The sequence below is a fragment of the Pithys albifrons genome, chromosome 8 (assembly GCF_047495875.1).
Source record: "Pithys albifrons albifrons isolate INPA30051 chromosome 8, PitAlb_v1, whole genome shotgun sequence".
Taxonomy (NCBI): domain Eukaryota; kingdom Metazoa; phylum Chordata; class Aves; order Passeriformes; family Thamnophilidae; genus Pithys; species Pithys albifrons.
In genome coordinates, this window is record NC_092465.1 from 6,733,503 (window position 1) to 6,784,255 (window position 50,753).

At 41.9% G+C, this 50,753-nt stretch overlaps 2 protein-coding genes across 2 annotated transcripts in view; both read left to right on the plus strand.

The window, feature by feature from the left end:
- The first annotated feature begins 284 nt into the window (after positions 1 to 284).
- DARS1 (aspartyl-tRNA synthetase 1) lies at positions 285 to 39,277 on the plus strand. Its single transcript, XM_071561868.1, has 16 exons — positions 285 to 434; positions 1,421 to 1,478; positions 7,105 to 7,197; positions 11,898 to 12,000; positions 20,375 to 20,477; positions 21,729 to 21,809; positions 22,389 to 22,448; positions 29,550 to 29,661; positions 31,853 to 31,987; positions 33,077 to 33,224; positions 34,162 to 34,308; positions 35,233 to 35,275; positions 35,958 to 36,038; positions 36,723 to 36,834; positions 37,254 to 37,325; positions 38,887 to 39,277. Exons 1-16 carry the CDS (start codon positions 363 to 365, stop codon positions 38,976 to 38,978), a joined length of 1,512 nt encoding a protein of 503 aa, XP_071417969.1. The 5' UTR covers positions 285 to 362; the 3' UTR covers positions 38,979 to 39,277.
- A 4,306-nt stretch (positions 39,278 to 43,583) lies between these two features.
- The window catches only part of MCM6 (minichromosome maintenance complex component 6), a 12,696-nt gene continuing 5,526 nt past the window's right edge, over positions 43,584 to 50,753 (plus strand). Inside the window, exons 1-10 of the mRNA XM_071562595.1 lie at positions 43,584 to 43,744; positions 44,767 to 44,913; positions 45,406 to 45,516; positions 45,974 to 46,223; positions 46,853 to 47,018; positions 47,100 to 47,245; positions 48,501 to 48,651; positions 49,349 to 49,490; positions 49,827 to 49,968; positions 50,094 to 50,201. Coding sequence (XP_071418696.1) covers positions 43,629 to 43,744; positions 44,767 to 44,913; positions 45,406 to 45,516; positions 45,974 to 46,223; positions 46,853 to 47,018; positions 47,100 to 47,245; positions 48,501 to 48,651; positions 49,349 to 49,490; positions 49,827 to 49,968; positions 50,094 to 50,201 — 1,479 coding nt within the window. The 5' untranslated portion in view covers positions 43,584 to 43,628. The remainder of the gene's footprint in view (positions 43,745 to 44,766; positions 44,914 to 45,405; positions 45,517 to 45,973; positions 46,224 to 46,852; positions 47,019 to 47,099; positions 47,246 to 48,500; positions 48,652 to 49,348; positions 49,491 to 49,826; positions 49,969 to 50,093; positions 50,202 to 50,753) is intronic.

The following is a 50,753-nucleotide window of genomic DNA, read 5'->3' on the forward strand; positions in this document are numbered from 1 at the left end:
GAAAGAAAAGGGGAACGGGGATGGGACACGGAAGCGGAGCTGGTACCCGGCCCTCAGGCGAGCCCTGAAGGCAGCGCCGGGAGCCCGCGCGGGGCTGGAGGCGCTGAGCCCCACCAGGAGGGCGGTGGCTGCGTGGGAATGAGGCCCCTTTGGAAGGAAAAGAGGAGCGGGGAAGGAAAAGGGGCCCCGACCCCTCACCGAGCCCTGAGGGTAGCGCCGGGTGCCCGCGCGGGGCTCCGGGGGCGGCGCGCGCCGCTCTCGCGATACCGCGGGCGGGGCACGCGCGGCGCTCTCGCGATAGCGGCGCTTGGAGGCGGAGGCGGCGTGTCGTGAGGGGCCGTGAGGGGCGTGAGGGCTGCGGGATGCCGAGCGCCAACAGCCGCGGGCAGGGCCGCGACCGCCGCACCGACACCGAGGACTCGGCGGCGGCTGATGTGGGTGCCCGCAGGGAGCGGGGCGGGCGCGGCGTGGAGACTCCCCCGGGGTGGGGAGGCCCGGCAAGGCCCAGGCGGGGTTGGGCCGGGCCGCGGGGCACAGCTGCCTTTGGCGTTAGTTTGCGTGGCCACCCCCCTTCGCCGGGCCCGGTCTGTGGTTCCTGAAGAGCTCAGCCCCTCCAGAAACACCTGGGCTGCCTCTCCATAGCACGGGCTCCTGCTGGCCCGGCAGGTGCTTCTGTCTCGGACATGGAGGCCACACAGCACTAATGAAAGGTTGTAGGCCAGTGTTTCTCAAGGAAAAGTAAAAACAGAAATAACGATCGTTATTTGTAATGAAATCAGTTTTGCTTGTTGTTGAAAGGGCAAAAATGCATCAGCGATAAGGAATTCTGAATATGGGCGGCTTCCATAAGGTTGTAAGTGTGCCACGATTCATCTAATGCAGAGGAGCAAACTCCTCTTTTCCAAATGAAGCACTTGGAATGACGTACTTAGAATAAAAAGAATACAATAAATAAATCAAGGGGTTTTATCTGTAGTGAGTGGGCTTCGTTGTGAAACCAGAACTGTGCTTTTTTGGAAAAAAGGCAAAGTTCCCCTGTGTCTTACCTGGCAGGGTTTGTTAGCAGAGAGGCTTCACTGGCTGTGACATTTGCATGCAATCTCCTGGATTTCTGTGTGTGCCTGAAGATGGGAAGGAAATAATGTATCTACTTCCCTAGGACTCAAATTATTTTCAGGAATAGGCACTTTGTAGATAATCACACAAACGTCTGTGTAACAGGTAATGATCCTCATGCATGTTTGCAGTTGTGGGAATTACTTTTTCTTTCATGGCACATCTTCTTTCCCTTGTGTATGAGTCTAAAACACAGTTTCTTTAATATTACAACTGAATATTTTGTATTGCCTCAGTTCACTCTGTAGTTTTGCTCATCATTTGTGTATGTTTCTTTGATGTGTGTTTCTCACCTCCATTTTAGGATTATGCTAAAGAAAGATATGGAGTGTCATCAATGATACAATCCCAAGAGAAACCAGGTCAGTCAAAAAAACAAAACAAATTTTTGCAGGAGAGAGGGGATGGAGAAAGAAGGAAAAAAGAAGTTATATATATACTTGATGCTTTCAGTACTTGTTTGACAAATGTTTTATCAAACTTTTTCATTCAAATCCCACTGGCATTCTTTCCCTTTGTTTGAATACATTTGACACTTGTGAGACACTGGAGTTTGGATGCTGTGCCCAGTTCTGGGCTCTCCAGTGCAAGGAAAACATTAACATTTTGGAGCCAGTCCAGTGGAGAGCCACCACATTGCTCAGGGGACTGGAGCACAGGATCTGAGAGGAGAGGCTGAGGGAGCTGGGCTTGTTCAGCCTGGAGAAGAGGAAGCTGTGACTTTATTACAGTTTAGATCTGCTTCATGGGAGGGTGTAGGAAAGATAAAGCCTGGCTTTGAAAGTGTGTGGTAATTGGGCAGGGGGTCATGGACACAAGTCAGAACACAGGAAATTGAAATGAGAGGGAAGAAGAAAATGCCAGGAGTGTGGTTGGGTATTAGAACTGGGTTATGGAGTCTGAATATTTGTCTTTGCCTGGACTACACCTTGCACAGCTTGTCAGTTTTGTCTCTGTCCAGCATTGCAGGGTTGACTTCCTTTGTTATTATTAAATTACTATAATCATAATGTACTGAGTCCTGAGATGTCAGGTTTGTTCTGTGTTTGCAGTGAGTTCTGCTGTGGCTTGTTCCAGCAGCACTCTGAGCAGGATATCTGTCTGCTTGTGCAGCCTTCTTTGCTCCTGCATGGAACACCAAATCCATAAATATTGTATTTTAATATTTATGGGTTTTATCATTACACACACCACCCTGCATTCAGGTAATCCTCATTTTTTACTGGTGGGTAATTGAAATTCTGAAAAACTTGTCAGCTGCAGAACAATCTCCTGGGCCAGCATCCCAGGAAATACAAATCTTGGTGTTATTCAGTGCGTGAAGCAGGAACCAGGGAAGGAATAGACTGACTTTTGTAAGTTCTTCTTAGGGAAATGTGGAAAAGCGACATTATCTGTGATCAGGTGATTTTTTTTCTCTGAATGGTTGTTTTGGTTGACCCCCTTAGGAAAGGAAATGTAGAATGTGAGGGAAGAGGAGGAGTCACAAGAGCATATAATCATAGAATGGATTGGGTTGGAAAAGACCTCTGAGACCATCAAGTCCAACCCTTGGTCCAACTCCAGTCCCTTTACCAGATCATGGCACTCAGTGCCACGGCCAAGCTCAGTTTAAAAACCTCCAGGGATGGGGAATCCACCCCCGCTCTGGGCAGCCCATTCCAATACCTGAGCACTCTCTCTGCAAAGAATTTTTTTCTGATCTCCAACTTCAATTTCCCCTGGCAGAGCTTGAGCCCATCGTGCCCCCTTGTCCTATTGCTGAGTGCCTGGGAGAAGAGACCAACCCCTACCTGGCTGGAACTTCCCTTCAGGTCGTTCTAGACAGTGCTGAGGTCACCTCTGAGCCTCCTCTTCTCCAGGCTAAACACCCCCAGCTCCCTCAGCCTCTCCCCACAGCACTTGTGCTCCAGTCCCTTCTCCAGCCTCGTTGCTCTTCTCTGGCCCCGCTCCAGCCCCTCAATCTCTTTGCTGAACTGAGGAGCCATCACAGGTTGAAACCAACTGAAGGGGAGCATTATGTCAGTATATAACAGGACAAGAGAGTGTATTAACAGTCAGTGTTGAATAAAATACCTCCTGCCTACCAAAGAAAGGGCACTGGAGTTGAGATCACACTAAGCCAGCCCAGCTGCTGTGGTTCCTCTCCCCAAAGCAAAGTGGTGGTCCCAAGCTGGCAGACTGAGATGGTGGATCAAATCCTGCTCCTGGAGAAAGTCTGCCTTGCCAACTGTCTCATATGGAAAAGAAACACTCAAAAGTACTGTAAGGAACAGATATTTTGAGAAAGAAAACATGGAAAGCTACAGTAAATTATATGGGAAAGGCTGAGTGCTGTGTTTAGTTATGTTGTCCTTTTGAATTTTGATCCTCTTTTAAAAAAAGTGTCACTGTACAGACAACATTTAGTGGGTTTTCCACTGGGCTTAAAATACAACCTGCAACACTCCTGGTGTTCTGTTATTTAGAAGATGGTTATCCAGAACACCAAAATTAGGTAACAATAAAGAACAAAATGCCTGTAATGAAAAAGTTGAAGGTCATCCTCGTCCCTTCCTTGAGACTAGTGCACTCTTATTTACAAATCCAGTAGTTGTGTTCTCTGTTCCTGTCATGGCAGGTCTTTAAGTCCTTCCTACCTTCCTGAGGCCATGATTTCTAGTAAAACCATACTTGCCTTTCCTTTTTCCTCCCTTCAGCTTTATTATCTCATGTCCCTTCACTGGAAGCTTCTTTCATCTTGCACTGCTTTTGACTTCCACGGTGTTTTTATCAAACTTACCTTCTCTTTTCCAGTATTGCAAAGATGCTGGCACTTCACAGGGACAGCAGAAATACTGATCAATCTGGTCAAAATTCCATGATGCAAGATAAACTGACTTACTAATCAGGCTGTGACAGGCAGGAAATGGGGTCTGGAGGTGGAAAAACGATTTTGTCTTGGATATCCCACACAGCTTTTTGGGCTCTTATCTTCTCCTTGCATGTTTAGAAGGGGTTGGAGTTCTGAGAGAAAGATAAGGATATTTTTATGTTGAAAAGCAGAGATTATGCTGTAAGTTAAGGAAACAAAAAAATACAGCTTCCCCACAAAAATGAGTCAAAATGGCAATGAAGGTGAGATAATCTGAATACTGAACTGGGACTGGAAGTGTAATTTCAGACTTATTTGTGTTGGAATTTTGTTTAAAATCTTTGTTGCCTTGTCTTCATGTAACTGTAGCACTGTTTAAAACACCTTTTATTTTTGCATTTAATTGTTCAGAAGTGTTTATGTGGCAGGAAGACAGAAAATACAAGCATAGCTTATATGTGTGAAAGAACAAGTAGGTGATAGTCTGAAGAATAAGGTGGGGAGGAGCTTACAAGAAGCTGCATTTTTATCTTGGAAGAGGTGAAAATGAAGTAGAAGGAATTTGAGGTCAGTGATAGGTGAGAGTACAGAGGGAAGGTACAGTATGTGGGCTGGACAAGAGAAAATGAGTGACAAGGACAAATGATTGCTTAACACATATGGGCATCATCATGGGCTAGTGGTGTTCTAGAAAAGAGAGGAAAACACAAAGTTTGGGAAGTGTCAGAGGAGGGAAGCAAAGCGGCGTAACTGCTACATGTGGCTCTTTTCAGGGACCACATCAGCAGGAATAGAGGCACAAACAGGAGCACAGGAGGCTCCCTCTGAACAGCAGGAAACAGTTTGTGTGCTGTGAGGGAGACCAAGGATTGGCACAAATTGCCCTGGAAGAGGCTCCCCCCTTGGAAATTCCCATCAGAACATGCAAACCCATCAGAAGTGATCTTGGGCAGCTGGCTCTGTGTCACCCTGCTGGTGCCTGGGATGGGGTGGGGTGACCTGCAGGAGTCCCTTCCCTCAGCCACGCTGATTCTGTCATCCACTGGTGGAGAAAGTGGCTTCATGATGTCTTTTTGAATATTGTTATAGTACTCCTCTTGTGAAAGGTGAAATAGTTTTAAATAATTCACACCATGTAACAGTTTCTGTCTTAACTGTGTCTTGTTTACTCTTGGTGAAACATAGAATCATAGAATGGATTGGGTTGGAAAAGACCTCCAAGATCATCGAGTCCCACCCTTGGTCCAACTCCAGTCCCTTTACCAGATCATGGCACTCAGTGCCACGTCCAATCTGCTTTTAAAAATCTCTAGGGATGGTGAATCCACCCCCTCTCTGAGCAGCCCATTCCAATGCCTGAGCACTCTCTCTGCAAAGAATTTTTTTCTGTTATCCAACTTAAATTTCCCCTGGCAGAGCTTGAGCCCGTGCCCCCTTGTCCTATTGCTGAGTGCCTGGGAGAAGAGACCAGCCCCCACCTGGCTATAACTTCCCTTCAGGGAGTTCTAGACAGTGCTGAGGTCACCTCTGAGCCTCCTCTTCTCCAGGCTAAACACCCCAGCTCCCTCAGCCTCTCCCCATAGGGCTTGTGCTCCAGTCCCTTCACCAGCCTTGTTGCTCTTCTCTGGACTCGCTCCAGCACCTCAATATCCTTTTTGAACTGAGGGTCCCAGAACTGAACACAACACTCAAGGTGTGGCCTCACCAACCCAGAGTACAGGGGAAGGATCACTGCCCTGGGCCTGCTGGCCACGCTATTTTTGATACAGGAACCATTATGTATCCAAATGACTTTTAAATATATTTATCTAATGCAGGTGGTTCTTGAAACACTGAGGATCCATAAAAGTGTCTTTATGCTTATGCCTGGAAAATACTTTAAGTTTGTAACAATACAGTTTTAAGTTGGCTCAGGTAGTTTTAACTGTCTGAATATCAAACTCTTGGGAGTATTAAAGGTTGTGCTGGTTGCATGTTTCCTATGGCACTACACTGTTAAAGTTTGAACATCAGAAGTTGCTGGCAAGTGATAACACCTGTATTTCCCTTTCTCCCTTCCCCAGTGCACACAGACACACACACACACACACACACACACACACACACACACACACACACTCACTCACATACACTTTATTCGTATATTTGAGTCGATTTTCCATTACATTTCTCTGCACTTCTGTTCTGTCCTGGTTTTAATGTGTATCTGTGAAGAAAGAACTGCATTGCCCTGAGCATAAGCTACTCAGCATTTTCAACCCCTAAAATCCCTACAACAATAGGCTTGCAGCACAGGCTGTGAGTGGCATTCAGAAACAGAAGGAAGGAGTCCAGAACACCAGGTGGTGACCTGGGATGGGCAAACTTTGGAAAAGTTCTGGTGGGAAAAATCTACAGTGGAAGTGTCTCAGTGAATTTAATGTTATTTTGGAACTAGGAGAAGTCTGTGAGGAAAGGCATGTCATGGAATCAGGGAATACCTCAAGTTGGAGGAGACCTGTAAGGATCAATATCTCATATTCATATGTAATGTATGTTCAATATTGAAGAATTTTTTTGCCTAATAAGCAGTGTTTTTAATTGCATACAAACTGTAAATGGGCAAGTGTAGCTGTTACAACTGCTGAGGTTGTATGCAATGCTATCTATATCCTCTATTTTTAGATGTAAAAAGTGGTTTGAGACCATGCAAAAATGCATTTCGCCAGAAAAATACAATTAGACAAGTACCTTTCAAGGAATGGTGTCATGCACCCTTCAAATTGGCAGTTCATAATGGTTGTATACAATTTTTAAACTCCTGATTTATTTAAAAGTATTTTCCTTGATAATTTTTATTTTTTCCTTTGCTATCCAAAACCTGACCTTTCCAAACTGTGCATTCCTATTATTTTGCTTTCACATGTACATTGAATTTGGAGGGTTGTTTCTGATCAGCCCTGACTCTGACAGTGGCAGTGATAGCAGTGCTTGATGAGCTTCTCAAACAGGTTCTCTCTTAAAATAAATTTTAGCTATTTTACACAGTAAAATGCAAATTTGGCAATGACAGTGTATTTGAAGTTTAAGGTGAAAAATGATTTTCTTGAAAAACCCAAAAACTTTTAATCTCCCTGTTTTTTATTGTGATTCAGATAGAGTTTTGGTTCGCATAAAAGACCTGACAGAGGAGAAGGCTGACCAAGAGGTTTGGGTTCGTGGCAGGATTCACACAAGCAGAGCTAAAGGTGAGATGCCTCCAGGATTTTAGTTTTATTTCCTCATGTTGTTAGTGTAACCTGAATGTCTGTTTTGGTTTCATGGCCCATTCCTTAAGTCATGCATACAAGAAAATTTGCCACCTGGTTGCTCAGTGTTCCCTCAGTGTTCACATTGACTGGGTATTTTCTCCTTTTCCGCTTCTCTTTTCCCAAGAGGTAAAAGGAAATTTTGTTTCCAGCAGTGTGGAAATCAGAGATTGCTATTACACTGTAGTAAATGTGAATTTTGGGTTTGTCATATTGCTAAATAATATGTGGACAATTGTAAATAATAGGAGTTCAAAGATATTATAGTCATAATTTGGATGTTAACAGTTGTGAGGTAAAAGACTTCTAAGCTTCTGCAGTAAAATGTACTTTTATTATAAGTGTATCAGTTATCAGACAGGTCATATTTATTCTGCTGCGTGTGAATATTTCCACCATACCTTTTCTTTGAAACAAAAATCCGTGTTAAAATTTCAGTTTTACTTTCGATTACCAGTATCTGATTATATCATCTGGAGCTTCAGATAAGAAGCATCATCTTTCTTTAACAAGATAAAGTGAAAATCCTTTCCTAGGCTCTCAGCAGTGTGGGCTGCCATACTTGGCTGTCTCACAGCCAAATTTCTTCCCTGGAATCAGAACTTCCCTCTGGAGACCAGGTTGCCACAAGCAAACTTTAACAGGCTTTGGCCTTGCAGTTGACATCAGATGCTGACTGACAACTGTTGACTGTTTTCAGTTGTGTTTGGCAGCTCTGTAGTGAGATATAAATACCTTGTCTTTCCAAGAATTGAAAGAAAAGAGTATGAAGAAATCAACTTCCTGAGCGAAACTTAACAGTAGTGTTAAATTTGGGAATGATGCAAATTAGGAGCAGGAATCCAGTACACAATATTGCCACAGATTCATTTCTCTTTTTCAGTCATTTTCTTAAAAAATGTCCCTATTAATGAGTGTCTGATCTGCAGTCAGTTAAAATAAGGAACTGCATGTAAATATATACATATGATGCATGTTTTAAATTGTATTAGAATCTTTAAATCTAGGGAGTCCCCTGCAATTTTCCCATTGTGGTTTTATGTAGAAGTCTTTCTTTATTATTTAAAGAATTGTCAGCCCCGAAAGCTGTGAAACCCTTGGACATTGCAATGCCAAGTTGTCCAGACAGAAGACACTCCATCTGATTTAAATGCTACTGTCAGTACACAAATAAGAGCATCCTTATGGATTTCTTTTGCAATTACAGGAAGAGTTCAGACCATTAACCCCACGTGGGATATTCAGGGCAGGTGTCTCTGCAGACCTTGAAGGCAATGTGAGGTTCAGTGGCTGTGGTTGCTGCCTCTGAGTTACACTGATCTGTGGCATCTTGTGTGACAGATGCATTAGGCAGTCACAGGAACATCTATAAACTCACTGCAGCTGGTTGTCATCCTCCACCTTTGGCCCAAGGAAAGGCTACTGGGTTTGAAGAAATAACTCAGCTTTTTTTCAACACACTTCAACACAACCTGAAGAATGAAAGCAAAAGTTGCTGGTCATGGCCATGAATGTTCTGAATTTATTGGTTGTGCTTCTTGTCCCTCTCTGTCTGACAGCACAGAACAATCCTGACATTCAGGGACTGCTGCTTGGGAATGCCATATACTTGTTTACTTAAGCTTTGGGGGAAAGAATCTTACAAGAAAAGCAAATGTTTAAGAGTACAAAGTAATATTAGCCTTTCCCACACACATCATGGCACTATTCCTACCGTTATGGAAAGGAAAGCCTTGCAGGAAACAGGAAAATGTTACACAAAAATAGCTTTAGTTTTTCTCAGAAACTTGAATTTGACTCCTAAACAACCAACATACCCTTTATTTAACCCTGTGTAATTCTGACCAATAAACCAAAAAAATGAATGGGAACAACTGCAGATTCCAGCTGGCTCATACAGCAAGTCACTCATGAAGTCTCACGGAATTAACTGAAGGATGTGTAAAGAATGGGGTGTTGGGAATTTCTGTGGGTTGTACTGAAATTAAAATGCTTGGGGGCCTGTGGTTTTTATTATAGATTAAATAAATATTATTTCTGGCCTTCTTTTAAAGCCAGCCTAAGCTACTGATCACGTTTATCATGGAAAAGCCTTTGGGAAACGGGTCTGGGCTTGGCCAGGCAGCTGAAACTTGAGCAGTGTGTTAGACCTGAACTTGGTTTTGTTTTATGCATGCAAAGGTTTATTAAACATCTGAAAATAAGAATCACACCAAGAGAAATTTAAATACTGGACCAAATTTTATCATAAACTATATAAAGTTTTCTCTTTGCTGGCAAATGTGTGAAACCCACAATACATTAATTTATGTGACCACCAAACATTTTTTACTTTTCGTACACATTCCTTTCTTACATCCTTTTCTTCCATAAGATCTTGTGATTTATCCAAGAAAGACACTGGATTTCTGGTTGGTTTTATGTGCTTACTTTTGATGGAATTCTCCTGTAGTGTCTTCTCTTATTTGTTCAGTGACTAAACATTCCTTGCATTATACTGTGTCAGACCTTTTTGACCAAACTTCTTCTGAAACTTTTCATCTTTTTAGGGATTCTTGTGGGACATGGTATTGCTTTGGTTTATAGAAACTTAAAGTAGTTTACTCTTGAATGTGACTAATGTTGGTCTTAGCTTTTCACTTAAATACTGTGTATTTTGAAACATACGGGGTACATCCCATAATCCCAGTTTTTTCTCACCCGGATGCCTCCTTTTTCCCCATCTTGTGATCTGGAAAGGCATCTAAGCATGAGCTAGATTTGATATTGGCTTGGGTTTTTATACTTTATTTTGAACGCCTTCAGCTCTCCTGGGAAAAGTTCTGTTTCCTCCTACAGTCTTTGTAACTGGGGTATTTTAACTGGTCCTGTCAGTGAGGTCTGTTTGATCACTTATCTGCTGTGTGATATGAAATGGTTGTGTCCTGCACAACATCCTCTTTCTTCATGGAAACAGCTACTGTTTCTCATGACAAACAGATTTGAGTCCTTTTATGATGCAGATACTGATCAGACTTGCAGGGCTCAGGATTAAGTGCAACCCCACGGCTTTTGGATGAGGCTCTGAAGAAACTGGTCTCACTGAAGATGTCCCTGCTCATTGCAGGGGGTTGGACTGGATGGCCTTTAAAGGCCTCTTCCACCCCAAACTATTCCATGATCCTGCGATAGCAGGTCCCTCCATTTATTTCACGGTCTTATCCTTAAATATTTGCCACTTGATTGACATGTAGGTGTCTTGATCTGTGCATTTTGGTTTGAACACCTCTGGAGTACAGAAATAGTTTTGCTCTGCTTTCTGAAAATATGTAATTAATTTAGCTGCATTTTGTTTGTCATAGGACAAGGTTAATTACTTCCAATAATTATAATGTTAATATTTAATAATGTTTCGTACAAGTCTCGTATGTTTGCTTTTCTTTCCGTGAGATTGTGTGTCGAGTGTTCTGCCTTTATCTTCTGATACTGTTTAAATTCTCTGTAGCTGTGTCAGGAATGGTAATTGCATAATTACAAGTGAAAACTACAACTGGCTTTTTAGTGTCAGTTTTCAAGTTATGTGTATGTGGATTTATTGTTTTATAGTCTAAGTGAACAATCAGTGGGAAGTGACTGTCTAACAAAGCTTTTGGTTTCTTCCTATTCTCACCATCTCAGTAGAAATGTTACAGTGTTTGAGTCAACTTGGAGTTAAAGTGCTATTGATGCACTTATCAGCTACTGGTGCAACAATGAAATGTTTGTTGATAATGTCTCTTTCTAGGAAGAAGCATTTAAAATCACCATATTTCCTTAAATCTAAGTTAAGGAGTAAATGGTTATTAGAGATGTGAGAAGAAACATGAAATGATTGTAACTGCCAGCTAAACAGATTAGAAAGACCTTATTGACTTGGAAATACCCATTTTAAAAGTCAACAAAATGTTTTATGTTCTTTGTAAATTATTGTTAATTCCTAGTAACTTCTTTTTCCTTAAGCTGTTAATTATTAAATTGCTCTTACAGGAATTTTTAATTGGACCTTTTAGGTTCTTGTCATTCTCTTGAATCAATACTCCTTTTGTACCCCTTCATTCTCAAATGTGTGATGTATTAGAGAACATTGTTGGTTTAGTCCCTGCAGTGCAAAATCAAGCCTGTTTCACTCAGAGCAGCTTTGTAAAGTGAACTCTACAGCTTTGGTTTGAGAAAATGAGGAAAAACTTCTTTGATTATAATTTAGACTTGGAGTAGTTGTGAGCAAAGAAACAAGGGAAAGTTTGATTTCTTTCTTGCAGCTGAAGAAAAAGTTACTTTAAAAGTTATGATTGTTTTTATTTTGTCTACATATTATTATGTCCTGTTATTTTTAGCAAATGTGCATTCCCATGTTTGTGGATGTAATGCAGAATTGTTTATCTTGGTGTTTGGGGTGTGCTCTTGCAGAGCTGCCGGTTTGATGCAGGTTTGTGGAGGAGCAACACACACACACACACACACACACACACACACACACACACACACACACACACACACACACACACACACACAGTGAAAGCTCAGCTGTGTGTTCTCATAGTAAAGCATTTTTTCTCATTCATTCACAAAGACCTCGAGTAACTTGTCCCCAATACACCTGTGTTGTTTCTCTTTGTATTCAGGGAAGCAGTGCTTCCTAGTCCTGCGTCAGCAGCAGTTCAACATCCAGGCGCTGGTGGCTGTGGGACAGCATGCGAGCAAGCAGATGGTAAAGTTCGCTGCCAAGTAAGTAAGCAATTATATCCTGTTGTCAGAGTAAACAATGGTGGGAACCAGGACTCCCAGGGGTTGGGACCATTTTCACACATTAACATCAATGCTTCGTTTGTTTTAAGATGTAGTTATTTAAATTGTCAGCTCTCTATTGCCTTGAATACATTACACTGACAAAAGGTAAAATAGAGAACAGGCTTGAAATTCATTCTGAACTGCTGAAGCAGCATTCTCTCGCCATGGACAACCTACATTTGCTTCCAAGCTGGCTAACAAAAAGTCTGGCAAGCTGAGCTTAGTGGGACACTTCATTCTGTGTGTGGTGTTGGTGTGTCTGCACATGGTCAGGGGTTTTATTCTGCAAGACATGCAGTGTATTGTCCAGTGTAGTAATAATCTTACAGTTAAAACTGATGTGAGAAAGTCCCATGTTCCAAGTAGCTTACTGAGTTGAAGAAATTCAGAGTAGCTTCTGTGCACTGGATTATTCTTACCAACACCTTCTTTTTGGCACTAGAATGTTTAATGAGGCTTTGAAGTTAATTCTTAAAAAATAGTGGGAAAGGGGTATTAGACTTGCCAATTAAAAGTGTTTGTTGCAGTAATTTGAATTCAGTTATTTGGTTTTTTTTTCCTGAAGATAAAAAAATTACCTTTGCCTTCTATTTGGCCTCAAGACTATGCTTTCAGATTGTCCAGTAATAAACATGTTTGCATGATGGATAGGTTTTATAGCAGAACTTTTAATCATGTGTATCTACTTGTTCAGAAATAGAAATGTGGACCAGTTGGGTGCAGTGGTGTTTAACTGTGGCACTGGAGTTGCTTCTGTGTAGCTCTTGGCACTACTCTCATGCCTGGGAAGGGAGGCCCCACTAATTAACTGCAAAAGTGCTACAGCCTTCAGCCTTCAATATGTCAGGGAGAGGAAGGATTCATTGTGGTACAGACTTCCAGAAGCCAAGTTAAGAATGTTGGGATAATGGTTCTGCTGATGGGGTTCAAGGCAGCAGGAAAACAGAACCAGCAGTGTTTGCTGTTGGCGGTGCTTGGTGCTGGCAGTGCCAGTGTGAAACATGCTGTTTACAGGTGTTTATGAGCCAAAGTGAAGTGTTCTGTTTCTTCATGAAATGGTTTGTTCGCTCCAACACTTGGAATTCTTGAAAAGAATTAAGTGTATAATGTACTTGTTGCCCAATTCATCTCCCTCTAACCCACCAACAGTCTGCCTGTGCTCTGTGGGCGAACTTGTGCCACAGAACAGTGGAACAACACTTACAGTTGTGATCTCACTCTCCTGTCCTACAGTTCTCTCAAATATCTCTGTTTTTCAGTTTGCTTTGTGGTTCTTTGTTCCCCAGCTGAATTTCTTACATTTCATGAGTGGCAGAGTTTGTGCTTAGGAGCACACAAGAGGGAGGTTGGTCCTTGCTCTTTTCTGCAGTGTGCTGACTGCCACTTATAAACTTTCCACGATGGTCTTTTGTGATTCACTAATCTTTTTTCACTTAGTTAGTTTTCTGCCAGGTTAGTGATTTACACCAGGTTATGGATGTTCAGAGCTAGCAGGGAATGGTGGAATAGGATATCTGGAAAGAGTTGGGGGCAAAGCTGCTTTCTCTTCTGGCAGCAGTGAGCTGTTGAATCAGACAGAACCTCATCCTTACATTCTTCCCAACTCCCTGTCATCTCACCACTTTCCTGGATGGGATAGACCTGAATTAAAAAACCCTGAGATTGGCTCAGTTGGTTAAAATTTGGTTGTAATAATGCTGAGGTCATGGGTTCAGTCCCCTGTGTGGGCCATTGACTTAAGAGTTGGACTCGATGATCCTTGTGGGTCCCTTCCAACTCAGAATAGTCTGTGATAGTCTGTGAATTCCTCTGAGTAGCCAGACCCATGATGTTTGTACCATGTTTTGACTTTTCATGCTGCTCCTTTTTGGGACAGTATTTGCTGGCTGAATCCTGGTACCTCAGCCTCTATTAATGCACAGCATGCACATTTTACTCATTATTTGTGGTTCTCAAATGCTTCCATTCTCATCATCACGTTGTTTGAATGGTATAATTTTCTGTTACAGCCCTCTGGGTGTCCTTTTGGGGATTTGCTTTAGTTAATACCATTAGTGCAATCATCTTCTCATGAATCCTTCCCACCCACAAACCTGTTTTATCAACATCCTGCCACGCTCTCACTTTTTCCAGTGTTTTATCTCCTACAGTTCTGTCAGACATTGCCACTGCCTCTTGTCCTCCGAGGCTCTGCTGTTCTGGCTCTGAGTGCACGTGGGGTCACTGTGGCAGCAGCACCTGGGGCAGAGCCCGGGACGTGCCTGTGCTCAGTCACTTCCCTGCCAGATTCCACCTGCTCGGGAATGATGCCATTATTTCTACCAGATGAGGCATGTCTGAGATGTCTAAAAATAGCTGTCCTGTTTCCCTGCCTTTCTCAGTGTCTTTTTCATCATCTCATTTCCTACACATTCAGTGAGCAAATACACATTTATTGATGAAAACATTCAACTCAAGTACCTTAAATGTAATTTTTTAACTTTTTCACTGGTAGTACATAAACTACATTTTTCATGTGCTACTTTCTCATATTTTGATACTGTGTCCACAACTTTCTTTAAAATAGTTTGTGAAATTATGGATCTTATGTTTTTAATGAGAGTTCATTAAATGATGAACATTTCTTGTACAAATTTTCATATGTGATAAACAATCCAGTTCCTCTTTTAGATATTGGCACATGGAAACCAAGAACTTTCATAACCTTTTGTGGTCAGCAACATTCATATACTAATTATCTCCATGATCATAAGTATGTGAGTTCTTTGTAGTGAAAGATGCTTAGTACTGGTTTGGCTCAGGTTTACAGAGAAATTTCTGTGAGTTTAACTATGGAAAGTTTTGAATTGAACTTGGGAAATCATAGAATCATAGAATGGATTGGGTTGGAAAAGACCTCTGAGACCATCAAGTCCAACCCTTGGTCCAACTCCAGTCCCTTTACCAGATCATGGCACTCAGTGCCACAGCCAATCTCAGTTAAAAAACCTTCAGGGATGGGGAATCCACCCCCTCTCTGGGCGGCCCATTCCAATGCCTGAGCACTCTCTCTGCAAAGAATTTTTTTCTGATCTCCAACTTCAATTTCCCCTGGCAGAGCTTGAGCCCATCGTGCCCCCTTGTCCTATTGCTGAGTGCCTGGGAGAAGAGACCAACCCCTACCTGGCTGGAACTTCCCTTCAGGTCGTTCTAGACAGTGCTGAGGTCACCTCTGAGCCTCCTCTTCTCCAGGCTAAACACCCCCAGCTCCCTCAGCCTCTCCCCACAGCACTTGTCCAGTCCCTTCTTCAGCCAACAGCACAGAACCAGTGGAGGTCCTGGATTGGCAGCTCGGAATTGTTCTGTCATCCATCAGAAGAACCAATTCAGCCTGGCCCTGTGTAAGGGGAAGAGTTAATTGTCTCCTCAGACAGCAGAGGTGCCAAGTGGAGCAATTAGTCATTATCAACCTGCTTTTTCCATCGAGTGTTGGGTGTGGTTGGTTTTGGTTTTCTTTCTCTTTTTCTATCAGCGTTGAGCCCTTCCTGCCACCCCACTGCCAGGGCCACGTGAGATGAGATCGCAGTTGGCAGAGGTGGTTAACAGATTCTGATTTAGCTGCCCAAATGTGCCTTTGCAGAGGAAGTAACTTGATGGCTCTCTGTAGTAGAGAATAAAATACAGGAAAGAGAGTAAAAATGGAGGGAAAAATAAAAAGGGTAAACCTCTATGAAAATAATTCACAGTGTAGAAAAATGGACATAAGTTCTTAGCTAGTAAATTGGTAATACCAGGAAAATTGCTGGATATTGCAGAGTATTTTCTTTATCCATTTCTGTTTAATTTTTATATCAGTGGTTTGGAAGACAGTGCTAAATTGCAGCTGTTAAGTCTGCTGGTGACACAGAAATTGGACTGGTAAAGTAGATGCTCAGCCGTGTGTGGTAACCAGGGCTCATGGAGAAAAATCACCTTGATGCTCTTCAGTGAGAATTTGCACCTTTTATCAGATTTGGTGTATCATCAGGATTTATTTGTAGCAAAGAACAGAGAGAAATGTGAGGTGGTGAGGGATGGCTGACTTGACAGGAGCCCATGCAGTTCTCTTACTTGCTATGCTGGAAGATCTCTTGAGTTTGGAAAAAGGGGAATAAAATGCCATTAATGTAATATATGCCAGTCATTAGACCATTTCTGGAACATTTAGTCCACTTTTGTTGTCTTTGTCTCTGAATATATGTCAGGTTGGAAAAGGTTCATGGTAAAGTTGCAAGATAAAATGCTACACAGTAGGCCAATCTGCCTTCCTGTGAGACTGAAGAAAACTATTTTATCCTGGGGAAATTAGTCAGTAATTTAAATCCCAGTCTGATGGTACCTGTGCAAGAAGGTTTTCTGCCTATAGAGGGTTCTTAAGCTGCAGGTACAAAGGTGTGACAGGATGCAGTGACAGAGGATGAAGTCAGGGAAATTCAGAAGGGGAATAAAGTGGTTTTTTCAGTGAAAATTATTGAAAATGCATAGTGGATTTTGTTACTTAAATTCTTTAAAATCAGGTATTCTTTTTTCCCAGAAGACTTCCAGGTTTAACCAAGTGTTAGAATGTTGGTTTAGGAAACAGATTATTATGTTTTTAGTAAGAATAGGTGTTTACCTGGCCCTGAGGAAAGAAGGGTCAGTTAACTCACCTTTCAGGGGCTCCCTGGGTATTTGCTGTGTTTATGCAGCAGCATCACAGCTGCTCTCATTGAGCACAAACTCTTTATACTCTCAACTCATTTTTTTGAAAGTAAACCCCACTGCCTTCCGTTTTCATTGACAGTCAGATAAAGTGTCACTGATTATTATATTTTATGACAATTATTTAATTTTTTAGACTTAATAATGTATTAATACAGTAATTAGTGCAGAGTGCTTACAGAACAGTGTTGAAATAAAACCAGGAAAATGCCTGAATAAGTATAGATGCTAGAGATGAAGTGAAATATTCTCTACTTAAAGTCTGTAAATAACCAACTTTCTTCCTATTCTTCAGACTTTTGATCAAGAAGATGTTGATTGTGCCCCTCCTGGGGGGCCAGCACAGGGTTCAGCTTGCAACACGAAGCTGTTGGTGAAAGATGTTGCCATACAGCCTGTGAGATGCAATCCTGTGGTTAAAAGAGAAAGTCTTGGCTAACAGACATGCACATAATTAAGAGGGACATATAAGGCATCTAGTGGACACTTCAGTAATTATAGTCTTGATCTTTTGGGCCATTACATATAAAGTAGTTTGCTGTACAGAGAAATATTTTAGCATTGGACTTTATGAATCTATTACTCTAATTGCTTCTTTAATATTCATGTGAATGTGATCCTTAATGATGCATGCATTAATTTATTTTATTTATTTATTATTTAACTAATGTGGTTTCTAGTCCTTAGTGATATTAATTACAGGTATAAATATTGCTGTCTTCATTGGGAATACTTTGCCATGCTTTTCTGCTGTTTGTTCACTTCCTTTGATGTGTTTGGGTTTTTTGTTACCCAGGGGAATTTTATCAAAAATCACCCAGATGACTTAGTCCTGCTGCTGCAGAAAATAGAGTTACCAGCATGTCATTAAAACTTCTTGTTTCTTGTTGTAACTTGAACTGAAATTACCCTTTCAGCGACATTCTTGAAATTACCTGTAGGGGTCAAGGAAACACCTTCCAGGTTTCTGTAGTTCACACTTGATGCCCTCCCTGTGCTGGGGATGTCACATTTTCCAGATCTTGCTGAGCACAGTTAAAACAGAGCTCCAAACACCAGCTTTTATTTCCATACCTGACTAAATGTGTAATTTGAATGAGAAAAAGCATAATTTTTATTTATGAAATGGAAGTTGCAGGAGGTGCTGAATGTTTGTAAATACAAAGATGATCATGAGCAGCTGAGAAGCCTCCCTGGTGCTTTTGTGTGCCCAGGCAATTACTTGCACATTCGGATACAGAGATCTACACAGTTTAATTCAGCAATTAAAATTATGGCAAATGTAATTACTAAGGAATGTTACAGTTTTAAAGTTCCAGACCAAGAAACACGTTTTAATTGCAACTCCAGTTTAAAGGAGAGAGAGGGAGCTCATTTTATCACACGTGCAAAGTTTTACAATTTGTTATGCAAGTTTGCAAAGCAGTGTTGCAGTTACAGTGATGTAAAAGTCAGTTTATTCCTGTGTTTTTAAACTGATACCATTTTACATGTCTTGAATTCCTTGCATGTTCTGATCAAAGCTCTGTCAGGACTTCACTAACACCAGTTCTCAGCCATGGGATCAGAAATCCAATTATGAATTCATCATACAACACATTTTGATTTAACTATTATTTTCTTTTTCGCAACACAAAGAATTTCCTTCAAGGAGTTCAAAACATTATTTGCACTTATTACTGAGGGCTTTCATTCAGCAGATTAGAAGCTTTTATTTTCAGTGAAGACTCTGCTCTTCATGTCATTAGTGGTGTTTTCTGGATGTTTGCCAGAGTGTTGACATGGAAAACGAAGTGGGGAAAAACAGACAGAGGAGAACTGTTTGGGGAAAAAAGCTGACACAAGAGTAAAAACTAATTCTTTTAAACGTATTTGAAAAGCAAAGGGGATTTGTAGTTGCACTTAATGCAGTTTTAGCACCAGATATTCCCTGTGCATTTCTTACCATCACGTGCTGTTGCATCCAAAGTGCTGTATTGGTTCCACAGTCTTTTTTTACAGAATTTCAAACAGTCATTTGTAAGAGGGTGTATTTCCAAGCACTTGGTGTCATTTCAGTTATTACTTTCTTGAATTTGTTGTCTCTCCTAAAATAATGGGGATGAATGGCTGCTCACCCATAACTAAATGAATGTGGGTTTGAAGCCAGCTCTCGACCTCTGCTTTGTACAATTTAGGGTTGGTATGAGCAACTGCAGCTCTAATTTTAAAGTGCAAATTTACCAGAAGAATACACTACTCATGGATTTTATGCAGTAGGTAGAATTACCTGATGGTTAAGCAAGTCAAGCATAGAAATCACCGTGGTCTGTGTAACTTCTAGAGCAGCTGCCAGTGAGTTCTATCACCTGAAAGTATAACCATCAAAGAAATAGCACAGGCAACTAAAATACCCAAATTTTGCCTTTTTTTTTTTTTTAAGTTAACCATAGTTTACTTACAGTGCCATCATTCAGTTTTGAGACTTTTGATGCTTGAATTTTCTACTGTTACTTCAATGTCATCAGATATTTCAAGACTTTTGTCATTTTTACTCAAAGTAGAAGCAGCCCCAGCCTTGTAACCGTGAGGGTTGTTCAAGGCTCTTTGCTTTGCCGGGGCCAGCAGTGACCAGCTTGTCCAGTGCCATCCTCGCTCACCTCTTTCTATTTGCAGTCCCACCATAGGCCAGACACTTCCCTGCTGTCTGAGGGCCTGGGTGCTCAGGAGATGTACATAATAAAGTGCTTTTCAGCCTTCCCAAGGAGGCCTGAGAAGTGAAAGATGAGTTGTAGCATTTTTTGTAAAAAGGAAAGAAATATTTTCTGGTTTTGGCCTTTTGTAAGCCAGCTAGCAAAGAGACAGAGTGAAAATATAATTCCAGTGAGGGTGAGATAATCTGTAGAAAATTACTGGTTTAAAGCCCAGTCAGTACCTTAAATATGTAAAAAAACTCCTCATACAAATTTTTTCTCACCTATTACTCTTGAGGCTTTTTTTATTGTTTGTTTATAGCAGACTTACTTTATGTCATATCTTTGGAAGACTTTCTAGATGGTATGTGATGTTTTAATGTACAATTAGTGGCTGTTAGTAGAGAGCAATTAGGATGCCCCCTCTTGCTGAAAAATGACTTAGAAGCATCTTGCATCTCTCAGTAACAAGTCATGTAGTTTAAACAAGCTGAAGCAGTTTCGATTTTCCCCTCCAGCTCTAGGCCTTCCCTTCAGTTTGTTGTTCAGCTGGTGAAGACACTTCTTGCAGATAATTGCATCAGCTGACACATGCAAGAGTGTCTGTGGCCTAGAAAAAGAGCCCTGTGACTTGTCAGTTCGTGTATTCACACACAAAGAACAGCAGAGCACTGAGCTTAATCATCATTATTTCCCTCACAACTCTTCCATCCCAGTTTGAATTCACTGTGGCTGGGAATATTCCAGCAAAGCCCTTCATTACTCAGTTATTATGAATATAAAGGTAACCTCACCTAGATCTGTACCTGTGTTGCTGCTCAGCAGTCTGAGTGGTGCAGGAACATCCTGATCTCAGTGCAGGGGCTGCTGCCTGTGCTGTGGAATGCAGTGACCCCCTGTCCTGTCCCCTCTGTTGGCAGCATCACCAAGGAGAGCATTGTGGATGTGGAAGGCGTTGTGAGGAAAGCCTATCAGAAGGTTGGAGGTTGCACTCAGCAAGATGTGGAGCTTCACGTTCAGAGGGTAATTTGTGAGCAGATGGAGCACTGGTTAATTGTTTGATAGATTATCTGTTGAGACTGTCTATCTACATACATAAACTTAGTAAGGAATCCCATGCCAGAGAAATAAACTCCCTTAAACTACAAATTTCAGTGTATCATGTGTAAACATTAAACATTTCTGGGTTTAAGATATTTGGGGGTTGTATTTTCCTATTTTTATCTGCCATTTGAATTACAGTATCAAGTAAAATAAAGAATCTCCCTATAACAATTTGGGTGCACAAGCTTGTAATCCTCATGTCTGATTCTTAACTGAAGCAGATACTGGAACAAAAAGTTTGCTTCTTTTTCAGTGCAAGTCAGAAGTCTGTTCTTTATCAGAGTGACAATCTTCCCCTCAATACAATGGGCTGAAATACAGAACTCTGGGCAGAAATAAACTCTCTCTGGCTTAACAGTATGTGAGCTTTTGAAATTCAGAATTCCTGGAGCTTGTGCTTAGGGGTGGAGGAAGTGCAACTTTATCATTTGTTTAAATTGAAAGCATATTTAAACCTTTAGGTAATATCCTTTCCTTCTAAAGGTTCTTAACCCCACTCTGCCTGCAATACAGCTGAAACACAGACTCCTCCGGAGCAGAGTGCAGTGGCTGTTACAGCAGTAAGGCAAATTTTAGCTAAGAGCATTGGGGAGAACCTGCAGATTCTGAAGAAACATGTTTTAATACATGTGCAGATTGTCATGTGCCTGATTTTTCTGAAAGAACATCAAATTCTGCTCCTGTAACTAAACTGTAAGGCAAGGCAAGCTGGTTTTCATTCTCTGACTGTGTTTTGGGTGTCTCATAAATTTTTCAATCTGAAATAGCTCTTTCAGATACAATCAGATGATAAGTAAATAATACATTAACAATGAGAAGAACAGGATGCTCCTGCTGGAATCAGAACCTACAGCTTGGTGAATCTTGTAGTTTCAGAGCTGGTTTTTGTGCCAAAAGGCTCATCCTTCAGGCAATATGTACTTGCTCAAGTTGGTGCTTCTCAGAAGCAAAAAAGATATTTTTAATCTTTCAAAAGGAAAACAAGAACTAAGCACTTCCAGTATTGTCATGAGAATGCACCCGTGTGTCTCGAGTACTTGAATAAAATCACAGCCTTGTAGCTCCCAGCCTGTGCAAACAGTGTTTCAAGTCCCTGCCAGAAATACCCTTTGTAAGTCACACCTCCCTTGGAGCGGAGCCTCAGCTATTTCTGTGCTCTCTCAATTTCAGATCTATGTGATCAGCTCGGCTGAGCCCCGCCTGCCCCTCCAGCTGGATGATGCTGTTCGACCAGAAGTGGAGGGAGAGGAGGTGAAAACTTTGCATCCTCAAATACTTCTTACTGTCTTCGTAGCTGAACAAAAGCATGAAAGCAGCTTCCTTGATTGGGGGAATTTGTTGGGATTGCATTTTACTTGCTTCATGTTCTCCAGAGCTGTGTTCAACATCTCTGTAGCTCTGATATCTGCTGAACTGCACCAGAAGGTCAAAACCAGAGGGTTTCCAGTCTTGCTTGTGTTTCTGATGGGATCCCCATAGCTGAGTTTAGCTCAGTTGGTTAAAACTTGGTTGTAATAATGCCAAGGTCATGGGTTCAATTCCCTGTATGGGCCATTGAATTGATCTGGACTCGATGGTCCTTGTGGGTCCCTTCCAATTCAGAATAGTCTGTGATTCAGTCTGAGTTCTGCCTGTGACCTCTGGGCGAAGTTACAGCTTAAGTTTGCTATGCTGACAGTGCTGTATGTTCTTTCTGGAATGGTCTAGAAATTCTGCTGAACTTAGAAGTAGCTCTTGGCTTTTAGCCAAAGGGTATCTGTGTTGGGTTTTGGTTTGTTGTTTATATTTTGGATGTGTGTATTCACTGCTTGTTTTTGCACAACTGTTTAGGATGGAAGAGCTACTGTAAACCAAGATACCAGACTGGACAACAGAATCATTGACCTGAGGGTAAGGAACATGCTGTGCTGCCTGGGTTGCCTGCAAGTCTTTATTCCTCACATTTCTAATCCATGAATCACAGAATCACAGAATCAATTGGGTTGGAAAAGACCTCCGAGATCATCAAGCCCAACCCTTGGTCCAACTCCAGTCCCTTTACCAGATCATGGCACTCAGTGCCACGGCCAATCTCAGTTTAAAAACCTCCAGGGAGCAGGAAAAGTCATGGATTTGATGGAAATGTATTGTTGGCCAGAAGAAAAGTAAACGTGTTTTTCTGTTTGTGAGTGGTAATGGGAAGACACAAGGCTTTGAATCCTAAATGTTCACCTTTATTGATATTAAAGAACACCTGTTGGGAGTTTGAAGGCAAACATTTAGGATTAGACATGTGGCCATGAACATCTGGGGTTTTTATTTACAAAAGTCAAAGATTCTGAAAGGGACAATTTGGAGCCAATACTTCTTCTCAGATGTGGTCTTTGACACCCCAAACCCCTTTGGAAGTGCAGGATGGCAGTTGGAGTGTCACGTGCAGTGGAAGGGCTGTAATGCATGTCCTGGCAGTGAAATTGTGCCAGGCCACCATCCCAAATCTCATGCTCCTTGTTTCTTACACAGCATTCATGTGTTTGCCTGGTTTTCTGACACACCTTTCTTCATCCAGGTCACAGAGGCACAGCCCTCTGTGCATTCACAGACCTCCCAAGGACTTACCCTTTCTGATCAGCAGCAAAATCATCTACTAAATTACTTAGAGAATTTTGATTCTTTTTTAATGAAGCAGCACCTAACACTAAGTATGTAAGTAACTAACCATTCTATTGACAGAAGGTGTCCTGGCCTTTTCCCACTTTTGGCTCCCCACATTAAAATTTTAATTACCTTTTCATTGAATGAAGACTGTGCTTAGCTCATTTTTTGTGTATCTAGAGCTGACTTCGCAGTTTCTCAGTAAATCAATCTATGGACCTGGGAAATAAACACAAAAGTCACTTATGGGGAAATTTGGAAAAGTTCTGGCACTGAGATAATTAAAGCATTTCAAAGTTGCCTTATTTCAGCAACTAAAACTACTTGTGCAAATTGTTTTACTTGGACCAAAGTTATTAATATTGAGTAACTTCAATTTGCCGTTACTTTTCAGGTTGCTCAGTATCTCATTGTATTGGTGTATTGGTGTCTTCATCAGTCTTAAATTTAAGTGCTTCAGTGTTCTATACTAATGATTGAAAGTGAAAATCACTTATTTGAAGGACCATCAGCCTGCAGTGTTGGTACTAAATTGAAGGGAGAGTCCTGGGATGCTTTAACTTACAGTGGTGAATAATCAACAACACTCCAGAGGAACTTGAGAAAATCCATTAAATTAACAAAAATAATAAACTGGAAAGAACCACGAATCCCAGAGAGAACAGAGAAATAATACAAAGGGAAATAAATATTGAGAATACTGGCTGAAAAATGGCATGGAGGAATCCTTGGCTGGAATGCAGCTGAGGGTGTCTGCCTACTCATAAGTTTGCCTTTGTTTGTTCTGCAGGAGCTTTGCTTCTACAAAAGAAGAATCTAAATAATTATGTGTTCCTTTGATCTTTATGTGTTTTTTTAAAGGAATGCTGAATAATCAGGAAAGGTGTTTAATGGAGAAGAGGGAAATCCCAGGGAGGACACTTGGGATTATGTCTATGTTCACATCCTAAGGATTGTATGTGGTGGAATCATAAGAGTGGGAATACAAAGATAGTTTGTCCTTCAGAATAACTGGGATAGAGAAAAAAGAAACCCCAAAAAAGTAGTAACTGATGTGCAGTGATTTGGTTCCACAGACTGGAGCTACTGGAGTAGAAATGGCACTTCAGAGAGCCCCTGGTGTTTCAATGCACTGCACAAGGTGGCATATCCTGAGGACGGTTGGAAAACATGATGTGTTACCTGAAAGCATGGATAGCTGCTGCTCTCCCACAGCTCTTCCTTCTAGGAAAACCAGGTCAGGGCAGCAGGGAAGAGTGTTAGCAGGATAGATGTAGCAGAGATGCTGTGCTGATCTGTTCCTACAAGTGTGGGAGGAAGTCCAACCACAGGTACTTGTATCATGTAGTTCTGGTTTCCTCAGTGCCCCAGTTTATTAAGGAAGAAGGAGGTCATTGAACATCAAAAATAGAGATGCTATTTTTTGGAGGAAGATTTAAGAAACTAAATGCATAGATCTGTGCTGGACTCAGACTGAAAAAAGTGCTTAGTATGAAACTAAAATTATTTTTGTCCATTTAAATTCAGTATTTAAAGTAGTTAAGTAGTTTGACTATTCATAAGTCGTGATTAACCAGGGAGCTTATTAGATAGGACCAAGTCATGATGAAGTGGAGCTTTGAAAATTATTTATTGTGTGAATAAAAAAAGACTGGATTTCCAAAAATAGCCCCTCTCCATCCTACTGTGGTGTATGTGAAGTTTGATTATTATGCCATGGAAGGCATGCAATTAATAATGAGGAAATTACACTAGTGGAGATGTGATATGCAAAATTTTCTACAAAGATTGCAAGAATTCCATTCCTGTGTTCATGTGAAAATAAGCTGAGTATTGCAGTGAATTATTAACAGTCTTGCATTTTGGTTGCTGACACAGATCTCTCAGAAGTGTCTGATAGGTTTATGTTTTTTTTAGGTTAGAGATGGGAAGTACTTGATTCCCAAGATTCCCAAGATATTGCTGTATTTGTTACTCTGATGTATGGAGAGAAAATTGTGATTATTTAGGGCGGAAGGGTTTTAAAAATAATTTCCAAGGAATGATGACTGAGGAAGAATGAATCTGTTCCTGCTGGGTTAACTCATGAAGTACAGATCACATGCTTGGAGTGGAGAAGTTGGGGCTGTAGGGAAAGGAGAGCTGGTAAGAAGAAAGAAAAGTCCTTGCCTAGACCAGATTTTGTTTCACACAACCACAGACGGCTGTGAGGAAACCACTGTTGACCCAAGTATCGATTTTTCATGGTGGCTTAATGAAAGTCAAACCACTTGATTCTAGAGTTGTTTGATTTGCCCTTCACTTACCAAAACAGTTAAAAAAGGCAAATTGGAGCAGTGACTGTTTTTAATCATTACTTTTCTGCTGTTCCTGAGTTTAACTGAGGTGTTCTGAGGTGTTTAGGCTTCCTGTGTCTCTAAAAACACTCACTTACACCATATTTCATGAAGTTCTGTGATAGATGAAAAGCCATGAAGAAAAAACCTGTGAAACCCTGATTTTTGTGGTTTGCTTCTTAGTGTCCTCCAATAGATTCAGGTTCCTCCAGTTTTACAATGGACCTGACTGATGTCTTTGCTCTGGGCTATTTTTGATGGTCAGAAGAGCTTTTATCTATCCAAAATTAAAATCTGTTCAAATTTGGCTTGAATTGCATGTGCTTTGCAGTTCTGATGCTGTAGCTGTGTCTGCTAATGCACAGCTCACTGAGACCAAAGTGTAGCCTTTTTTAGGGTCAGTATTACCCTGTTTATGCTGCTCAGGGTAGAGCATAAACATTAAACCGTGTCTTTAGCACTTGGTGGATGTCAGGCTATGTCATGTGATAATCCAGCTGGACACTGATGTTGATGCTCTTTCCAAGGTACTTGATTACTTCAAGCTTGGTTTTGTGTTGAATTACATTTACTCATTGCAAAAGTTGTGTTTTTCCTGACCAGATTCGAGCTGTAATGAACAAGCAGATGTAGTTTGTTGTGGGTACTGAAGACATACACAGTCCCAGTCATTTAGACAACAAACTTCATATGTTCTTCTTACACTATAAGTAATACTGAAATTTGAATAAAAGTTGACTTCAGTCACTTTGGGGTTAAAAATGTTATTTAATATAAATTCTATTTCCTAGCAAAATCTTCATTTGCCCTGTATGTAGTAAAGGAATTGCAAAATTATTTACATAATTTAAAATAATGTATATTACTGAAAAGATAAAGATTGCATTGTTTTCCCATTTTATTTAGCCAGCTGTGCACTTAGTGGCTGTTCATGGTGGCAGATAGCTGGGACAGCAGGCAAGCAGAAAAGCAAAAAGGAGCAGAACAAATTCTACAGCTGAGGTGAGAGTGGAAAGTCCAGAACTCACAGGTCTGTGCCTGGGCCTCACCTGGGGAGATCCAATCCTCTGAGGTGTGAGCTGCCCTCAGATCTGCTGGAACACATCTGGCCACTGCAGCCTGTGCCAAATGAAATCTGATAATTGGGTTTATAATCTTGCTTATAGTGATCAGTTCTATTATTATTAATACCTTCCTTTGTGGCATCTGAATAATAAACACAGGTGAAATTGGAGTCAGGTTGTGATTGACACTTGTGTTTCAGCATCATTAGCTAAACAGTTTTCTGCTCTCTGTAGCAAAGCTGGTGATTGAAAATAACGAGTTGTCCTGTAAAATCAACTTTGCAGGCTGAGTTACAACATTAACACTCTTAACTGCACCAACATTTATAAGTTTACTTCTCTTTCTGTTAAACTCTTGAAGGAGTATTTACTATCTTTGCCATAGTCTCAGGTCAGACAGTTTGTCAGTGTGTATGGGGAAGAGTTCATGTTGGAGTAAACACTTCAGGAAAAGAGTGCCATGGTAAAATCTTTTTTCAGGCACTGGTAAAAATTAATTTTGACAGCTGTCTCTGTCTTTAGTTTGCTGTATTGCACCAAGTGTGGAAGTTCAAATGGTGACCCTGTTACCTACCACTGTGCCAATCATGGTAATACAGACACAACATCTCAGTTACTGAATGGTTTTCTTCAGATGAATTAATTTTCTCTTTGTCCTAAACACCATACCAATGCAAAGAACGTAATTAAATCTGAGAAGTTTTTCTCCATCCTTAAAATCTTTGGGAAGTTGTGGCACATGAAACTTCTGAGGTCATTGATTTGACTCCGCTGCAAATTGGCAGGTGCAGTTCTTTAGGAGCTTATCTTGGATGTCTTATTGGTCTGTTTAATCCTTACAAGGAGACTGCAGTATCCCAAATTCCCAGCAGTTATCCGTGCTGGCAGTCTGTGAATGAAGGGGCACTGAAACTCAGCCACCTTTGGTGAAAGAAGAGTGGTCTTGTCAGATCGAATTGAGGTGCAGAGAATTGCTGCTTGTTCCTGGTCTGTAGTTAAATAAAAGCCTCAGTGTCCAGTTCTGTGAATTTGGCTGCATTCATAAATACTGTTTCTAAGCATAATTTATCATTATAGATGGCTTGGGAAGGCAGAGTCTTTGCCCTGCATCCTCACAAAAGCCAGGAGGAGTTACTGCCTGACAAGCCATTGTTAGTGCAGAGCTGTGTGGGAATTGAATCACTGTTTCTGTGCAGTTTTAGGTCAGAGCAGGTAATTGCCTTCAGACTGGGCTTAGCAACCATTCTTCTTTCTCCTGGGAGTGTGTGACTCAGGACAGCGTTCTCACCTGCTCTGGCATCAAACTGGTGTGGGTCCATCAGGAGGGTAGAGAAGGCGTTGTTACTATCCCACTTTAAATACACGTGACAGATTTTATCTCCTTACATTTTCAGGAATGTGCCTCGTTCATCAAAAACTGTTTTGGTAAACCCAAATATCGAGTTGGAAAAAGTCTTTCACCTTTCAAGTAGGAGATTGTTAAGGAAAACAAAAATCCCCTTGAATGTTCCTGGTGCTTTGATGCAACGCTGCCAAGTTATGCCCAGAACTCGGGCAGAGCCGTCTGATTCTGAGAGACCAACGTTAAAAAAGTGAAAAACTTTGAGGGTACTTTTGTAACTGTTGCTCAAAACCTCATTTCCTTCATTTTGAACACTTGGAGTAGCGGCTGTGGTTTGTGCTATCAGACAGTGAGAACTGCCAGCAATTATTTACTAGTCTAACCACTTACGCCCCTGAGATACTTGGTTGGTCAGTTAAAATGGCAAACAGCTCCCAGTTGTTGCAGATTTGCAGCATTACTGCAGTTTTCTCTTCGGGTTTGCTGGTGAAGGGCTATTTTTATCCTGGAGACATGGTGGATGGAGCTTTATTTCAGCGTTTCTACCGCCAAAGTGTCCAAATTCAGGTGCTTATATGATTTGTTTTGGTTGGGGTTTTTTGTTTTGTGGTTTGGTAGGAGTCATGTGAAGAAGCCCACAAGGCTTTTGTTACCCTAACTGAAAAGTTGGGTACCTTTCAGAAAGGAGAAGTAAACAGTGCTGTGACGCAGGTTGGTGTGGAGAGCCGTTCTCTGGGTCGTTTGCAGGAATTCGTTTGACTCCTCATACCCTTTCAGGTTGCTCAGTTTCACCTCGTAAAGGCTGCGAGCACAAAATCAGATACGGTCTCAGTGCTGACGTCTCTCTGTGTCTACAGCCCTCACTAGGGTGGTTTTGTTCTTCGTCATGCCACAGTGTTAGAGGAACCCATAGTGTGGGTATGTGCTAACCAGAGAAGCAGCTGCGTTGTGTCATGTACATAAACAAAAAGGTGATGATCAATTCAGCCTAATCGACTTCTGCTTTCAGCTAAATGCCCTTTTCAAAGAGTGAAAAAAGAACTGAGTTCATGTGAGCAGGTGTTAAGTGGACTGTGGGAGTTTAGCCCTTGGATGTTTTTGTGGCGGTGTTGTCCATGGTTAACACGTGCCTGTGTTTTTACATGAATTTTGTAGCCTGCTGTGTTTGATCGCCTTTAACAGACAACCGTTTCTACCCTCTGTAGGTTCCTGATGGCCTTGCTTTTATCGTGCACTGTATATTACTGCAGCTGGTCTAGTTCGCTGTGCTGAAAGCTTTTTAATAGGTTTAGTGCTTTTATGCAATTTCTCACGATAAAACCTTTATTTGCAGAAGCACATCTCATAAATCAGTTATTTTTTAAAATGCAGAATTGACCATAGTGCCTCCTTTATAACTGAATATGCCGTAAATTGAAATGAATAACACCTCTTGTTTCCTTTGCTGTTTCTTTTTGTGTAATAAACAATTACTGATTTGCACTTTTCGCTGTTTGGACAGATACAGTAATCACATATTCTGAAGGGAAGAGATTCATCCCTCCAGCTGCCCAAAAAAAGTAATAGAGTTAGGAAAATCTAACTTGGGATTCATTATTTTATCTTCTTCTTATAGACCTCCACTAGTCAGGCAATCTTCTGCCTTCAGTCTGGTATTTGTCAGCTTTTCCGAGAAACTCTTACTCGCAAGGGATTTGTGGAAATTCAGACTCCCAAAATCATTTCAGGTATTGTATTTGTGATCCAGCAGTTACAGGTGTGCTTGTTTTACAGTTGCTCAGTGTATCTGTCTGCCAAAAATGAAGTAAGTTTGTATTTTAGAAACATGAAGTTTTGTTTCTAGTTTAGATGCAACTTGTAACAGGTGTCAGAGTTGTTCTTCACTTTTCTCCTGACTTTGGATGGTAAATAATGACAACACAAATATTACATATACATCATTTTTGCATTCCACAGTGCACATTAAGCTTTAATTTGGTTAAATACATTTGTCTGATCATAGGCATTGTTCTTCCAGTGTTCTCAGTGTCAAGCACTGCCAGTTCCATTCTCAGTATCAAAAAACCCCCACTCTAATTTATAAAAGCAGATTCACAGAATCACAGAATCGATTGAGTTGGAAAAGACCTCCGAGATCATCAAGTCCAACCCTTGGTCCAACTCCAGTCCCTTTACCAGATCATGGCACTCAGTGCCACGGCCAAGCTCAGGTTAAAAACCTCCAGGGATGGGGAATCCACCCCCTCTCTGGGCAGGCCATTCCAATGCCTGAGCACTCTCTCTGGAAAGAATTTTTTTCTGCTCTCCAACTTCAATTTCCCCTGGCAGAGCTTGAGCCCATCGTGCCCCCTTGTCCTATTGCTGAGTGCCTTTCCATCATAAAGAAGTTATAAACATATAATGGTGTGAAATATGATATATACAACATGTTACTTCTTCAGCAGTGAGCACATGGCTAAATAGAAAGTGGTAGTAGCCCTTTTTCTCTTTGGACATGTGGCATAACAGCTTCAGCCTGACTTTAAGTCTGGAAATGTGTATTTTGCTTCTAGTTCTGTTGTTGATTTGCTGTATTGTTTTCAAAAGTCAAATTGTCTTGTTGGTGTTCTTTGGGGTTTTGTTGATGCCACTAAGACATGGCATGGAAAATTAGGGCAGAGTATTTGTGCTGTTCTCATTGTATGTACATTCATTAAATGGGCACATTTTTCCTAGTGAATTTTAGACTTCTGTATTTATATTTTTGATGACAGTTCTTGACTGAGATTTAAAAAAATGGGCTTTTTAACAAAATACATGTAAGCAACTATTCTTTCAACATAGAAAGGATGTTGAAGAATAGGTAGGTTTTTTCCTACAAAGAATGTTAAAGAAGTATGAAATTCTGAAAGACTCCCAGGTAGTTTATTTATGTAGCACCTTTGAGGAAGTGGCTGTTCTTACTGTGCAGTGTAGCATTGAGAGCAGGCAAGCAAGCATCCTATTGTTTGAATGAGACCAGGTTTTGTAAAATGAACCAAGTTAAGGCAATCCAATCCTCACTGAACTTCAGATTTAAATATCGTAGCTGTTCTAAGATCTGAGATTTTAAAAGTTACCTGTGTTGAAAAATAAGTGTAAATATCCACTGAAACTGTTTCAGCGCGAGTAGTTGTGATGAAAGAAAAGAAACATTAATCTCAATGGAATGGTCAGTAATAATAATAAGTACCTAGAGCCAGATTAACATTAGACCCTTCAAAGATGATTAATCTCTTGCTGGCATGTTTTGTTAGCAAATTAGGCCACTGTACCCCTCCTGTCCCACGCTGGGGAGTGGCAGGTGAAGTGCTGCAGTTCTGGCAGGCAGTTTGCAGCAAGGGGTACAAATGATGTGTTCTTGGTTCCTGTGCTCTCAGGGTAACTGACTGTCTATGAAAGCTGCCTCAAACTGAGAACAAGCTTTATCCCTTTGGCACGTGTCCCCTGCAGATCTGGGTTTGGCTGAGAGCTGTTTGTGCCTTCAGTCAGAGAGGATGGTCCTGGCACAGCAGGATGTGCAGTTTGGTGCCAGGCTCTGCAGTTCACCCCTGCAGGCTGTGTCACCCCTGCAGGCTGTGTCACCCTCAGGGACTGGGGCCACAGCAGTGTGGGCTGCAGGGAGTGAGGGTGGTACAAACATACTCACCTCCCAGGTGAGGAACAGTAACGTTTTAAACTACCCCAGCTAAATCTGCAGATTTGCAAGACAAGGTGTGACAGTTCTGAGCTGCAGAATTTCCCTTGGCACGAATTGATGCAAATACTTCTTTTTCCTCTAGTATGCTTTGAAGGAAGATCTGATCTCTAAATGTTAGACCAATCATCTGCTGTTCTACCTGTGATTTATCTTTTATGTTTTTATTTTAATAATTACTTACTAAAGCATTTGCTTTTCAGCTGCCAGTGAAGGAGGAGCCAATGTGTTTACTGTGTCCTACTTCAAAACCAGTGCCTACCTGGCTCAGTCCCCGCAGCTGTACAAGCAGATGTGCATATGTGCTGACTTCGACAAGGTGTTTTGTGTCGGGCCAGGTAAGGAAAGCTGTGCCTCACCCACCGTGTGTAGTGGGCCCTGATGGCCTTTAGCAGCTGCAGCACTGGAGACAACAGGCACGCTGAGAGCTCCCAGTCGTTTCACTTAACACAGTTTCACTGCTAAACACAAACTGCAGTTCGGGCAACTAATGAGAGTAAAGGTGACAGAGAAGTTGCTGGAACAAAACTGAAATGCTGCAATGAGGGTGGAATCCTCCTCCAGTGCTGTTTTTAGGGGTTACATTGGAAATTGGTAATGTGATGAAGCTGGTAAACCATGGAACACCACCATGGTACCTGCAGCCACAGCTTGCTGTTCACCGGGCCTGGTAACTGCCTTTACCTGCCCAGTACTAACCAGAGTAGGCAACTTAGGTTTGAGATGGCACATTAACAGATAAGTAGCCCTTACTTTTGTACATGTCCCAAACAACATTATTTAGAGCATGCTTACTTCTAACTGGGCTGTTAGTGCATAATAAAAAGTTAATAATTTCCAGTCCTGTGCTCTCTTTCTCAAATGGACTCTTTAAGAAGTAATACAAATTTTTTTATAAGACCTCAAATGGTTTAAAGATACACAACCTGTAAATGCTGGAAAACAAGTCAATAACAGCTTATAGAAAAAAAAAAATTCCAAGTAATTCAGAAGATTTTAAATTTCTTGCTAATTACTAACAAATGAGTCATGGTTTATAGGAAAGCATGTTTATGTCGCTCACAGCTGAATAAAAACCCCATCCCAGAAGACACACACGTGTACAAGTCCACTTCCTCTGAGCAGTTTTCAAATCTAAAAGCCCGTGCCTGCCTTGAAGTTTGCCTGTTTTTAACTCCTGTGTGTGGGTATGAGCAGAGATCTGCCTCTCCAGGGTCTGTCTGCCCCGTGTCCCTGGAGCAGCAGCTGCAGGGCTGCTGTCACTGTACCAATGTGCTCTGAGGCTGCCAGCCTTCCTTTTCAGCAGGGATTTTTGTGTCTACGGACAGCATGTCCATCTGATCCCAATGCTGATGTTGTTGTCAGTGCTATTTTTCCAAGTGGAATGATAATTTTAGGTCAGTGAGAATTTCTGTTTCATTTCCCAGTGTTTCGAGCTGAGGACTCCAATACACACAGACACCTGACTGAGTTTGTTGGCCTGGATATTGAAATGGCTTTTAACTATCACTACCATGAGGTGGTAGATGAGATTGCAGATACCATGGTGCAGATATTCAAGGGGCTTCAGGAAAGGTAATAACAGCATTTCCTTCTTTTAATGAACAACTTTCTTTGTTTGACATCTCTTGCACTGGGGTGTGAAGTGGGTGAGCATTTTATCCTCAGCTTGTCAGATAATCACTGATAATCTGATCTACATCAGAACTTCAAAACAAACATTTTTGCTTTGCTCTTCACTATTTGTTCGAGTCTGACTTTGAAAGTTCACTCAAGCCATAGGCCAGTAAACTACTTTTAGCAGCTCCTGGAGTGTGTTGGCTTGCACTGAGAGACTTGCTGTTGTTGGAAGGGATTTCTAACAGAAATGATCCACCATTAATTTAAAACGTCCTTTTTGTGCCACTACAGATAGATGGTTCTGTTTTGAAAATTATGCTAATATTTACTATTAAGGAAAGGTTTCCTGATTAAAAATTATTATATCAGTTTGCATCTGTTCCATGATAGCAGCAAAGATCATTTCCCCTTATTCACAGTCTGACTCATTAAAAAGCCAGACCAAAAGTTTAGAAAGTGTTTTTCATTTGTTTACAAATTAGAATGTCTTGCTAGAAGACAGCCAAGTATTTTCATCTCTGCAGAATGAAATTTCTTGTTTATATTTGAAATAGGATATTACTCAAAGAAGAACCCAGGTAAATATTATGAATGAAAGGGATGATTTCTCAATGTCATTACTGTGAATTTTGACCTACTTGATTATTTCTTACAAAAGGAAATGAACAGAATAGGAAAATATTAACATGTCTACAATTGAAGTAGATGCACTAAGTTTGATGAAACATTTCATTAGGACTGTTCAGAATTTCTCCAGAAGTGGCTTTATACAGTTTCTATGTTACAAGAGGGACCTCTTGTGGCAAAACATATTGCCATTGCAAAACCTTTGTTAGATACAAGTTCTTGATTGTTTTGTGTTTGGCTTCTGTTCTTGTTTCCTCGTATGCAGATTCCAAACGGAAATTCAGACCGTGGGCAAACAGTTCCCGTGTGAGCCTTTTAAGTTCTTGGAGCCGACTCTCAGGCTGGAATACCGTGAAGGTGTGGCCATGCTCAGGGAGGCTGGAGTTGAGATGGGGGATGAAGAGGATCTGAGGTACTTTGGCAGCACATAAACACGAACGTGGTACTGCAGAGTCCGTTTGTCCTGAGCACCTGACAGCCCTCAAGAAGGAACCACAGCTTTTAGAGGAATAAACAGTACTTTTGTCCAAAGTGGACATGAAAATAGTCCTTTCTTTTAATGCAGACTGTAGATACAAATTCTGAAATCCAAAAGAAAAGAACTTGAAACATGAAGTGAGAGAACTTGAACCTTATAAGGATAAGAAGTGTTTGTTTGTCTGTCAGTTACAGCCCTTCATGTGAATTGTCCATGTTTTGGAATAGAATTAAACAAAAAGATTCTCTGGTCTCAAAGTAACATCTTTGTAGCTCTTCCACCTCTCAGGAAGATGATTAAGCAATTTTGATGCATTCCCATTGATTTACTGAAGGATGGTTAATTAACTGGTTATATATAAACTTTTCTAAAGACACTTAATGAATAAAAACATTTCTGTTCTTTCCCATGATACATCCATTACCCTTAGGATAGTGTGTTGTTTTACAGTTAAATAAATCTGTGCATCAAATAAAATTCCAATCATAGGAGTTTGATAGAGCAAAATAATTTCCTCAGCAGCTGCTCGTGGTGTTTTTCACATACACAAGATGTGTGGCAGTAGCAAATAGAAGACACAGATCTTCAGTAATCAGAGTATGGTGATTAGCAAGTAATTCTAGAAGCAAGAATATGTTTAGGTATCAGTTAATTTAACTGGATATGTAGGACCAGTACAAAGTATTTAGAAACAAATAAATATATTGCTGCAATTTCTGCCTACACAAGTCAAAACATTCAGAAACAAATACTAGATTTTCTAAGGGTCAGGGTGCAGCAGATCTGTAGCTTGAAACCCTTTTGGCTTTACAAAGTGTGTAATCAGTACAGGTTGAAATCAGTTTTCATCTCTTTCAGCACACCGAATGAAAAGCTCCTGGGACGCCTGGTAAAGGAAAAGGTAACAGTTATTTTAGAATAAATAAATTTGATGTTGAATCTCAGACCTGGTGTTGGGGAGTCATTGGGTTGGTATAAATGCCTGCTTCATAGAAAACCTTCTTACACACCAATTGGCAATACAACATTTCAGAATGTGCAGAACTTGTGAAGAGTTTGTGATTGCCATAAGCAATTTTTAATTGTCTGACTGCATCCCCATTTTGGTGCTGTGTGTTCCATCTACTGTCAGTTTTGTCTTTATCATTATTAAACCATTTCAAACCATCTTCATCTTTTATGTTTATTTCTGTAATTTTATACAGAGTACACCAAGCAGGATAGGATGTTCCAAAACCTGTTCTTATAATTAAAAAAACAAACAAACAAACAAAACCGCCACAGATTTTAACTAAATCTATAAAAAAAGATGAGATCTTGGGGGGCGGGGAAAGTACCTGTTACTTCAGCAACACATTTTATTGCTAAACATTTATGAATTTACACTAAAAGGAGTATTGGAAAATTGAGAAATAATACACTACTTTCACTGATAACTCATTTTTTAAGACAATATTGTGGGAAGTTAGTGGAAGGTTTTTTTTAATCTTATTTTAAAGATTCAGTGGTTGCATCTTCCTCTTGTAATTTGTTCTTTATGTAATTTTCTCTTGTACTAACTACTTTAAATTACCTTCTTTCAGTATGACACAGACTTCTATATTCTGGACAAATACCCTCTTGCTGTGAGGCCTTTTTATACAATGCCAGATCCAGCCAACCCTGTGAGTAAAATTCCTTCTTACTGTCCATGTGTTTTTATTTTTTCAGTTCAAATTATGCTGTGTAACAATAACTTGACAATATAGATAAGGCATATTTATATGACCACAGAATCATAGAATGGTTTGGGTTGGAAGGGACCTTGAAGATCATCTAATTCCAGCCCCACTATGATCTGCTGTTAAAATTAAAATTCTGATAACAAGATCAGGTCAGTGTTACGTGACTTGTTAAATGTTTTCAGTTACTCCCCACTGGTCAAAACATACCAGAAGGTTTGGGAGAGCTTATGGAGAGATCTCCATGGCCAAACACTGCTGCCATCACTGAAAATTGGCAAAAACATTCTCCCAGGGCAGCAGATGCTTTACCATAAAATGTGATTTTTTTACATTTCCACAGTTTATTCCTAAATCCAGAGTAAATATGTTTGGAGCATCCTTTGCTGGCATAACTACGTGGAGGTGTAATGGTTTTTCAAAGGGCATATGATGAACTTCAGTTTATTAAATCAGCTCCAGTCCACTGAGAAGGAGCGAAAGTGGTGTAATTCCTGGGCAGGCTCCAAATAAATGGTGCTCTTACTGCACAACTTCAGATATCACAAGTGAAGCTCTTTGAGAGGTGCATGTTTGCCACAGATGGAGTGAGTGTGGGTAGAAATAAACTCATCTTTGTTTTTCCAGAAAACCTCTAACTCTTACGATATGTTCATGAGGGGGGAGGAGATCCTGTCTGGGGCTCAGAGAATTCACGACCCTCAGCTGCTGACAGAGAGAGCCAAACACCATGGCATAGGTAACGAGTCCCTTCAGCAGAATGCAGGTCATGGTTGGATTTGTGTCCTTTGGGGGAAGAACTTGGGGCAGAATTTCTTACATGGCAGTAGTGCTAAACTCACAGTACTGTTTCAGTAGTGGTAAACTCACAGTACTGTTTCATTCTTAGTGTTAATCCATCTAATTTAACCATCTAGAGTGGTGGTATTAAGAAACTAGTTCCTCAGCAGCTCCTTGACAAAGAGCTATTAACAAAATTATAAAACAAAACTATCGCAGTCATAATTTCTAGATAGTCCTGGATAATTGATACGTGCAATGAGTAAAACCCCACTGCTGGTTGGTCAATTTTTTGTTGTGTTTCCAGTCCTGTGGTCACTTGTATGTTTGGCTTGGGGTTCATTAAGCAGGTCATAAACAGCTATTTTTCCTTTCTAGATTTGGAGAAGATAAAGGCTTATATTGATTCCTTTCGGTTTGGAGCACCCCCACATGCAGGTGGTGGAATAGGTGAGTGTCTGTGTTTTATTGTGGTCTTAAATGATACTGTTCAATCTCAAGCAGAGTTCAATATAAAATTCTTAATAGTAGCCTTGTTAGGTAAATTTGTGGAGCTGTTTATCCTGGAAAATTCAAGGAGAGAAGCTAAAATATAAGGATCATCATAAAATAAATAGGCAAAATATTTATGGCACAGTCTTGAAATTAAAAAGTAGGTGATCACAAGAAAAAATGCCATTTCATTAGGCAGGCACATCACTTTCACATTCCACCAATAAGGGAAGTTTAGGGAAGCAAGAGCACACTGTATGACACATGGATTTACCAAAGCCACCACCATTCCAGCAGGTACAGGTCCCTTGTGCCTTTGGTGAAGCTGTTCTGCAGTGAGGAGAAGGAAGTGGTTGCTTCTGCCTTGTCAGGGATTTGACAGAATGTCACTGCCCAGTTGGATGCTGGTTGTTTCAGCAAAGGTATTGAGAGGCTTCGTGTCATGGGTATGAGTATTTTACATACAGAAAAAAGACAGTTTTAAGGCATTTTAATGGTACCAGCTGACAGTTTTGCACATTGCTTTCATTAGCAGGATGAAATCTGTTCATGTATATGGAAACAGGACATTTTGTAGGTCCCTAGACAAATGAAAAACATAATTTCCTTGATTCAATCTTTCTGCACGAGCCTTCTGAAATTTCTGCAAGGTGTGAGTGTTGGTGGTCACGCAGTACTGGTGAGCTGAGGAGATGCAGCATTTGCTGATGATCCAAAAGCATTTAGACCAGTCAGAACTGACATCAAGGAAGCTGAAGCTGCATCTTTTCTGGAGAGTAAATGCTCCTTTATGGCACATCCTAGAGGTCAGGCCGAGTAGCAGCCGAACAGGAGATGCCATGAGAATTAACGCTGGGTTCAAGCTGTTCCAGGAGGAAATTTTAACACAGGAAGGCCGTGTATGGAAAAAATAGGATGCATCTGGGTTTCACCTCAGCCTGGTTGGGGGGGCTGATACAGCCCCGTGGATTAGGAAGTGCCTCCACGTTCCTCAGGACACACATAACCTCTGAGATTTCAGGAAGAAAGAACACAACAAGCAGGGAAACACTTACTACCATAAAGATACCATCAGATAGTTACATAGATATGTATTGTGAATGTACAGTTTTGTACTGCAGAGGATTTGGGATGAACTTCCCCAAGTGCAGGTTTTTACTGCTGTTGCTTATGGCACTCAAATCTCTTACTGTGCAGCTGTTGAGACTGGTTTGGGCTGTACTTGTGTTCCTGTGTTCAAGGTCCAGTTCTCCCAGTACCCACCTCTGCTCTGAAATCTTTAGTCTTTCTGAAATCCTGAAGTGATTCAGAGTAGGATTGAGTCTCCAGTGCTAGTCAGTTTATGTCCCAAATGATGCTCTTGGCAGAAGACACCGATGTAAAATTCCTGATTTTTGGTTTAGCTCCTTGCACAGTCAGGCACCTCAGTGTCTGGTGTGCAAGGCTGGGAAGCACCTGTAGCTTCCTGGGAGTGTGGAGCAGAAGGCTGACTGCAGTGCTGGTTGCTGTGGTGTTGCAGGGCTGGAGAGGGTGACCATGCTGTTCCTGGGGCTGCACAACGTCCGCCAGACATCCATGTTCCCGCGGGATCCCAAGCGGCTGACGCCCTGACACGTGGCTGCCCAGAGCTGGAGATGGGCCCTTGCAAGCACCACATCGTTGCAAGCATTGAACCTGTATTGATTCGAGCATTGTGATATGCAATTAAAAAAATTTCTCCTTTCTAAAGTGCCACAGTTTTTTTTATCCTTAGTTGTTTATTTAAAGGAAAGTATTTGAACAGATCAGGATTCTTTGTATTGGCAACTGTGCACATTTCTAAGGGGAATGTGACACTTTGAGTTAGTATTCTAGTGTCACATTAAATTGTATCATTTTTCTAAACATTTTAATAAATTATGCAATAACCATTTTGCATTTTTATCTTATGTCAGCAAGATTGAATATTCTGAAGTGTTGTCTCAAAGGTAAAGTGACTGGATGCTTGCAATTTAAAAATCGGGAGGAGATGAGCCAGTTGTTAATTTACACGAGTGTCAGGTAGGGAAGCAGGTGAGAAGAACATTCTTAACAAGAAGTCTTTGTTTGAAATTGTGAAAATAGGTTGAAATAAATCTCTCAAAGAAAATTAGATACAAATCTGTCTTTCTGATTTTTTTCTGTATATCCTCTCAAGACAATAATCAATAATGTTTGTTTGGGGTTTTTTCATGATGTAATAACTGTCTAAAGTTTAAATTTTATTTCTTCTTTCTATCTTCTTCACCCCCTTCTTTTTTTGACAATTGTATACAAGCCATAGACCTGTTCTTTATTTTATGGTACTATCTGAGCATGGATAGAAGTTTGCACATGCTCCTGGAATACACAAGGGATATATAATATTCTGAGAAAATAAATGGACAGCGAGTTTGAGAGCAAATCGTGTGTTTTCCTGCCTGCCCCAGCCTCTGGGATAACAAGCAAAGCAAATCACCAAGGACTTAATGCATCTTATTACCAAGGGAAAAAAGCAGAATTATGTAAGCCAGCCTATTTCAGTTTTTTTTTAAATTTATAAATGCTGTCAACAGCCCAGTACATTTAGAGAAATTGGGTGTTTCTCTAAGAGTACTTCTGAAATTCTTTCTAGACATCCTTTTTCTCAAATGAATCACTTACTTGAACCTCCTCAATTTGCAGTGATGCCCAAAGTGACTTCTCCTCCTCCTCCTCCTCCTCCCAGCCCAGCAGACGTGCCCTGCTTTTGGAGAGGAACCAGTGCATTTGCAACTTCCTTGTGTGGGCTGCAGCTGGGAGTTGTTTTTCAAATTTAAAGCATTTTTGGAAGTGTTGATGCCAAAGAGCAAAGGATTAAATTCCTTACTGAGACACTGCAATAGAGTTACTCTAATGCTCATATATATTTGTAGTTCCTGACTTAATTTTTGTTTAACATTTTCCATGATAAAGCTTTCAGTAGGAGGTATGGTTTAGACAGTCTGTGTTATTATTGCTACCTTGATTTTTAAATGTCAGAGAAGTCACATATTGGCTGTGCTACCAAAAGGTCAGTGAGGCTGTGTATAAATTGTGTAGAGTTTCACAAAAGGGCAAATCACCTTTTGCAGCTGCCATTGAACAAGACTTAATTTTAATGTCTTGTGACAAGAGTTCTCCATTAGAAAACAATCAGACTAAAGGTCAGTCAGGTAAAGGACTGGAAATGTAGAAGTTAAACTTCATTTAGAAGTCACACAATTCAAGAAATAACACTGCAGCTTTGCTTATGAGTCTGTTGTAATTCATTTACTGTGGAATCTTTCCCAAATTATTAACTTGAAAATCTTGCAGCGTACCCAGTTGTGCTTTGCAAGGCTAAGTGGATTATAAACTCAGCATATCTTCACAGACTTAATACTGATGAATCCAAGTTTCTAAACCATTGTTTATTCAGCTAAGCCAACTGGAATGAATTTAATTTAATTACTTTTTTTCATACAGAACTCGTAATATATTCCACTTTGGAAGTGCATCCTTCTAATCAGGAACAAAATTTCTGACTTAAATTTCCTGGCAACAAAAAAAAGTATTCTGAGGACTGTTTCTTGCTCTAGAGTTGGCAGCAAGTTTTGTGCATACGTTCCTGTAACTGCTGTGCTCATCCTAATTCTGTTAAGAGTTATTCAGGCTCAGGCTGTGGTTTGATTTATTCACAGTAGCTGCACAAGAACAAGAGTTTGGATGGAGGCCCCAACTCCTTTGTATGCAGATCCTTTCATGAGTTTCTCTTAGCTAACAGAAGATTATTATGATCATAAATCAAAGTGCATTTGTCCTGAATGTCGTGCTAACAGGACACCTCAGTGGGAGCTGCACAGTCTTAGAGCATAGTTTGAAACCTTGCAAATAGTAATTTCAGAACTTTTTGTTGCTTTGATAGGTAGCAGCTCTGGTTTAGTAATCTTGGAAAAGTAAAACCTGTATTGTCCTTTATTTCCAGTAACTTGCAGGAAGTTCAGCAATTTACATGGAGTCTGTGTTGCTGCTCTTTGTCCACCAGGTAAAATGGGGTTGGTTTGTATTTTCTTTCATGATATACAGATGGTAATTGCAATAGTGCAGTTTCTTAAACTAATGAACTATAAGTGTTGGTAAGGAATAGTCAGGGAGTCATCTGCTCAAAACAGACACAAAGCTTCATTTTGCCTCAGAAGTTTAACTGGACCATGTTCCTGTGAAAACCCATCTGTGTGCACTGAACTGTGTGAATGTGCCCAGCAGGAAAGGGGGCTCAGGCTGTTCTTTGGGCAGCCAAGTGCAGGACTGGCTCCCCATGGCCACCCACACCTGCTGGGACAACCCCAGCTGGCAGCTCAGCACCACACAGCTGCCTGCTCCTGCCCAGTGGGACAAGGAAAGAGCAAAGGAAAAGCAGGGAAACTTTGTGCTTCCACCCTGTGCCTGTCAATTCCAGGAGTGTTGGACACCAGTGTGTAAAAGTAAACTGGCCTGTACTGCTGCCAGAGGAATGGAGGGGAACACGTTGACAGTGTCCATTGTGGAACACCACATGGCTGCCTTGCACTCCAGTTCATACTGGGCTTCCAGCATATCCCATATGGTGGAATGGTTTCACCCAGGCCACAGGAGTCCATGGTTACCCTCCATCCCATTCACCAAACAGCCTTTTAGCATGTCCATGCTGGCCAAAGAGCCTGGAAAAACTGTATTTTCTGGAGAGCCACCTCTGGAGTACACAACTTGCCCAAAGAGATTTGAATTATTTACTGTTTCTTTTTTGGGTATTATCTGCATGTGTGTCTATAGGGGTTTTATCATTTGGGCAGAGAAAAGTTACAAAAAAGCAGCAGAAATTACCTAAGATGAATTATTCTTTTAAAATAAGCCTCATAACTAACGTGCATATTTTTGCTAGTATTATCTCACAAAACACAGAATTTATTCACTGCAACTGTTTTAAAAGTTATGTTAGTTCTATAAGTTTCTTATATTCTTTACTGTTTTAAAGTTAAGTCTCTGCTCACTGAGGCAAGTGCACTGTCACATGAACTAACAGTGCTGGGGGAGGCTGGTGCTGCTGGCACTTCTTAAAGGGTTTCAGAACTGAAAAGGAGCCCTTGGCTGCCTTAATTACAGCAAAATTCCCAGTTTAGGCAGAGATTAATGACTTTGCAGGTGGCAGAGCAGTTCTAAGCAATTTTTCATCGCTGTTCCTGCTGGCAGACACCGTGTGCCAGCAGCTGCCATTCGGGAATGGCTGTCAGCCATGGCACCGCTTGGCAAATGTTACCTTCAACTGTCCTGTGTGCCAACAAGGAGCCAGGTGTCCAAACTACAGCCTGACCCTCACCTGGCTTAATTTACACCCTTTTCTCCTGGGGCCAGTTCTTCAGCAGCCAGAGCATGTCTTGTCAGTGAGCAGCTGCCCCAGTGCCTGCTGCACACCCTGTGGGGATTCCCCTGATCTCAGCTTCCTCAGCAGCACCCTGGGATACCGGAGGAGTTTTAACTCCAGCTACTGTAGCTGCTTTCTCCTCTGGGACACCAGTGTCCTGCAGATGCTTCACAGCAGCTGAAGACCCTCCTGAAGTTGCCCACAGCTGACATCTCCATGCCCGTGGTTCTGGTGTCCCAGCAGAAGGACAGGGAACTGTTGGAGCAAGTCCAGAGGAGGGTCATGACCTTGGTAAGAGGATTAGAGCACCTCGCTGTGGAGACAGGCAGAGAAAGTCAGTGCTGATCAGCCTGGAGGCGAGAAGGTTGTGGCACCTCCCAGTATCAGAAGGGGACATAATGAGAGGACAAGGAGTAACAGGTACGAACTGAAAGAGGGGTCATTTAGGTTAGATATTAGAAAGTCTTTACTGTGAGGGTGGTGAGGCACTGGCACAAGTTGCTGAGGGACTTTGTGGATGATCGAACCCTGGTGGTATTCAAAGCCAGGCTGGATATGGTTTGAGCAACCTGGTTCTAGTGTGAGGTGTCCCGGCCCACGGCAGGGAGGAATGGGACTAGATGAGCTTTAAGGCTCGTTGCGGCCCCGTATCGGCCTATGATGTGTCTGTGACCGGGGCAGCACAGACAAAACCCGCCCCGCTATGTCCGTGCCAGCCCCTCCCGCAGACTTTGGCGCGAAAGCGGCCGCGGGGGGCGGTGCTCTGAGGGACGGCGGTCGCTGATTGGCCGGGGCGGTGGGCGCGCGGCCCACGTGGTGCGCGGCGTGGCGGGAAGCGGCGCGGGGCAGCGACAGCGGCCGGGATGGACTTGGCGGCGGCCGCGGCGGCCGGGGCGGGGGGCGCGGCTCAGCAGCACCAGCAGCTTCGCGATGAGGTGGCCGAAAAGTGCCAGAAGTTGTTCCTGGACTTCCTAGAGGAGTGAGTGCCGGGGCCGGGCCTAGCGGCGGGCGGGCAGGGCGGGCGGCGGGCCACAAGCGCCTCACAGAGGGGCCGCCATTTGGTAAGAGCCTGTTGCGGCCCGGCGGTCAGGCCCCTCGGCCTTCGGTCGGAAAAGCGCTCCTGTGCTCTGAGGAACGGCTCTGCCGGGGGCAGTGTGCTTTGTTGGGGTGTAGGAAGGGAGCACGGTGCTTCTCTGGTTGGCAAATTCCTTCCCAGAGAGCTTTCGCGGCGGTTTCTGTTTCGCAGAGACGTTACCCAGCCAGGTTGTGGATGTGCTCCCTGTGTTTTGATTTCTGAGGGGCCCGTCCCTGTCAAATAAGGAAACACTGAATGTCACCCTGAGGAAACAAAACCCTGTTTCCCGGTGCAATCATTGTTAAGCTCCACATCCCTGGAAGTGTCCAAGGCTAGGCTGGACGGGGCTTGGAGCAACCTGGCCTAGTGGAAGATGTCCCAACCCGTGGCAGGGCGTTGGAACAAGATAAGCTTTAAGGCCCCTTCCAACCCAAACCAGTCTGATTCTGTGTTTTGTTAGCAGCATTTGGTCCTTTATAACAATGTTTTGTGGCAGCCTGTTGAAAACCCTTTCCACGGCTTGGTTGTTACACTTGGTTGTTACACAAGATGTAATTAATACATCTTGCTCTCTGTGTTTTGACTCCTGAGGGGCCCATCCCTGTCAAATAAGGAAACCCTGAGTGTCACCCTGAGGAAGCAAAACCCTGTTTGCTGGTGCAGTCATTGTTAAGCCCTAAATAATACAACTGTGGCACTGGGACATCCCTCCTGCTGTGTGGAATGCAGACGTGTCTGTGCTGTATTGTTGATTGAACAGGTGTGAGAAGGGGATGGAAGAAGAAATATTGTTAGACAAGGGCTTTGCGAGGGACTGTGGGATGCCTTAATGTGAGCCATCCTTCTCTTTGTCTTCTCTCCTGTGTTCAGAAGTACTCAGCTGCTGCCTGATGTGTGACTGAAACGTTTTCCTGAATCCCTTCCAGGTTCCAGAACAGCGATGGGGAGGTCAAGTACCTGCGTGACGCCGAAGAGCTGATCCGGCCGGAGCGGAACACGCTGGTTGTCAGCTTTGCAGACCTGGAGCAGTTCAACCAGCAGCTCTCCACCACTGTCCAGGAGGAGTTCTACAGGTGAAGCTGAGCACTGCTGCAGTCTCAGGCCCATAGTGGTTTGCTTGTTATGTAAAAAAATGAGATTTATCTTCTTTCTGTGTTCTGAAAACACTCATTTAAGATTTTATTGTTTTACTGGCTCAATGGATTCCTCTCTGGAAACCATGAATTAACCAGGCATTTACTCTGGTAAAGAAATAGGTGATCAGTGTGGGAATACAGATTAAAATTTCACGAGCCAGTCACTTCTTTTGAAGGTCCACTTAATGTAGTTATAAAAGTGTCATAAAATGAGACTTTAAAATGCCTGTTATCAAGCAATAATGCAAATTACATTATTATGTACTAATCTCACATTTAGCATATTTAGATTCCCTTTCTTGTGTTACATAACATGACATTAAAAGCCATAACCTGGAAATGTGATCCCAGCCTTTGCTGCAGTCTGAAGCACTGAAGGCATTTTGATCACTTCTGTAAAATTTGAACTTTTTTTTCCCTATATTTCAGGGTTTATCCTTATCTCTGTCGAGCAACAAAGACTTTTGCCAGAGACCATGGAAATGTTCCTGCAAACAAGGACTTCTATGTTGCATTCCAAGACCTGCCTACCAGACACAAGTAAGATGATTATTCCAGAAACTCGTGCACTTTTACTGCTGGGAAAAATGTGTGAAAGCAAACTTAAAATGTTTTGATTTTATAGTGTGAAATGTGCAGTTGACTTGGTGAGTTGTGAAGAAGTTTCCTGACCTTGTGCTGGATATTTTTTGAAACAGTTTTTCATTTGTGAATCACAATCAGATACTTATGTTTGTCATATTCCACAAATAAATGCAACTTCTCTAATTAAAAAAATACTTAGTGTATATGTGCTGTAAAGTAATCTTGCAATAGTTTGACCTTTAGTATTAAACTAAAAGTTTATGTAAAATCATGAAATGAGAATGTGTTTTAGTGACTTTGTTTTGTCTGCTATGGTAATTCTAATTGAATAAAACCACGTTGTGTCTTTGTATCCTGTGCCTAGAACCGTCACTGCAGTGATTTAATCCTTGTGAGTTTCTGTGTTAACCAGGATTCGAGAGCTGACCTCGGCCAGGATCGGGTCCCTGCTGCGCATCAGCGGGCAGGTGGTTCGGACACACCCCGTGCACCCGGAGCTGGTGAGCGGCACCTTCATGTGCCTCGACTGCCAGACAGTCATCAAAGACGTGGAGCAGCAGTTCAAATACACACAGCCAAACATCTGCAGAAACCCAGTCTGTGCCAACAGAAGGAGGTTCCTGCTGGACACGAACAAATCAAGATTTGTTGATTTCCAAAAGGTACCAGGGTGAAGCTGGGGAGTGGTGACTAACTATGGTGCACTTGTGGAATTTGAAAGGTGTTGTTTTATCTACACTATGAAGACAGTTAGTTTTGGTTCTGTCAGGATAAGGCCTCAAGAAAAGGTGCTGGAATTTCTGGAGAAAGTTTCTTTCTGTTTGTGGAAGGCTTTTGTGTGTAAGCAGGGGAAATTATTAATAGCATCAAACCAGTTTTGTTGCATGACATTTATTGTCTAAGCAGACCACTGAACTCCCACCTATTCAAGTCATCATTAGTCTCAATCCTGGTACATCACATGCAGTTGTTTTATGCAAGTAGAAAAAGAGGTGCCTTGCAGATTGATTTACATTCCCAAGTCCTCAGCACTCCACATCCTGCAGTAATATTGTATGTCAGCTGTGTTAACTGCAATTTTCAGAATTGTCACTCTGGCCCCTCTTAAGTTAGTCCAAGACTCCCTGGGTGCTGATGAGCAAAGGGATTTTTGGTTGTCTTACTGCCAGAGGAACTGGCCATGCATGGCAGCAGTCAGATGCTGCTCCCTGCATGTGTTATCAGCACAGCTTTGGGACCAGCTTGGCCTCTGGTGCCGTTTGCTGAGTGTTCCCCTCCCCTGCGTGCCCAGGTCCGCATCCAGGAGACGCAGGGGGAGCTGCCGCGGGGCAGCATCCCGCGGAGTGTGGAGGTGATCCTGCGCGCCGAGGCCGTGGAGTCCTCGCAGGCGGGGGACAAGTGTGACTTCACTGGCTGCCTCATCGTGGTGCCCGACGTGTCCCAGCTCTCCACACCAGGTCTGTTGCCGCCGCTGCTGCCCGGGTGTCCCTCCTGCCCGCACTGGGCCCGTGGTGCTGAGTGCTCTTTCCCTCCCACAGGGCTGCGCGCCGAGACCGGCTCCCGTCTGATGGGCACGGAGGGCTATGAGACCGAAGGAATCCGCGGGCTGCGCGCCCTGGGGGTTCGGGAGCTCTCCTACAAACTGGTCTTCCTGGCCTGTTATGTGGCACCAACAAACCCACGGGTGAGTCTGCAAAGAGAAGAGATCCAGAGGTGATGCTGATTTCTGCGCTAAAGTAAACAATAAATATGTGGAGGAATAAGGGCACCATGCACCAGACCAATGTGATCGAGCGAATGCCATTTATTACACATTTATATATGGTTAAGGCTACGTTCCATTGGCTAGATTGAATCTTACACCATCAGTCTACAAATCCCAATTGGTTATAAGCCGTATCTCACAAGTCCAGTGTTTTGGTGAAATTATCCTGACTGTTTTCAGGAACATCTCTGGTGTCCTGTGGGAAACCTGAGATGTTCTCATGACTAAGAACTCCTAGGGAGTGATTTCTCCTTTACTGGACAACAGCAGCTCTGGCCTTGCTGCTTCTCAGCTGATATCTGCCTTCAGTCTCACAGGGTCTATATGCATCTGAATTGCTCACCTTTGATTTTTCTATACCAACACTGCTCTCTATGGTTTTTCCTCAAGTTTGGGAGCAGGAATGCGTAAAGCTTTAAATGTGTGTGTGTGCCACCTTCCTGTGTGCATTTCACTGTCTAAGTTCTTACTGAGTTTGTGCAGCAAGTTTCTCCTCTTTAGATGTGGTTATTTGCCATTGCTATCAATCTATTGGTAAGTGGTCCATGTATTTCCATTCAGCTTTCATCCATTCTGCAGCATTTCCTTTTCTTCTAGAAAATCCTATTGCTTCGTTTTGTCACAGGATAAACAGTGATCCTTCTTGTTCCCTCTGGTTTATCACATGAAATTTGGGGATGTTACTACAGCATAATAAGTAATACTGACTGTGTCTGGGGTTTGGCATGGTGTGTTACTTTAATCTATCACTCTGCTAGGAGCTTCACTGTCATGTAGCTTAAAATAACTTCTGTTATTTTTTGGGAGTAGAAGTTTCTGATCCCATTTCAGAGTAACAAAAAACCTTGGAAATTCCAGTTAATGAGAATAGTTACAAAGGCAAATTTAGCCAAAGAAAGTTATACTGGTTTACTCTTTTTTTTAATCTCTATATAAGCATCTCACCTGAGGTTTTCTCTCTAACTGAAGTTACACCGTTGATTTTGCCTGCTGGGAAGTTGTCTGTTGGTTTTTAAAGGTATAAGGTGATGAGCTTCCTTAGCCTAAGAGCAACCTTTCTGAACAGTTCCTCCCATCCCTCTTACCAGGTGGGATTTTGTCACCTGTCTGCAGTGCTCACATTCATTAGTGAGCATGTTTTTACTTCTGTTACTGCTTTATTTCCTTTGCTTAGTTTGGAGGAAAAGAGCTCCGAGATGAAGAGCAGACTGCAGAAAGCATTAAAAACCAAATGTCTGTGAAAGAGTGGGAAAAGGTTTTTGAAATGAGCCAAGATAAGAACCTCTACCACAATCTGTGCACCAGCCTCTTCCCCACTATCCATGGTAAGAATCCAGTTGTGGCCTCAGAGAGGGAGGATTTCACTTGTGTAAATGTTAATTCCTTTTGCTCTCTGTGTGGTGCCATTTTGGGAAGGGTTGAAAGTTCTGTTCCAACTACCACAAGTTCTCGCCTCCAGCACTGGCTGTGCTAGAAAAGAGAATCTATTTCCTGAGTACTTGCTGTATTTAATCATTAAGGCCTGCAAGACTAATCAGAAGGGTTGGGTTTGCTATTGGGTGTTCTACTGCTGAACCTTACAGCTGACAGCTGGATTTATTTTATATGCTACTACTATTGTTGTTATTAATATTTTTATGTATGGCTTTATTTTATATGGGCTTCCTTCAGAAGATATAAGGGTCCCAAATATTTTCATGCTGCTGTGCATGCCATGTGTGTGTTTGTGTTTGCTTTCTGGCTCAGAGCTTCTTTGAGGACTTATGGTGGTTATGACTGAAAAGTTTGATCAGCTGGATTTGGTCCATATTCTGTAGCATAAAGGAGTTCAGCCATTTTCTGAGTCATTCTTCCTGAAACTGTATCAAGCGTATAAATGCAGTTTGGGTGAATCTTTAGCAAGTACATAAACTCTAAGTGGATATACCCAAATGCTCTGAGTTCTGGTGGGCTGGAGGTTTTTTAATAGGAGGAATGTGGTGTTTTCTTTGGAATTTTAGTTGAATGTTTTTCCTGGTGCAGGTAACGATGAAGTGAAACGTGGGGTCCTGCTGATGCTTTTTGGAGGAGTTCCTAAAACCACTTCAGAAGGCACTTCATTGCGTGGGGACATCAATGTCTGTGTTGTTGGTGATCCAAGTACAGCCAAGAGTCAATTTCTAAAGTAAGCAACTCATTAAAACTCTGTATTTAAATATTGTCCAGTGTGACTGGAGCTGTGAATGTGTACTGTGCCTCTTCCTGTGTCAAACGGGGGAAAAGGAAATAAAGTATTTTAGAATGTTTTCCAGGGGTTGTTTGGATGTGGTTGAAGCATTTGAAGAGAGTTGGAGCAAACAATGGACTGAGACTTCTTTTTGTTCTTTAGGTCGTTGCGAAAGTACAAATTTCCAAGTATTTTCAAAATATGTTGAATATTAAAAAAACATGAATTTATTGCACACTTTAAAATACCAGAGACAGCTTAAATGTTGGGAGGGGTTATTCCTTCTTTCCACAGGCATGTGGATGAGTTCAGCCCCCGTGCTGTTTACACCAGTGGCAAGGCCTCCAGCGCCGCGGGTCTGACAGCAGCAGTTGTGAAGGATGAGGAGTCCCACGAGTTTGTCATCGAGGCTGGAGCCCTCATGCTGGCAGACAATGTGAGTTCCTGCCTCCCCACCATGGTCTGACTCATGAGAGAGCCCCCAGTTGTGTTAATGATGCTGTTTTTCCCCACCAGTGGTTAAATTTGGGTCACTTACTGTTTTTCCTTCCTCCACTGCAGGGGGTTTGTTGCATTGATGAGTTTGACAAGATGGATGTGCGGGATCAGGTGGCCATCCACGAGGCAATGGAGCAGCAGACAATATCCATCACTAAAGCAGGAGTGAAGGTAGCTTGGACTAGTCTTCTGGGTAGTCTGTAGGATCACCTGCTGTTACCTTTGCTGAACTATCACCTGTCAGATTTCTATACCAGCTCTGCAGCTGCATCATTGGCAGCACAGCATCACTTGCTGCAAAGGTTTTGTGCCATGTGCCCAGAAAAGATCAGAAATGTTACTGAAAGGGAAAAAGGGAGTAGGACACAGAAAATGGGAAAATCCTAACCTTGAAGTAACTCCAGAAAAGGTTATAGATCTGTGTGTGTATTTGTAGAAGTAAAGTGTGTCTTTGCACTGCTAAAAATGGGGTGTAGTGCAAAGCAGCTTTGAGGGCTTGTGTCAGTATTGTTGGCAAGAGTGTGACAGTTAAAATACTGGTTCATCAGACGGTGTCTGGGGCAGAGACCTGGTTAGAAAGGGCTGGTTAAAAGAGTTTGGGTGCTTTGGGGAAGTGATTTTTGTAATGCCTCCACTGAAACTCCATCTAAAAGATGTTATACTGACCCATTTGGATTGCAATGAGTTGGTTTAGCAAGTGGTCACAGATACCGTTCTCTTTTA

Coding starts and splice junctions, on each gene's coding strand:
- DARS1 (XM_071561868.1), top strand. CDS start 363: ATGCCGAGCGCCAACAGCCGCGGGCAGGGCCGCGACCGCCGCACCGAC. Junction 435..1,420: donor AGGACTCGGCGGCGGCTGAT/GTGGGTGCCCGC, acceptor CCTCCATTTTAG/GATTATGCTAAAGAAAGATA. Junction 21,810..22,388: donor CAGAAGTGGAGGGAGAGGAG/GTGAAAACTTTG, acceptor ACAACTGTTTAG/GATGGAAGAGCTACTGTAAA.